Raw genomic sequence first — 72,089 nt, forward strand, 5'->3', positions numbered from 1 at the left:
ATTATTTTATACTTTTGCTATTGAAAAATAGCAGATCTACAAGCTTGCAGCGCGACACTCGTTGCCATGCTGTGAGCTTGTATATATCTATTTTTGAAATCCCCCTATGAAGACAATTCGCCGCAGTGAATCCTTGTACCCACTGGGTACAAGGATTCACTGCGGGCCCCCCATGAATTTTCTTCATAGGGGGATTTCAAAAATAGATGTATACAAGCTCACAGCATGGCACCGAGTGTCGCGCTGCAAGCTTGTAGATCTGCTATTTTTCAATAGCAAAAGTATAAAATAATGAAGCCCCTTCCACCTTGGGCCCTAGTAAATCAGACTCAGTCCCACTTTTCCCTTGTGACGCTCCTGCTGATCTGATCTTCTGATCTTCGTTGTTGTGTGGCTGCCTGGGACATAATATTTTGTTGTCGAGACTTTGGGGGTTATGATGAAGCTGTGTGTTGTTGGCCAATGAGGCAGGTCATGGCTTTCCAAGTGAACATTTTACTGGATTTTGTTTGATTTGTGCAAAATGGTCTCAGATCCAGCTGCTCCGTTGTCGCTTCTGCCAGCCCCTTCACCAGGCATGTACACACATAGACATCAAAGGGGGCTTGAGCCCCTGCCCCTGAGGGCTGCATTCAATAGAATTGTCCACCAAAAGGCCCCTTTAGAAATGTCAGCCCCTGCCTCTCTAAATATTCTCTGCACATCCCTGCCCCACATCCTTCTACATGCGTGTGCCCAGTGTGTCGCTGATTGCACTCTGCGGGCTGCGCTCTGCCACGCTAAATGCATTCACTGTGGTTTATTGGGAGTTTTATTCATTTCTATTGAGATTTATACGTTATTACACTCTTGTTTTCAAACACACTTACTTTGATGAGTGATATCTTTGGTTCCTTATATGACAGAAAGCTCAACATTTTTCACGGGCTGCAGAAGAATGTAATTAAACATTACATTATATAAAAGCAAATTCTCGGGACTATCGGGCCTGGCGGGGAGCGACATTGGAATTTTCTCGGGACTATCGGGGGAGGCGGTCAATGTGTTAACTTGAGGGACGTATCGTGTGGTTGGCAGCCGTGTTGATTTCGTCGACTAAAACTATGACGAAAAATGTTTGTCGACTGCATTTTTTCCCCTGACGAAAACTAAATAAAAACGAAATAAAAAGTAAGCTGTGATGACTAAAACTAAGACTAAATATATTGACAATTTCGTCAACAAAATAAAAACTAGACTAAAACGTTAGGGAGGGACTAGTGGAGAAGAGAGTCATTTTATGTTTGGTTGCACTCAGGTGTTGCTGTGACGCATTGTGAGCTTGTAGATCGGCTATTTTCAGCACACATCCAAGTGTAAAATCAGTCATTACGATGCCATCAAGGCCTGCCAAAATATTTTTGTGTTGACTAAATCAACTGTAGATTTAGTCACCTATTAAATCTTATGATATTTTATGATATACTAAAATTAGACTAAAACTAAAACTTTTCAGGTGACTAAATTATGACTAAAACTAAATTACATTTTATTCAAAAGTCTATGACTAAAACTAAACTACATTTTATTCAAAAGTCTATGACTAAAACTAAATTACATTTTATTCAAAAGTCTATGACTAAAACTAAATTACATTTTATTCAAAAGTCTATGACTAAAACTAAATTACATTTTATTCAAAAGTCTATGACTAAAACTAAATTACATTTTATTCAAAAGTCTATGACTAAAACTAAATCAAAATTTGCTGTCAAAAACAACATTGACTCAGTGATATCTTTTCAGTCTGACAGATGACACCTCATCATGAAAATGTGCACAAATCTGTAGATATTATATGTTCTTAAAAACGAATACATCATTGAACTTGGACGTATCGTGTGGTTGGCAGAAGTCAGCATGAGCTCAGACATTGTGTTCTGTGCCATGTCATGTCTTCTCTTCTGTACAAAGGCCTGCTGAAATTAGGGGGTCCCCAAGGGGCAGAATAATGACTCCTAACAGGAAGGGGTGGAGGCAACATTCTTTAGTTGCAACGTAATGTATTTTCTTTTTGCTTTGCCCATTTGGTATCTGTTACTGCGGCACGATGTCTCTCAGTGAGGTTGAAATGTAGAGAGACGACTATAGATATCAAGGAACGCGAATTTAGAAGTGACCGATACTGTAGAAAGGAAGAAAAGAAGAAAACCATACAAAGGATGGGAGGAGGGGACGCGTGGACTATATTTAGTGTTCGTCATACTTGAGCTGTCCCCACGGAGTGTGTAGAGAATGTAATAATTAAAGCGCCAGCTGTAAGCAGTGATCACATCATCATTCCCTGGTGATGGGACTGCAGAAACCAGGACCCCATGGACTGTAAACACAACCAGGGCTGGAAGAGAGAGGAGGAGGAGTCCCTGGACCCTGTGAACCATCCGAGTCATCTGTTGGCCTCCCCGATGCATGTGCAGCCCACTGGAGAATAACTGCCGTACGTGTGTCTATAAATGTGTGTGTTGGGCTGGACTTGGGAGGCAGTAAAAAACCTGTACAATCAGATCGAGAGGAGGACAGATTTCTCAACAGATATATTCAGCTACGACAACCCACCATGTCTCAGGCAAGTACCAGGCTCTTAAGATCTAGCACAGTGGTTCTCAAACTTTGACATTTGAAGGTATTCCCACTATTCCCTTAACTTTGACAGTGTACACTGTCAAAGTTAAGTTACAAACTTGTAAGGGTCAATTTAGACCCCCATAAAGGAACCTAGAGAGTCCCTGAAATCCACTTTGAGAACCACTGATCTAGCAGATGTTCCATGTACTGTATGAACCCACTGCGTTGTTGGAAGGAGCTACAAACGGCTGCAGTGCCAGACTGTATGTACTGTATCTCCTAGATGTGTTTATACTGTGTTTTAACTGATCACTGCTCTCTGGTGCTCCTCAGCCAGGCGAGGACGAGCAACGAGAACGCCCCGAGGTGAGAGAGGACGACCTGATGGAAGCAAGAGACAAACTGGGCTCGGGAGCACAATTGAAAAGCAAGACGATGGAAGTGATGCAGGAATGTGGTGAGTAGAGTGGGAGTACAGTACAGTACAGTACAGTACAGTACAGTACAGTACAGTACGGTACAGTCTCCCAGGTGAACGCGGGCGCTCGGTCTCTTGCAGTCCAGATCTGGTTAATGTACGAGTGAAGCTAAACAGCGCTAGTGGTGTGTGTGTGTGTGTGTGTGTGTGTGTGTGTGTGTGTGTGTGTGTGTGTGTGTGTGTGTGTGTGTGTGTGTGTGTGTGTGTGTGTGTGTGTGTGTGGGAGCATCTCTCATGATGTAAAAGTTTCCACTCCTTATACAGAAAGGCAGAGATGGCCAAGAAAGACATGCTCTCACAGACACTGCAGGATGAGGCTGGTGTACCTAAACAGTGCATACCTATAGGGTTGGCACAATCATTAGTTGGCGATTCATCGGCGTACAAACAGTTGCAACTAACGGTTTAACAGTGTTTTTGGCATGGAGCATAGGGCTGTCACCATTATGAAATTTTACATGACGATTAATTGGCACTCAAATAATTGCGATTAACGATGTAATTGTGTATTTGCTGTTGACAATTACATTTCTATTTAGCTTTTAGGCTGTGAAGTTGCACATGGCAATCATGACACACAACTTAATTATACAAAGACATTACTGACATATTTGACAATTTTATAATTAAAAAAGAAAATTGATAGTGGAAATAGCCGATCTGCAAGCTCACAACGTGTCGCAATTCTATTTCTACTTTTTGAAAGTGTTTGTAACTATATTAACATTTCTCAACATGGAAACGATTGACGATTATGCAAAATAATTGCGATTACCTCAAATAATTGCGATTAGACAATTATGTAATAATTGTGACAGCCCTAATTGAGCGTTGAAATACTATTAACACAAATACCAATTACTTTTCTGTTTGGCTTTGTAAAGAAACATTGCACAGGGCAGGCAGATACGGTACGATAAATAACTTGAATATACAAGAGATGACTGACAATGACTGGTAATCTAAATAATGTACTATGGCTAAAAGAAGCCATATTTAATACTTTTATACTTTAAAACACTTTCAAAAAGAGTGGAAAAAGCTGATCTACAACCCAATAATAATATCTGGAATTTATATAGCCCTTTTCTCGGTACCCAAAGTCGCTTGCTTGGGATCGTTGTGAGCTTGCTATTTTCCTATGGATTATCTCTCAATCAAATATTTTTGATTGTCAGATAATTGCAATCATGTGACTGTGACTGGCCTACATGCACATTGTTTTATGTAACTGCCTCATTAACTGAGTCCATGCTGTACTTAGGGGTGGGCGATATGGTGATAAATATCGCTGAGACGATACAATGTCTATCTATGTATATCATGATACAATTGAGGGAGCCTTGTAAAAAATCCTGTTTAATCGTTAATTGCAGAATTCAATTTAAACCTGCATTTTGGTCTAAATCAGTAGTTCTCAAACTTTAAAATGTCAAGGTCTCCACTTAACTCTGACAGTATACAAATGAAACCAAATGGACCCATAAGGGTCCATTTGGTATACTGTCAGAGTATACAGTATACTGTTTGTATACTGTCAAGAGTTACATACTTGTAAAGTTCAATTTAGACTTCCAAAAAGGAACCCAGAGTCTAGTTTTTGTCAAGTAACTTGAAAAATAACCATAAAAATCAATGTGAAAAAGAATCGTGATAAAATAGTGTATCGTGATACAGCTTGGGAAAATATTGTGATATTGTATTTTTCCATATCGCCTACCACTAGCTGTACTCATAGATCTCTGTTTCTCTCTTTGTTCTCAGAGAAGGTGGGGAAAGCTGCTCCCTCGGTGTTCAGCGGAGCAAGGTCAGGAGGAGAGACCGTTTTCAACAAGCCCTCAGCGCCTCGACCAATCAGGAAGTAGCGATGGGACGATTTGAAACCAGTGACCACTGTATGTGTGCTTTCTGCATGAAGCCGTTTGGCATGGAGGATCAGCTGTTTCCCAGCTGTGAAAGCTCATCTTAACAAGAGTGGAATAACCTTGAAGCCTCCCTTTTTAGGGGCTTCATGTTGGTGAAATGGTTCTACCAGCATTCTTGCACTGAGTATTCTGTTTGTGTCTATTGCATTTATGCAACTCTTAGTTTAGTGCAGTGTTTCCCAACCTTTTTTCTGCATGGGCACACTTTTCATGTCCCAAGAATCCATGGGCACACCAACATAATACAAGGGTGTAAATATCGTCACTGTCGGGAAGAAACCTTGTATCTCAAAGTTTCAAATGTGTATGTTTCTTCGCAAAGTAAAGCCCTGCTTCATCATACAAGGCTGTCGCACAACAGTAGTGAAAACAGCAGATCTACAAGCACAACGCCTCACGGTGCGAGGCGTTGTGTGCTTGTAGATCACAAGTTTTCACTAGTTTAAATAATTTTTAAAGTGATAAATACAATACTGGCTTTCAAGCAGTTTCAAGGGGCACACTTGACACTTCTCAGGGGCACACCAAAGGTCCCCAGGCACAGTGGTTGAGAAACACTGGTTTAGTGCATTCTGTTGCTGTTCCTGTAGGTTTACAATAAAGAAAATGGCAAACAATTTGCCGTCTAGGCGTGCGTCTACATAGATTTAAGATTGGAGTGTGATGGCCTGTGGCAAAATAATGTTATTTCTGTAAGCTATAAAAAACACACTTATAAATAAAATAAAAGCAAGGAAATCAGGTTGATTCAGATTGGATTCCGTCTTAAAGTTTCATGATGACTTGGTCTAAAGGTGTACTCACACAGGAGGTGTAGGTATTACTCTGGTTGGAGTGGTCGCGTCGCTCAAGTTCTCCATATTTGCGCCACCAGGTTTGACCACATTTGCACCACCAGATGCAGTGTTGCATCAATTTGAGTCTTCGTATATAATCATGTCACTCAAAAGATATCTTCATCTCCTGTGTGATTGCACCTTAAAGCTATACTGTGTAAGATTCTCAACTAGTGGTCAGTAGCCATATAGCAAACCGCGGTCGCGTTCGCGTCTTTCGCCCGTTTTTCGTACCTTCACACCCCCGCGTCTGCCTCCACAACGCCGAGAGCTATCTTTGGAGGGGTCCCTGGTTCCTGTGCGTTCAGGCATTCCGGAGAAACGGACTACTTCACCCTGCCTGGTAGGCGAGATTACCTTTTGAGTAAAGAGACACACGGGCGACTACAAATATGGCGACCCCACTTCAAGATGCGCTGTGATTGGCCGGTAGTGTACCATGTGTGCATGATCGGCGATGTGATTGGGCAACGTATACACAACGTATACAGATGATGCAGATTACGTCAATTTTGCGCGAAATCCGGTCCACGGCCAGGATCATAGAAAACATATAAAGAGAAGGCTTCAGAAGCTGAAAATAACGGAGTGGGTGTTCTAAAACTTTAGCGATTTAACAGTTAGGACAATTTTAAGATTTGTTTTATAAAAAAAGTTACATGGTACAACTTTAAGTGTTCAGGGTTCCCACGGTCATGAAATTCCTGGAAATATTTTGAAATTAAAAAAACATTTTTCCAGTACTGGAAAAAGTTTTGGAATTGATCAAGGGTCCTGGAAGGTCCTGGAAAAAAATAGCTATGCATTGTCTTTGGTTATTGATTTTTGTTAATACCTCTGAAATGACAAATTAAACATTGGCCAAATTATCAAATATTAGAGGCAGAAATTGTGAAAATAGCCGATCTACATTGCGAGGCGTTGTGAGCAATAAAACTGTGTTATACAAAATTCCTCAACTCTTAGTGCTCGTCGGGGTGCTGGGTCCCAGTTAAAACATGATTATTTTGAGGGACACGGCCTGAAAAGGTTGAGAACCACTGGCATACACTACCTGTCTTTGGGCATTGCACATATGAGTAAGCGACTCGTTATTGAGCTGAATTAGTGTTATATAGTCCTGGAAATCGGGTTAAATATTCTGGAAAAGTTTTGGAAATTAATTGGTAAAGATGTGTGGGAACCCTGAGTGTTATACATATCCTTGACTTCAATATACAAGAAACTCATTGTTCCGTTTGCATTTTTATTGAAAAAAAACTAATTCCATTAAAACATAAGATAACATTTTATTTATCTGAACATAAATCTATAGTAAAGGAGGCACAGCCAGGACAACTCTAGAAAGAGCTCAACAAGAGGCAGGTTAAGAAAATGACAAACCCAACATGGATGGAGAAAACGATAAAGCCGGACAGACAGGGGCGTCACACCAAATTCTGGGCCCTGGGTACAAGGATTCACTGCGGGCCCCCCATGAATGTTAACTATTGAAAAATGGCAGATATACAAGCTCACAGCGCGGCACCGAGTGCCGCGCTGCGAGCTTGTAGATCTGCTATTTTTGAAAAATCTTGAAAATGTGTGCCAAGAAACCTATGTTTCCATGTCAGTGATGCTCAAACTTTTTCATGTGAAGGACCCCCCCCCCAATCTCAAAATATTTAGTTCCAGGGACCCCCCAAAAGCAAACTTCTTACAAATGTTCACTTAAAAAATACATATATTCAAAGATTTGCGCACATTTTCAGGACTTTTCAAAAATAGCAGATCTACAAGCTCGCAGCGCGGCACTCGGTGCCGCGCTGTGAGCTTGTATATCTGCTATTTTTCAATAGCTAAAGTTACTAGGGCCCCTCCACCTTAGGCCCTAGTAACTCAGTCCCACTTTCCTACCCCTTGTGACGCCCCTGCGGACAGGTAACAACGGGATGAAAACGCACGAGGAACACGAGATGCTTTGCTATGTGACGATGGAGCAACAGACGAGACGTGGAGACGACAGAAGAGGAAGACGTTCTGACGCTCATTTCATGAATTTGTGGTGCTGGTCTTGGAGGATCTTGGCGGAGGACTTGGCGTCATAGAAAAGCTCGTTAATTTCTTCCACCTGCTCCCGTTCCACGCCCTCCTTGCCCTGGACGCGTCCCAGTAGACTGGCCGGGGTCAGCAACTGCACCGCATACCTGAGGAGGACATACATGGGAAGAAAAGACATCAATATCACAATGTCACGATTTCAAACATTTGCCTCCATAACAATTAATGAACAAACGTTTCTTTAGCCAACCTTCAAGATCAAAGCACGACACGTTGTGTGCTTGTAGATTGGAGGGACGGAAATAAAATAATAGATCGTGATGCGGATATGACTGATTATGAATAGAGTCACAGATGTCAAATAGATTTTTAAAATGTATAATTTCGGTACAGAACTTTAATTGGTTTGTAGTATAATAAAAGATAACAGAAGTCAATTATTCTGTTTTCATTATGGGTCATTAGAAAGCACTTTGTCTATTATTCACAAACACTGAGGGAGAAATAAATCATGTATTGTAATCGAGATTGTTTTATAAATCAAATCGTAGCCTCTGAATCGGAAGGTACCTGGAGATTTCTGCCCCTAGCCTAGTAGATTGGCTATTTAGTTGTTTTTTTTTGGAGCGGTGAAAGCACTCCCAATAGACAGGTATGTCCGTGGGTATGTATGTATGTATGTATGTGGCTGGCTGGCCGGCCGTGTCTGTAGCCTGGCAATACCTTGAGTGGCCACAAACAACACACAAGTTAAAGGAGGGGCGCTGTTCTGCAGCACACACACACACACACACACACACACACTCACACACACAGTATAGCTGCTCAGATTCACCGCTCCACTTCGAACCGAGGTTTGATTTTTTTTATTTCAGTTATTTTTGTTGAGCAAATCAGGCTTGGTTCCAAACAGTTGACATGAGAGAGGATAAAACCATTACCTGAGGGTGGTCTTGGTTCCAATCTCTCCCAGATGAGTCAGTGCGTCGTCACTGATGTTGATGCCTTCAGTCTGAGCACGGATCTTAATGATCTGCAACAAAACAACACATTTCTTAGCATGAGAATTCAACAGACAGGCTGCATCCTCACACATACCAGGCTGTGTTAATCACATACTGTAAGCCAGATCTTCAAATCGAAATTCTGAGAATGAAATGTGAAAATATTGTAGCTGATCTACTAATGCAGTGGATTTCAACCCTTTTAATATCAAGGTCCATTGTTTATTCAGCATTTGAAAAAAGAAAAATAGTGAATGCAGATGCTTAACAATAATTGAACTCTAGAGAGCGTAAAGTGAAACCAAATGGACCCATAAGGGTCCATTTGGTTTCATGTAACACTCTCTTGGTAAACAACTGTATCATTTAACTGGGGACCACCTGGAACCCCCTCAAGGATCACTGGTTGAGAACCACTGTACTGATGGCATACCCAAAATCTAGACGCCAGGGTTTTAAGTGCAGCTCACCTGCTTCATCTCCTATGGTGTGTACAGCATGGTGTGTAGTATAGCTCACCTGCTTCATCTCCTGTGGTGTGTACAGCATGGTGTGTAGTGTAGTATAGCTCACCTGTTTCATCTCCTGTGGTGTGTACAGCATGGTCCTGATGATCATCACTCTGTCCAGTAGGTCCAGGGGAATGCCATGAGGAGAGCTGGTGTCCTCCGTCCCTCTGGTGGACAAGAGAGGAAGGACACACGGTCACAAACACTGTGGGAGAGCCATGACTAGAGTACTCTAGGTGTGTGTGAGGATTCTGCTCGGTTCAAGTTCAACACTCAACTCAAGATGCTTTCTAAGGTTGCCTGACGTTGCTGTCGGGTAGAAACCCTGCATCTACATTATTCAACTTCTTTTCATAAATTAATGCCTTGCTACCAAAGTGGCACTATGTAATTTCTTTGGTCAAATCTGTTTTGTGAGTATGTTAATAATATAACTTATGCAATTGTTTTTTTGTCTCACAGCAATGAGACATTTTAAATCATGTCAAACGTCATGGCTCATCTAGACACAGGATTTGACACAAATTATTACATTTATCCCCAGAGCCGGTGTCCTGAAAAACTACAGAAAATAACCGATCTGCATTAAATGCATGCGCAGCACGTAGCGAGCACATACAGTAGATCTGATATTTCTGCTGCTTTTGAAACATTTTGAACGTTATAGTGAAAAAGTGTGTCTGTTGGGTTTTATATATATTGAACCAATGAAAAGTATTAACAAGCTTGTGACTTAACTCATTTAGAACGGGTACACATTATGTGTATCATTATTTTATGCTTTAACTATTGAAAAATAGCAGATATACAAGCTCGAGTGCCACGCTGCGAGCTTGTAGATCTGCTATTTTTGAAAAATGGTGGAAATTAGAATTTTGACCCGATTCTATAAGTGTCTTTTGAATCCTTCTAAGACTTTTTTGAAAAACCCTGTGTTTCTATGTCAGCAATATGGCCAGCCATCGTCAAAGAAAAGGTCCTTTTCACTTAACTGGAGCTCAGTTAGTCTGTTATTGAGAGACTACTATGTCAGTGGTTCTCAAACCTTTTCACGTGAAGGACCCCCAAAATGATATGTATTTGGCCACCGACCCCCATCTCAAAATATTTAGTTCCAGGGACCCCCCAGAAGCAAAATTTGAGGTCCAAACGTTCGCTTTGAAAATACATATATTCAAAGATTTGCAAACATTTTTCACAACTTTTTCAAAAATAGCAGATCTACAAGCTCGCAGCGCGGCACTCGGTGCCGCGCTGTGAGCTTGTATATCTGCTATTTTTCACTGGTTAAAGCATTCAATAATTCTAGGCCTAAATGGGTTAATAACTACATTGGATCCGTTGGAACAATTTATTTTTTCCCCCATTCCCCGAAAAGTCGACGACATTCTAAATATCCACACACCCACCTGACGAGGCAGTTGCCCCGGTTGGAGGCGAAGACGACGATGGGTGCGATGGTGCTCTCCAGGGCCCGGTGCAGGTAGGTGAAGCACTCGATGTCCAACATGTGCACCTCGTCCACAAACAGCACCCCGGGGACCAGCTCGGCCACGCCCTGGTCGATGTAGCGGTTCACCACCTTGTTGATCTCTGCACGCAGCTTGTCTGGGGAGGAGAGGAGGAGACTGAAGGGAAACATCTGAGGAGGATGGTAGACGACTTTTTATTTTACGAAAGAGCTAAGTGGCTAGTCGTCTATGACGGTGGTTCTCAACCTTTTCAGGCCTCGACCCCCAAAATAAACATGTTTTAACTGGGGACCCCCCCCCCCCCCCCACCCTGACGAGCACTAAGAGTTGAGAAATTACATTTTGTATAACATGGTTCTATTGTGAAAACAGCAGCCCTACATGCTCAGAACACCTCATGTAGAACCCAGCATGTAGATCTGCTATTTTCACAATTTCTGCCTATCATATTTGGCAATTTGTTCAATGTTCAATTTGTCATTTGAGGTATTAAAAGTCCTTAAATTGTCACTTTAGAAATGTTCATATACCCTCTATCTATACACTTAAACTTTATATTGGTTTGTTTACTGTTTACTGAGAAAACAATGTTGCACATCAAGTTGGGGTTCTGGGGACACCCCAAAATAATTTGGAGACCCGCCTGGGGTTCCCGACACACAGGTTGAGAACCACTGGTCTATGAGGGTCTTTTTGTCAGTGTGGGTGTCTGTCTGAAGCTAATCTCTCAAATCATTGGACATCTTGTGCACCATATCAGTAGGAAAAAGAAGTATCACCATGCATTTATTCTAACATATGTTTGACATATGTAACTTTCATTTTTCTAATGGTGGTCAATGTGTTCCGATCGGGCTTTACCATCTTTGTAATCATACATCATAGATACGTCATACAACCACATGAAGTCCAGGTCCACATTGGAGGCATGCCGGTCTCATGTGGAACACAAGATCCACATGGAATTTATACCTGTGATCTATGTGTGTCTATCCTGTGTGAATGTGTACCTGTGATCTCTGTCTTCTTGGGCTTCATCAGTTGTCCCATCATGGAGAGAATGTCCTGCCCTCCCTGAGATAAAATGACAAAGATTGATTGAAGTACAGGATATGAATCTAACAATAGGTCATTTATTCAATACTTTTAACTGCAACAATCATTTCAATCATGGCCGCCATGTTTTTGTTTTTTTGCAATTTCGGCCCCAACTCGTCATACTCGTCATTAGCGATAGGGACACACTAATATAACTTGTCAAACTTGTCAATAGCAGTCAAAGAGTTAATGAGTGTCATGGTGGGCATGTACCTGTGGCCTGGCATTGGCGATGTCCAGGTCGTGCAGCGTGACGTCTTGGATGATCTCTTTCTTCTTGTGGACGTCGCCTTTGGGCAGCGGCACGTACTCCTCCGCCTCCAGGTCGAACTCTGTGGCAAAGGTGTCGCAACGACCTTGTCTCTGCAAAGGACACGGCAGCAAGAAGGTCATTAAATGGATAAAAAAAGAAAACTGGCTACTTAACAAAAGAATAAAGGTTGTCTTATATCGCTCAGCGCAGTGAAACAAAAAGAGGCTACAGGCAGGGAGAGAGCAGGTGTATGATTGAAGTCCGTGCCAGCTCAGTGCAGAGGGGCGTGCACGGGGCAGAGGGGCGTGCACGGGGCAGAGGATGAAAGAGGATGGCTGTCAACGGCAACAAATGTGGCGTCGGGCGCACCGCCGCACCCCTCCTATTTGGGCCACTGAGGAGAGCCTCAGGAGCCCACCTGCACCGATTAAAGTAACCTTCAGCACAGCTTGTCAGCAGCGGGCCACAAGGCCCACTGCTGGAACAGGGGGAAGGGGAGAGATGGGAGAGATAAAAGATGAACAGAACCAGCCCTATGCAGCACTACAGGAATGAGAGAGAGAGAGAGAGAGAGAGAGAGAGAGAGAGAGAGAGAGAGAGAGAGAGACAGAGAGAGAGGGGGGGGGGGTCATTCCAGAGTACAGTAGAGAGAGATGAAACCCAGCTTTCACGGAGGGCCGGCCGACAGAGATGAAAGACCCGAGGAGGAGGAGGAGGAGAACAGGCGAGACAGAAAACGCTTCACTCAGGGCCTTATCGGTTGTTATTCCGCAAGATAAATCATTGTGGAGTTTTCTTTAAATGTCCCAAGGGCGATTTTAATTTGCGGTAAGATTATGGGCAGCCTTTTGTTACGATCCAAGTCGACAAGCTAGTGCAGGTGCGGACGTTCATGTTGTGAGGCAGTTATCCACAACTTTCCAACATCCCATCGTGCATTGCGCAAAATGTGCAGGCAGCTTCCGGCGCCGTAGCCGAGAATGATCTACAAGCTCACAACGGTTGCATCTGCGACGCGACGTGAGCTTGTATGTCTGCTGTTAACCGGAAGTGTCCCGCAAATAATGCTACAGTAAATTCTCGCGGAAACAGGTGGATAGGATGCTGTATATCAGTGGTTCCAAAACCTTTTAGCTGGAGTCGAGACCCAAAAGACAAATTTGACATTTGCCCGGGACCCAAACTAGTATGGTACTGTATATAAAGACCGTAACTGTGCAGGGGAGATAGTTTGTGAGGTAGCTATAGGATGTCTTATAGTGAGTGCATTTGGTGTATATGGTTGTGAAGCAGCTACTGTATAGGATACACACCTTGACGGATCCGCTGTTGGCTTCGATGTAGATGACGTCTCCCACCTCCACTCGCTCCTTCTGCAGACTCTCGTAAATACTGGGATCCAACTGGGGTCAAGAACATGGACATTTTTGGTCAGTGATTCGTGCCTTTGCAGAAATGTTTTAAATTAAGACTGAGACATTTCTTTAATCAATAAAATGTTTAGGGTAATAACAATAATAACTTGTAGTCCGAGCATTTCAGGCAAACATCGTGCACTTTATGAAAGAAGCATGAAATTTGGCACACAGTTAGAACATGCCATATGGAAAATTTTTGGCTATAGGGGCATCGCAGACTTTTCTTGGGAAACTTGTGGGAGCCAATCAAAGTTGCTCTCATAGACTTTACTATAGAGTCAAATAATACAAAAAATAAATATGCTTTAAGTAGCATGTGAGGGGTCAAACTAGGTGTTATTCGGGATTCTGAATCCAATGCAAGCATTTGTTTTGCACGAAAAACATTCCTTTCTGAAACTAAACCATAGTTTTATGGGGTCCGTTTTTAGCCCAAGGAATGTTTTTCCTGCAAAACAAATGTTTGCATTGGATTCAGAATCCCAAAAAACACCTAGTTTGACCCCTTACATGCTACTTAAAGAATATATATTTTTGTATTATTTTACTCTATAGTAAAGTCTATGAGAGCCCAACTTTAATTGGCTCCCACAAGTTTCCCAAGACAAAACTGCGATGCCCCTATAGCCAAAAATGTTCCATATGGCATGATCTAACTGTGTGCCAAATTTCATGCTTCTTTCATAAAGTGCACGATTACATCAAAATACTGCCCGAAACGCCTGGACTATTATACCCATACCTGTTATGTAACTTATTAAAGGCCCAGTTCACCTCTGGGACAACCAGATCTTATTTTAATGTTGTTTGGGATATGATCCACACAATCCTGAGTTATTTTTTGTGTTCAATCTGTGTTTTGAGATATTTTAGTATTTCAGCATGCTACAAAGCATCATATGATGCATGTTGCATCATATGATGCATCAGATGATGCAATATCATGCTACAAAGCATCATATGACCAGTTAGTTGTAGCATGCTGAAATACTAAAATATCTAAAAACACAGACTGAACACAAAAAATAACTCCCAAACTCCCAAACACTAAAATAAGATCTGGTTGTCCCAGAGGTGAACTGGGCCTTTAAGAGTGTACAAAATAAATGCAATCGAACTGGCACGTAGTTTAACACTGGGGATTACAAAGAATCTGAATTTACTCTCAGATGATACATCTCACAATGCCCGACGCCAGGGTCTACGTTTCTCAATGTAGACCCTGCAACCTCCAACTACTGCAGAAGTGATAGTTATTTTGTGTGCTCTAGCACACACAGATAGATTAAAAAATGTTGTATTCTGTAAACGAAAAGCTTTAAGGCCTTGTCATGTCGATCCTCAATAAGGCTATATTTTTTCCAGGATGATTACCAGACAAAACAAGAAGAAGAAACACGACGTTGAACCGACCTTGAGTTGTTTGGTGCCCTTGCCCGTCTTCAGGCCGATGATGACGTGGCTGATGGTCTTCCCATAACCTCCCATGGGGTTCTCCGTCTCACAGGGACTCAGCTCCGTCACCTCTCCCTCGTACACCTCCTTGGTCTCCTTGATACGCAGTCCTACATAGCCACACACACACGGTACAGAAAAAGGACTTGTTTAGTCTTTGACATTCACGCATCTTTAACTTTGACACATTCCAAGTCCAAACCACAGTGCATTTATTGCAGGCAAAGAACATCGATATAATGATGTATATGTTCGCTGTCGGGCAGCAACCTTGTATCTCCAAGTTTAGAATTTGTACGTTTTCTTGTAAAGCAAAGCCCTGCTTCATCATACAAGACTGTCGCACAAGGCTAGTGAATTGTGTGCTTGTAGATCGGCTATTTTCACTCGATACAAAACGAATGGTTTTCCACCCGACAACAATGATTATGTGTACCCGCGCGCGGCGCGCATAACGTCTGGGCATGGTTCTATGTAACGTGATCACGCTCTAATCGTTGGGTGCGCAGGGCTAACACACAGGTGGCTGGTTCTGTCTGCTGCGGGTCAGAGGGAGTCACGCTTAAAGGCAGGGTCTGTCTGTCAGGGTGCTCTTATCAGGAGGGTGACGACAAGCTCAGAATGTATACCTCCACCCTCTCTCTCTCCCTCCCCTCTCTTAGTTGAATGTTTGTGTTCTGGGGGCGGGGCAACTCGCTGACCACCTCTCCCTTCAAGCAGAGCTCCATTTCCTTCCCCGCGACAGGTCATGTCAACGGCCAGACGAGACCCTTCCTCCCCCTTCCTCCCCTCACCGGCCTTCCTTCCCTGTCAACGGTGCTCACACACACATCCCCTCCTCCGTGTCACCGTGCCTTTCAGCTGGGCGGGACGGGGTGTGGAGTGGCGGGACGGGGTGTGGAGTGGGGCACCTTGCTCTGTCCTGGCCAAGGACTCTTGGCCAGGTGAGGAACTGGGCTGAATATATTGCTTTGATTCGAGGCTCGGTGTGTGTTTGTGTGTGAGAGAGAGAATTATAGTTCTAAAATATTAGTTAATATTACTTTTTGTCATCTTTTTATTTTATTTTAACAAAATTAGTTTTAGTATTAGTTGAATATAATAAACCCAGTATGAGGGGAAATCTCACCGAATAAGAGGGATGTGTACTTTTAGGGCACGGTCACACCGGAAAAATATTCCACCTATGAGAGTGGATTCCGGTAATGCATTTCAACGGGAATGGCGCGGATTTATGGTCTTGCACAGCTTTCAGCGTGCTGCGCGCAGATCTTGTGTTTATGCTTTGTTTAACACATGGGCTGCTCAGGTTTATAACATTTCTAGCTGTTGCTGCTGCCGCCGTTCACTCACGCTTTATTTTGAAGAGCCTCGGAAGCTTCGTGCGTGTGCACGTGGGTGTCCACTGACGATTGAGGAAGATAATCCCTTTGTTTACAAAAGCTCGCGAAACTAAAATCCAAACGGGAGCCGACCATCGCGTTATAGTGTCGCCGTGAAAACAATCAGATCTCTGCTTCCCTGGCGTTCTTTTCACCTCATTCAGAGATAAAGCCCTTTTTATGTTTCAGAGTAGAATGGAAATCAATGTAACCAGCCTCCGCCATTTTCTCTCTCTCTCTCTCTCTGCTACGGGGTGACGTATGGACTCGGGTCATTCAGAGGGCACGCAGCTGCACGTACAGTTAACCCTTCGTTGTCTCGTTCAGGGACGAGTTTGGCGTGGTGACACCTAGTGGCCTTAACTCGTTCCTGAACGAGTTTGGCCTCCCAAGTGTTAAGCACCATTTTCCCCCTCTGTCCAATCGGGTGAGCCGTCCCAAGACTCAGGAAGTGGCTGTAGCTACATGTGTCATTGGCTATAGAGCAGTGAAGTCTGACGTCATTTACCCATCCTACCTGGTTCACGTTTTTTTTCCCCCATTCTGAATTCCCATAGACTTTTTTTTCATATCGCGTCATATAAGAACTGTGTTCCAAACATAAACAAATGATCTAACCGGTTTGATTTTCGCTAGAAACAGGCTTTATCAAATATGAGTGAATGACTATCATAAACCATACAGAGCCACTTCCCCGACAACATCGCGCAAACCGTTTCTTTATTTTTGAACCACAATGCTTATATGAGACGATTTTAAGATGACCCAATGTTATTCTCCATAGAGAAATTACTTCCATGAACCGGGGAATGAGCGAGTCACGTCATGACTTCACTGCTCTATTGGGAGAATCCGCAAAAATCAGCAAAAAAAACAGTCGGCTGATGACAAAAAGAGTTAATGAGCGGGCAACCATACTTACCGTGCCCTTATGTAAAAGAATTAAGAAAGTGCCACTCACCTATGGCCCTCCTGAAATTCTCCATCAGCACTTCTGTCTTCTTAATCTCTGTGGAGTAGACCTCACTGCCCACCATGGGGCAGAATGGCACCTTGTTGCCCAACTCCTGGGCCATGGCCAAAGCCAGGGCAGTCTGGAGACATGATGGAGGGCATAGCAGGTCAATGAAATCCAACAGAGAGGACTGTTACTGGAGAACTGCAACAATTACATGTGATATTATGAGCATCATCTTTCAACACGGACTGTACAGTACCTTTCCTGTGCCCGGGGGCCCCGCCAGTAAAACTGCCCTTCCTGCCATCTTCTTTGAGCGGATTAACTCAACGATAATACCACAGGCCTGGAGGAGAGAAAGAGGTATATATTGTTTAGTCGCTGCACAGCCAGACCATTTATCAGAACGTTTTGAAGGCATGACAAACAGTGTTTCTCATCAAATTATAATAAGAACAGGTCGGGGATATGAGTTGCTGTTTATTTGCACTGACTTTGATCACTTATTTTCTGGCCCTGCCACTATTGGTTGTGTTGGTTGAACTGAGTACTATTGCTGTGTTAGATATGGTGGTGTGAACCGTGTGATACTTGTGTTGCATTGACTAGCATTGACTGTTATGTGCACTTTTTTGTTTGGCACTGTTTGTTAAGTTGTGCTTTGAATATAGCTTTTTTGTGTGTGTGTGTGACGTGTCACTTATGAGCGTTGAATGTTTCGTGGTCACTTTATGTATATAATCTTTTTTGCTAAAGCTTTGACACTTTATGTTTATATTCTTCTTTTTTGTGCTTGCTCTTTGGACTGTACACTACATAACTCTTTTTCTTACTTCTTTGTAACTTAAACTGCTGTGCTGCCTCTGGGCAACTGAATTTCCCCTGTGGGATAATAAATGTATCTATCTATCTATCTATCTATCTATCTATCTATCTATCTATCTACTTTAAACTTTTGCCATTACTAGCGACAGTGGCTCAGAAGGTAGAGGAAGTTCCCCAGTTCGAGCCCAAGCTCCCCCTGAGTTAGTGTCGAAGTGTCCTTGAGCAAGACTCTGTCTGAACCCCTAATTGCTCCCGATGAGCAGGTTGGTACCTCGGTACCTTGCATGGTTTCCTCTGCAGTCGGTGTATGAATGTGAGTGTGAATGGGTGAATGTAATGCACATTGTAAGCGCCTTAACACCCCACAAATACTCAGTTTATGCGGCCTTCTGTTACATTTGTACACTCTCAATAGTTAAATTGTATTTGTCATATAGACCAGTGGTTTTCAAACCTTTTCATATCAAGGTCCATCATTTATTCTGCATTTGAGCCACAGACCACCATTTGATGAGATAAAAGACCTAAGATTTAAAATATTTTGTGGACAGGATTTTGTCTTCAAGTCCATGCTCTATTGATGTGGTGCCATAACAGTTAATTCAAAACAACAATTCTTGTACATTCTCTAATTGTGTAGACTGTAAGGGTCCATTTGGTTACCATCATTTAGCTGGGGACCACCTGGAACCCCCTCAAGGACCACTGTTTGAAAACCACTGTTATAGACGTCTAATGATGTCTCAATCACACATGATCATCACTTTGTAGTGTGTTCACACTTCACAGAGACTGATTGGAGAGTGTTGTGCTGTGCTTCCATTCTCAATCCATGTTAAAGGGGCCCCACCATGAATTTCACATTTTTTGGAGCTGTGTGGAACACAAGCTCCCTATACGTGGCCGTGTGTGTGTCCGTGTCTGTCTGTATGTAGCCTCAAAGTTTGGCACGCTACTCCTCCCACAGTTTTTGCACCACACACTCGCGCCATATGTCAAATCGACCGGCTTACTCGGGAATCGTCTGCTAGTAACTTGCTAAGAGAAAGGTTCTATAGTTTAATTGATATTAATTTATCAGTGAATTAATTTTCCCCATTGACTTATAATGGGAATTGCAAAAACTCACATTCAAGTATTTTTCTCTCGTAAACCATAGGAGCTACAGTTTCAAACCTCGGAGAGGAGATTCATAATGATTTTAAGAATGAATCCAAAAAAAATTACATCACTCGGCCTCATGGTGGCGCTATAACGGCCCACTTTGCGTTTTGCCCCGTAACTCTTGAACCGTAGATCGGAAAATTAAAATTCTTTTTTCCCTGGATTCCTTGGGTCAAGACGCATCTCCCCATATAGGCCACGCCCATTTGCGCCAGGATAGATTTTCCGCCATCTTGAATTTTCTCCAAAACACACTTTTTGCACCTTTTCCTACATATTTTCTTCAAATGTCACACAAATCGGTACACATGATCCTGGGTGACCAGAGAGGTGCTACACACACACACACACACACACACACACACACACACACACAGCTCCACTTCGAACAGAGGTTCGATTTTTTCTTGTTTTTTGGTCATCCCGGTGTCTCTTCCAGACTATACAGTGTGTGTGTGTGTGTGTGTGTGTGTGTGTGTGTGTGTGTGTATATATATATATATATATATATATATATATATATATATATATATATATATGTATGAGGTGGAACCATGAGGTAAAGTGGTGCTAAAATTGGAGCGACACAGATACGATTACGATCGACTCATCTGAAATGTCTTGGAATTAGAGACATGACATTTCAATATCTGAGTGGTTGTTTAGGCTAACACCTGTATGAAACCGTATTTATGGACCAATATGTATATAAAATATATATTTTTAAAAGCATGGTGGGGCCCCTTTAATGCAAAACAGCGACACAACAGTTGATCAGTGGCAGGTGCAGCAATATGAAACTGCGTATGCGCTTCCTCCACCACCCAGTCATTCATTCACTGAACTAACTGATTATTATAATGCATATCAAATCAATCACAGCTTCAACAACAGTTATTGATCACCTCTCTGGCCGTCTCCTGTCCCACCAGACCGGCCGACGTCTGCTTGGCGTTGCCGGCCTCGTCCAAGCCGAGTCCCTTCACATGGCTGTGGGTCGCGATGCGCTGCGTCTTGGTGGTGCTTTTCACCTCCTCGATCTTCATGCTTATTATGCGTTATGCGCGTTATTACTATAGTTAAATAAAGACAAAAGGCACGATAAATGCTCGCAAAACCCCTGTTCTATTGCCTTCCGATCTCCTCAAACCGCTCAACCCCGGCGCGTAAAAACTCAAAACAGAACAAGTGTGTTGGTGTTTCCATGCGGGGTTACTATGGACTCACTGGAGGAAGTGATACCCCGTAGCACCGCCCATTTCTTGGCTAAAACCGTCACCCATTGGACGCTTCGGGTCGATGTCACCCGTCCATTGGCTAAGACGGGTGTCAGTCATCCTGGCGCCGAGACAAGCCATATTTACTTCCCGTGGTGTTTCAGTCGTTTTGACGTTGTGGAAATGTGTCGAGAACACACTTTATATTATTATCCATTCAACATGCAAACAAACGAAAATATATACAAAATAATAATAATAAAATGAAAAATACGAAATTCCGTCACCAAAACGGAACTCATTTTGGTAAATATTTGATCTTGTAGAAATTATTTAGGTTGTGTTTTGTATATATCTTAGCAAACGTTCCGCTTTATGTTGTCCGCAGGACGGAATTTGATGCTACTCGAGGGAAAGAAGTGGATGTTGGATTTGCACTTTACAAAGTGGTTTTATTATTGTATTTACAGTTACTTTTCTTAGAACCAAAGGTTATTTAACAGTTAACACAGCTGAGAGGTTGTCATGGAGCAAATGTGACGGACTTTTCATTGGAGAAGAAAAGCCAAACAAACAAACAAACAAACAAACAGTCAAAGCAAGTTCAAAGGTCCATGTTGTTGCAGTGCCAGTATGGCAGAAGACAGCAGCACTAGGTTTGTAGGTTCTTTACATCAGGGGTCTTCAACAGGGGCCAGGGGGTCCTCAGAGTTACTACAGGGGGTCCTCCAAATCTTTGTGTGATAGAAACTTTTTTTCTTCTTTTTTTATACTAACCACTTGAACCCTAGTGTCCTTATTCTGAGAACTTTAGCCAAAAATAGCAGATCTACAAGCTTGTAGATCGGCTATTTTTGGCAAAAAGCTTTGGTTTAGAGGGGGAAAAGAGCAGACTAAGTACAGAGTGAAATGTCAAGTTTATACGTATTGACGGTTCAAGGGGTTACATATCTGATATACAAATTGACATGAATCCAAAATACACTGATGATTGTGCTGTCAAACGATGAAATATGGAATCTGGGGGTCCCTGCTTCATCTCCCTCTCAGCTAAGGGGTCCTTGGCCTGAAAACGTTGAAGACCCCTGCTCTACATTCTTCTTTCTTATGTCTTCTTAGTCTGTTTGTTTTTTAAATTTTCTCCTGACCATATCTACTGCATAGTTCTGTGTTCTATCCGTCTTTCTTTCAATGTTATATGAGATACTTAAATGGTTTCCTGTGGAAATAAGCCAAGTGCTTCCCTAGGATCTCCTTTTAGTTGACCTTGTACCAGTGAACTGTACCGTCATGAAACTGTACTTTTTTTCTATGCAAACTTCTAATAAAGTCTTCAATCTTCAATCAATCAATGTAAAATACTATATGTAGTAAGGATAGGCATCAATACGCATAATTAAGCTTCTGCCTATACCTTTTCTATACCTTTTTGAACAGGCTAAAAAAGAAAACAACAGACTTGTAATGTCTCATTGTTGAACAAGGAGTATGGAAATAAAACTATTCATTCATTAATTAAATTCAATTTTCAATTCAAAGGAGCTTTATTGGCATGAGAAAACATACGTTTACATTGCCAAAGCAAGTGTCACAAATAAAATAAAAACAGTTGAACATGGGGAACATAATATACATTGGTTGGGAGGGGGTACAGCATTGTGTAAACAGAGCTATGTCGCATTGTGACATTTTATATACAGGGTATAAAGCTTTTGGAACAAATAACAGCATTATTTTTTCTCAAAATGCATTTAAAGGCAGCAGCTCTGTTTCACACTGTATGTGCAGTAGGTCAAGATGTCAAGCCATGGTTTATTAGTCCTTAGGGTGGTTGTGTTTCTAGCCTTCTTTTGTCGCAACAGTTCACAAATCTTGCTGCTGTGTTCGAACATTGTTGTATTTCTCTCAGTAGGTATGGGAGTTTTTCATCATTGGTCGAGTTTTCAAACTCACTTCGGGTGTGTGTAATCTCTGGGAAGTATGTGTCTCTGATTCACTATTCTCTCTCATTGACTGGCAGGAGAACGCTGAACTTCAACGTGGGGGTCCTGGGTCATGTGGACAGCGGGAAGACCTCCCTGGCCCGGGCTCTGAGCAGCACCGCCTCCACCGCCGCCTTCGACAAGAACCCTCAGTCCAGGGAGAGAGGTCGGTCTGTCTGTCTGTCTGTCTGTCTGTCTGTCTGTCTGTCTGTCTGTCATTTAACCCCCAGTCCAGAGAGAGAGAGAGAGGTCTGTCTGTCTGTCTGTCTGTCTGTCTGTCTGTCTACCCCCTCCACTTTTTTACCACACATCTGTGGGTGTGGCTAACTTCAGCTGGGACAACGGACAACCAGACATACCTAATGAACTGGTGGTGTGGCCACATAAAAACATAATTTTAACATTTTCTGCACATGTTTTGGAAGGGAGCGCTTCGCTGTTTCTACATGTCATCTTTTCGACACCCAACTCTAACCCTTTACCCTAACCTCCGTGGGGTGAGTCGCTAACCCTCCAGTCGAAATGGGGGTCCTTTGAAAGAGCAAGATGTCCCAGTTTTTTAAAGATCTTCCAAGTATAATCATAAATACCTGATGATTATGTTGTGTGGGTGGGGGGGGGGGGGGAGGATCACAGCAAGCACAATGTCTTTAATGTTGTATGAATTGAGTACAAAGGGACTCCAATGCCAACAACAAGCCTAACAACTTTCTTGTGGTCTTCATCCTTTTAGTTGAGTGAACTATACTTGTCTTGTAACTTTTCCAATTCAAACCTCTAATAAAGTATTCAATCAATCCACCACCCAGGCATCACCTTGGACCTGGGGTTCTCCTCCTTCACCGTGGAGCTCCCCCAGCACCTGAAGGAGGAGGGCGGAGGAGCAGAGCAGTACGACAGCCTGCAGTTCACCCTGGTGGACTGTCCTGGACACGCCTCTCTCATCCGCACCATCATTGGGGGTGAGCAGTAGCTGGAGAAAAGTACTCATATGTAGGGCTGTCACCATTATGACATTTTACATCAGTGGTTCTCAACCTTTTCAGACCGTGACCCCCAAAATAACCATATTTTAACTGGGGACCCCCCCCCCCACCACCCTATGAGCACTAAGAGCTGAGGCATTACATTTTGTATAATACGATTCTATTGTGAAAATAGCAGACCTACGGTACATGCTCACAACGCCTCGCAACATGAGCATGTAGATGTGCTATTTTCACAATTTTTGCCTCTTGGCCATTGTTTAACTTGTAATTTTAGAGGTATTAAAAAGTCCTTAAATTGTCACTGTAGAAATGTGCTTAAACCCTAGTCTATACACTTAAACGTTATGTTGGTTTGTTTACTTTTGAGTGAGAAAACAGTGTTTCACATTAAAGGTTAAATGACATTCTGTTTTTACCAATCATAAAAGTCTTTGCCCTGGTCCTAAAAACATGTTTTAAAATGTTTAAACTTGAAAATCCACTCCATGGAGCCATGGTCTCTTTCTCTGTTGAGGTGTCATGAAAAACGGTCTGTCACCTGAAATACTCTATAATCACCACTAGGGGAGCCTCTCTCTCCCACTCAGTCTAACAAATATTATTATAGCTTGAGTACAATTTTGAATATTTGTACTTTACTTGAGTTTTTCCAATTTTCAATTATTATACTTCTACTCCACTACATCTCAGAGGCAAATGCACTTTATCTCTCCACTACAATCATTTTGATTATTAATACAAATCACTCACTTCAGCCCTTTAGGCCAGCAGTTCTCAAACTATGGTACCCAAACGTTCCCTTGCACTGGCCACACACACGCACACGCAGTCACGCACGCACGCTCTCACACGCACGCTCTCTCTCTCACTCACACACACACACACACACACACACACACACACACAGAGGACCGCCCCGGCTCCGTCCAACACTGACCGAGACGCGATGCATTTGTTTCGCTGCTTTGCTTTGGTACAAGACACACTGTGACAGACACACACACACACACACACACACACACACACACACTGACACACACTGGCTGAGCTGAGCCCTGAAGAGGCACACACGAACAGCATCGAGAGTCGCGAATGTTTTTTCTTACCCCGGGACCGAGGTTACCGGATCTTTGGCTAAATGCCTCCGTTTAGAGAACCACCTATTGCTTGTGTTATCATAGCGTTTTACTGTCTGCTCGCCGGGTCGCCGTGCCCGTGTGTGTGGGGGGGAGGACAGGGCAGCGTGGAGTTATAGTATGCTCTCCACGGAGCTCTGCTGCCCCAGGAGCAGAGCGCTGTCCTCTGCCTCGGTAATGAGGAGGGAGGCGCTGTCCACGGACCTAGCCAGGGCGGAAAATACATAGCGATACATAGCGATTTTCACTATTTCACAAAAGCATAAACTGACTACTTGATATGAAGGATATTGATGTAAATAAGATATTTGAATGGACACATGTATTTTATATGCCCATATTTACGATTAAAGGACAATATAATGTAGAGATTACTTCCTCAAAACGTGGGCTGTGGAGAAATATAAACAGGGAGAGAGTAGAGCCCAGGAGGAGGAGGAGGGGGGGGGGGGGGTGCACTAACTGCTAGTGACGACACTGTCCGAGAGCCAATGATCAGAGCATCAGAGCCTCATTATGCAGAAATCGTCAAAAAACCACAGATAACAGGGGAACGACTGCAAGTTAAAAGTTGGTGTTTTTTTGGTGTAATTGAGGCCAGGAAACATTAAAAAAAGCATAAAAAACTCAAAATTTATTTTTGGATGTCACCACCCCTTTAAGCTAATCATCTGGGGACCCCCAAAAATTATTCGGGGACCCCCTTGGGGGTCACGACCCACATGTTGAGAACCACTGTTTTACATGACGATTAATTGTCACTCAAATAATTGCGATTAACGATTCAACTGTGTTTTTGTCGTTGACAATTACATTTCTGTTTGGCTTTTAGGCTTTGAAGTTGCACATGGCAGATATGACACATAACCTAAATGTACAAAGAAATGATTGATACATTTGACAACTTTATACTTAAAAAAGGACATTGATAGTGGAAATAGACAATCTACAAGCTCACAATGCGACGCAATGTGACTTAATGTGAGCTTGTAGATCGGCGGTTTCCACTATTTTTGAAAATGTTTGAAAATATATAAACATTTTTCAACATGGAGACGATTATGACAAAATAATTGCAATTATGTCAAATAACTGAGATAAGACAATTATGTAATAATTGTGACAGGCCTACTCATATGCTTCACTTAAAGGAGTAGTTCACCCCCAAAATGCCTTTTCTTTTTTTAAATACTCACTCCATGGGGACTTGAGTTCAATATCATTATTTTGTTTTTGTCGCCTAAGCCAATTATTTGAGGAGACTCTTTGTAGTCCCATTGATTCCGGATGGAGACCCAAATGCATTTGGGTCTCCATCTGGAATCAATGGGGGGTACATTTATTTATTATTGACTTAGGAATGTGACAAAAGCAAAAGAAAATATTGAACTCAAGTCTCCATGGAGTGAGTAATTGATAGAACAAAAAGTCATTTTGGGGGTGAATTACTCCTCTAAGTAAAAGTAGTTTATCAATACTGCAATGCAATGCAGAAATGCACTGTTACAAGTAAAGTAAAAGTCCGATATAATATTCAAAATGTAATGGGGAAAAACGCACAATAGTATTGGCACCAAAAGTATTGGCACTCATTATGCAGAATTTCTTTTTTCGCAAGTGTTCAAAATGTCTCGCATAGCGAGTTGGCGACACGTTGTGAGCTTGTAGATTGGCTATTTTCAAATGGCTGAAGTACATTAGGGGAAATTGGTTTATGCATGCTTTCTTATGAAAATCACACCTGTGTGAAGTGGAGCTGTGTGTGTGTGTGTGTGTGTGTGTGTGTGTGTGTGTGTGTGTGTGTGTGTGTGTGTGTGTGTGTGTGTGTGTGTGTGTGTGTGTGTGTGTGTGTGTGTGTGTGTGTGGATCATGTGTACCGATTTTTGTGACATTTGAAGAAAATATGTAGGAAAAGGAGGAAAAAGGGTGTTTTGGAGAAAATTCAAGATGGCGGAAAATCTATCATGGCGCAAATGGGCGTGGCCTATATGGGGAGATGCGTTATGACCCAAGGAATCCAGGGAAAACATATTTTTAATTTTCCGACCTACGGTTCAAGAGTTACAGGCCAAAACGTAAAGTGGGGTGTTATGGCGCCACCATGCGGCCAAATGACACAATTATTTTTTATTTAATCCTTGAAATCATTATGAACCTCCTCTCCAAGTCTTGAAACTATAGCCCCTATGGTTTGCGAGAGACAAATAATTGAATGTGAGTTTTTGCGATTCCCATTATAAGTCAATGGGGAAAATTAATTCACTAATAAATTAATATCAATTAAACTATTGAACCTTTCTCTTAGCAAGTTACTAGCCCACGATTCCCGAGTACGCCGGTCGATTTGACATATGGCGCGAGTGTGTGGTGGCAAAACTGTGGGACTAGTAGCGTGCCGAAGTTTAGGAAGTTCAGGCTACATACAGACACACACACAGACAGACCCACAAAGCCACGTATAGGGAGCCTGTGTTTCACACAGCTCCAAAAATAAGTATTAAAGTTTCCAATAATTGTAGTGGTAAAAATTACAATAGTTGGCTCTGAGAATGCAGTGGAGTAAAAGTACATAGAAATTGGAAAAAATTGTCAGATTTGTTCTTGGGTACATTACTTGCCTTCACACCACTGGGAGTGAGCTCTTGTAAAAGTGTTCAATTTATAGTGGCTACACTGAACATCTAAACTAGATAAAGCACTGAGGTATATTTACTGTGTATTTGTTGGTGAACTGCCTGTGAGGCAGTACAGTTCATTGTGTATTACTGTAAATATCAATAACACATCACATGTCATTATTATTAGTGCTTTTTTTCAAGGTACCCAAAGTCTCACTTCACACACATACAGTACCATGCCAGGTGGAGTGTACTCTGTCAATATCCAGCAGAGGGGGCTAACAGTCTGCAAGTAGCTTTAGTTTAACATTTCACACAGAGATGATGGTTAGGGAGTAGAGGGAGTGTGAGAAAATGCCAAAGTTACAGTAGACGGTGAACTTACTGTAAAGAAAACTATACATTTAAGCTATAAGAAAACAGGATCGCTTGCTTGCTTACTATTACTATTGCTGATTCGCTGTCTCTCTTTCTCATTTGCTTGTTTACACACGCACACACACTCTTGCACACACAACTAGGGCTGTCACGATTATGACATTTTACAAGACGATTAATTTTCTCTCAAATAATTGCGATTAACGATTTAATTGTGTTTTTGTCATTGACAATTACATTTCTGTTTGGCTTTTCTGGCTTTGAAGTTGCACATAGTAGATATGACACGTAACCTAAATACACAAAGAACTGACTGACAATGACATGTTTGACAACTTTATACTTAAAAAAGGACATTGACAGTACAAATAGCCGATCTACAAGCTCACAACGCATCGCAATGCGACGCGTTGTGAGCTTGTAGGTCTGCTATTTCTACTATTTTTTTACTTTAAAAAAATATATGAACATTTTTCAACATGGAAACGATTATCACGGTTATGAAAAATAATTAGACGATTATGTAATAATTGTGACAGCCCTACACGCAACACACAGACACACACACACACACACACACACACACACACACACACACACACACACACACGCACGTATGTGACTGGCTGGCTGGCTGGCTGGCTGGCTGGCTGGCTGGCTGGCTGGCTGTGTCTTGAATGAAGCCAGTGGATGGATGGCACATGCTGTAGATTAAGGAGGAAGGAAAGTGTGGGGATTGGGGGTATGTATTAAACCCCCCCTCCTGTCCCTGGTGGATGAGAGCACAGGAAAGAAACCAAGCCAACGTCGGGGAAAGAAAAGAGGGAGAGGAAAGACAACCAAGAGAGACAGAGCTCTGATTTCAGCCCTCTAGCCCTCTCTCTCTCTCTGTTTCTCTCTCTCTCTCTGTCTGTGTGTCTGCCTCTCCTCTCTCTCTCTCTCTCTCTCTCTCTCTCTCTCTGTCTCTCCTCTCTCTCTCTCCCTCTCTGTCTGTCTGTCTGTCTGTCTGTCTGTCTGTCTGTCTCTCCTCTCTCTCTCTGCACCCCTCCCTTAAAACCCATTCAGAACGGGTACACATTATTGTGTGTCATTATTTTATGCTTTAACTTTTGAAAAATAGCAGATATACAAGCTCACAGCGCGGCACCAAGTGCCGCGCTGCGAGCTTGTAGATCTGCTATTTTCTTTTTTCTTTTTAAAAAAATTTTTTTTTGGGCTTTTTTTTCCTTTATTGGATAGGACAGTAGACTGACAGGAAACGGGGGAGAGACAGGGAGTGACACGCGGCAAAGGTCGCCCGGATTGGGAATCGAACCGGCGATGCCATTGATGCCGAAATGGCAATGCCTATATGGTATGCGCCACTAGGCCACCAGGCGCCCCAGATCTGCTATTTTTTGAAAAAACGTGAAAATTTGAATTTTGACCCGATTCTATAAGTGTCTTTTGAATTCTTCTAAGGTTTTTTTTGAAAAAACTATGTTTATGTGTCAGCAATCTGGCTAGCCATCGTCAAAGAAAAGGTCCCTTTCACTTAGCTGGAGCTCAGTTAGTCTGTTCTTGAGCGACTACTATGTCAGTGGTTCTCAAACCTTTTCATGTGAAGGACCCCCAAAATGATATGTATTTGCCCACGGACCCCCATCTCAAAATATTTAGTTCCAGGGTCCCCCAGAAGCAAAATTTGAGTTACAAACGTTCGCTTTGAAAATACATATATTCAAAGATTTGCACACATTTTCACGACTTTTTCAAAAATAGCAGATCTACAAGCTTGCAGCGCGGCACTCGGTGCTGTGCTGTGAGCTTGTATATCTGCTATTTTTCACTGGTTAAAGCATTCAATAATTCTAGGCCTAAATGGGTTAATTTCCCCCTTGTTCTGATGTTTTTCTTGGGTAGCCGTGTCTTATTGCTGTTTTCATTACTATTGTCAACTTCACCGTATGCATTTATGAAGCCTCAAGAGGGACTGTTGATTGGATGTCCAAGATCATAACTGTCCATTTCAAATCTGCCACAAATGTCAGCACTGCTACAGTATACTGTAATACTGTATACACCATTAACTGATATACTGTAGAAACTGGACGCAGATCAACTCGCTCTGGCAGAGAGTTTCATAACCACATTTAACTTGGCTGGCATCCCTTTGGACATGATGGGATTATAGGTGAAACATTAGCTATTTTCAAAGTATGAAATAGGGCGTAAGTGCTTAAACACAGGAACCTATTCAGTGGGAAAACAATCTGTGAAAATGGCAGATATATAACCTCAAAACGCAAAGCCACACGTTCTGAGTTTAAGTTTGTAGATCTGCTGTTATCGTTGAAGAGATTTGTTGTTGTCGAGGGAGAAAACCTTGGGATCTAGTATACAGTAGAGCCCTGGAGGACCCCGGTCAACTGTAGGGTAGCCCTGAAGGACCCCCTGTCTTCAACAGGGGGTCCGGGACCCCTAGGGGGTCCTTATAGTCACTACAGGGGGTCCTCCAAATCTTTGTGTGATAGAAACCTTTTTTTTTTACTAAGTAAAGAGTAAAAGGTTCAAGTGGTTAAATATCTGAAAACACAAATTGACATGAATCCAAAATACACTGACGATCGTGCTGTCAAACGATGAAACTATATGGAAAATACAAAAAGGTTGTGGGGGTCCCTGCTTCATCTCTCTCTCAACTAAGGGGTCCTTGGCCTGAAAACGTTGAAGACCCCTGCTGTACAGATTTGTGCAGACGATCAGAACAAAGCTCCAGCATTGCTTTCACGTTTGTTTGCAGAGATTGTAAACAAAGTACAGACGGTTGTACTAAAATCTAATTCCTACATAGTGAAAAACACGGCACAAAGCCATTTAATTTATCTTTTAATATACAGATTAATCTAAAAAGAATAGCATACTGTGTAAAGTTCATCTTCTTCTGTAATATAATTAAACATTTTTAACTTTCATATATATATTCTATATACATTGCGCATGCACATGCAGTGAAATATTCAAAACCGTTTTTGTTTTAATTTTGAATTTGTGTGGCATACAGCTCATGAATATCAAACATCCATATCTCAAAATGAGGGTATGCGCGTGACATCATCATCATACCCGGAAGTTATGCAGGAACGCCTTCTGCGTCGCAAAATCCAACTTTCTGGCCTCGACAGCCCATCCAAACAGAAAAGTCCTATCTGATTGCATTAAAAAGATGTTAAACAACATTAATACTGCATACCTTCTATAACAACATTAGACGAAACCACTCTAAGCAAGGATTTATAATAGAGAAATGTCAACCTTCTGAAGTAAGAGTTGCTTGAAGTCCAGTGGGAAGTGTCCGAAGTCACTTATTATGTGGGGTGCTATGGCATCTTCAGTGCTTTTTTACACATTGTTCTGAGATTGATCTGTGTGTTGTCCGGTGCTGCAGGGGCTCAGATCATTGATCTGATGATGCTGGTGGTGGATGTGGTGAAAGGCGTGCAGACCCAGACTGCAGAGTGTCTGCTCATAGGAGAGCTGACCTGCCCTCGCATGGTGGTCATCCTCAACAAGACTGACCTCCTCCCTCCCAACAAGAGGCAGAGCGCCATCCAGAAGATGACCAAGAGGCTGCACAAAACCCTGGAGAACACAAGGTATGCATTGCACTGTATATTCTTCATTGATATATACTGTAGACCAGTGTTTCTCAACCACTGTGCCTGGGTACCTTTGGTGTGCCCCTGAGAAGGGTCAAGTGTGCCCCTTGAAACTGCTTGAAAGCCAGTATTGTATTTATCATTTTAAAAATGATTTAAACTCATGCTTGTCATCTACAAGCACACAACGCCTCGCACCGCGAGGCGTTGTGTGCTTGTAGATCGGCTGTTTTCACTACTGTTGTGCGACAGCCTTGTATGATGAAGCAGGGCTTTACTATGCGAAGAAACGTACACATTTGAAACTTGGAGATGCAAGGTTTCTTCCCGACAGTGAGGATATTTACACCCCCTTATTATGTTGGTGTGCCCATGGATTCCTGGGACATGAAAAGTGTGCCCATGCAGAAAGTGTGCCCATGCAGAAAAGTGTGCCCATGCAACACCATCGCATGATAGACAATAAAATGAAGCAATAGACACCTGAATGTACTTATTGTATGAAGAAAATGGATAATGTCTCATCCATCCATCTTCAACCGCTTATTCGGAATCGCGTCGCGTGGATAAAAGTTCCAACTGAGACCTCCAGAATTCCTTATCCTGAGCAACTTCATCCACTCCCTCAGGGAGTATACCGAGGCGTTCCCAGGCCAGTTCGGAGATATAATCCTTCCATCTGGTCTTTGGTCTGCCACGGGGTCTCCTCCCAGTGGGACGTGCATCGAAGGAAGGTGCTCATGCCCGAACCACCTAAGCTGACTCCTTTCCAAGTGAAGGAGCAGCGGTTCTACTCCAAGTCTCTCTCGGGTGACTGAACTTCTCACCCTATCTCTAAGAGAAATACCAGCCAGCCGTCTGAGAAAACTAATTTCGTCCACTAGTACCCGCAACCTTATACTTTCAGTCATGACCCACACTTCATGACCATATATAGGTGAGAGTACGAACGATGTCTCATCATGACATCAAGGACGGTGATACACGAAAGAAGAAGAAGATGACATTTATATTGTCTCTCTGTCGGGTGGATACCTTGTATGCCCAAAGACCAAAACTGTTACTTTTCAGGATTCGAAATATCGTTTTTAAAAAATCGAAGTATATCGAAATGAAAACAGCTAAAATGGAATCGTATCGTTTTATTTTGTATCGTATGGAATCGGCAGTGCAAAGATTCGATTGTATCCATACTACCTACTTGTGCATTGTATTTAGCATTTTTAAGAAGAAAAAATGAAAAGGAGGGGTTTAATTAGTTTTCCTTTCCATATAGCTACACTGGTCTATCGATAAATGTGTGTAATCTCTGGGTTCATGTCAAGGTGCAGGTTTGTCAATATACAATGTCCATGTATTTGGCAGATAATCACTGTGTTTACTTATTTATATCCATTAATAATACATGTTTCCCTTAAAACCTGCACTATCCACACCTTTCACACAGATTTAATTTCTTTGCTAAATAGTTACTATATCGATTTTAAATCATTGAATCGAATCGCATCGTATCGCCATGAATGAACCAATATCGTCCATGTATCGTATCGTCAACCAAGTATCGTGATATGTATCGAATCGCTATTAAAATGTATCATTACACCCCTACTTGTAATTATTGTGTTAAAAAATTGCAACATGCTGTATTTCCAACACGCCTGTTCCTACTGTTCCTACTAGATTCAAAGATTGTCCTGTAATTGCCGTGGCAGCCAAACCCGGGGGTCCCGAAGCCCCTGACACAGAGGAGCCTCAGGGGGTCCCCGACCTGATGGAGGTAATGACAGGAAACACTCTGCTCTGCTGCCCCACTGTGTATGGTCACAAGGGGGGGGGGGGGGAGGGAGAGTGGGACTGAGTAACTAGGGCCCAAGGTGGGAGGGGCCTTAATTATTTTATACTTTAGCTATTGAAAAATAGCAGATCTACAAGCTCACCGCGCGGCACTGAGTGCCGCGCTGCGAGCTTGTAGATCTGAAAAACAGCATGCACACACGTGGTACATGATCTAGGCATGGGCGTGCATGATCCGTGCACTATGAATTACATGGAAGTCTATGGAGACCATGGCATCTTGGACCTTCAAAGAGATTTAATTGATTCCAACAAATGTGTTAAACAAACAAACAAACACATCTAAGAAATGCCATAAATTAAAAATAATTAAGAACTAGTGAAAATAGCCATCATGCAACGTGTTGTGTGTTTCTGGAGCCACTGAACACCCAGGCAGACTCCATGCTGTCTAGATGTTATGGTTATAATTACCACCAGGTTGCATGTTGTTTGCGTTCGCCTCAACCGTCTTTTCCTGCCTGCGGCGACAAATGACCTCGCATTGTGAGGACAGTTAACCAATTTAGACCTGCATCCGTGTAACGTTAGCCATTATTTTATGCTTTAACTATTGGAAAATAGCAGATATACAAGCTCATAGTGTGGCACAGAGTGCCGCGCTGCGAGCTTGTAGATCTGCTATTTTTCAAAAATCATGAAAATGTATGCAAATCTTTATATATATCTTTTTTAAAGTGAACATTTGTAACTCAAATATTGGCTTCTGGGGGGTCCCTGACACCTAATATTTTGAGATGGGGGGTCCTTGACATGAAAAGGTTTTGAGAACCATAAGAAGGATTTAGAAGACATTTATAGAATCGGGTCAGACTATTCAACGATTTTTCAAAAATAGCAGATCTACAAGCTCGCATCGCGGCACTCGGTGCCGCGCTGCGAGCTTGTATATCTGCTATTTTTCAGTGGTTAAAGTGGTTCAAATCTAATGCGACAAAGACGCGTAACCGACCTTAATGGCTTAACTGTGTGTGTGGGCGTGCCATCATGTCTACTTTCCCGTCCGATCCTCAGCTGTTGAAGCGACAGACGTACCTCCCTCGCAGGGACCCCCAGGGCGCCCTGCTGATGGCCGTGGACCACTGCTTCTCCATCCGCGGCCAGGGGACGGTCATGACGGGGACCATCCTGCAGGGGTCGCTGGCCGTCAACGACACCGTGGAGATCCCTGCCCTCAAGGTACGACGCTATGATGAACAGCCCTGATATATATACTGTATATATACTGTATATATACTGTATATATACTGTATATATGGAGAATCATGCACACTACTGACAAAGATTTTTCCATTAGCAAATGCACTTTCTCAATTGGGTTCCCGGAGGGTTCCCAGTTCGATCCCGGCCTCCCCCAGAGTTAAGGGCTTTGCACACAGATGCGTTCTTTCGCACGGACAAAACGGACTATTGCATTTTTTAAAAAGAAAACAATGATTCTCTACGACCTCATGCACACCGGCTCAGAATTAGCTGTGCGACGAGTGGCTGCGGCCGTGCGTTCTTTTCTCGATCGAAACCAGTTCGATTTGTGCGTCTTGTCGCATGCGGTAAATTTACTCATTTTATGACTCCTCTTCGGATCCACAGTGTGGATTCCGCACAGACTTGCACACCAAATCCAATGCGTTTTAATCATACAGCAAACGGAAAAAAAACGCTGCGGTCCTGTGTGCAAAGGGCTTTAGTGTCGAAGAGTCCTTGAGCAAGACTCTGAACTTCTAGTTGCTCCCGGTGAGCAGGTTGGTGCCTTGCATGGTTTCCTCCGCCATCAGTGAGTGAGTGAATGGGTGAATGTAATGCACAAGCCTTGGATAAAGGCTCTATGTAAATGCACCATTTACCATTTTACTGGTGCTGGATCCCCTAGAGAGTGTGACGCTGGGACAGAGAAAGGTTGATAACAAAGATTTTCTCTTCATCAGTCTCTTTGAAAAAAGCATTTTACTATGAACATTTTGGGAAGATTGTGTGGCTCGTGGCGATCGGGTCCAATATATAGTTCAATGACCATGGACCACTAAAGCAGGGGTCTTCAACAAGGGGTCCTTCAAATCTTTGTTTTTTAACTAAAAATAGCAGATCTACAAGCTCACAACGCCTCGCGTGTGAGCTTGTAGATCGGCTATTTTCGACAAAGATGTTTGGTGTAGAGGGGGAAAAAGAGCAGACTAAGTACAGAGTGAAAGTTTGAGTTATAATTAAGTATTGACGGTTCAAGTCGTTACATATCTGTTAACACAAATTGACATGAATCTAAAATGCACTGATGATTGTGCTGTCAAACGGTGAAACTATATGGAATCTGGGGGTCCCTGCTTCATCTCTCTCTCAGCTAAGGGGTCCTTGGCCTGAACATGTTGAAGACCCCTGAATTAAAGAATGGTTCAGAACAGAAGCTCGTTTATGCTCACTCTTTCATTGGAAACAATAGACTCCAACCTGCTTCCCGTCTCCTAAAAAGGTGGCCACCGACTTCATGCCGTTACAGGAAGTAAACCGGAGATGGCGAGTCTTAGCTATTTACGTACGCCTTGGCTACTGACTAGCGAGAGCAGCAACCCCAGGGCTGGGAAAGCCTTTCAGAAGAAACCATAGCGTGTGGGAAGTTCATAAGTTGACTGGAGGAGGGAGAAAGGACTGAGAGGTGGTGAAGAGGATGTGTTGGTATATGAATGCAGGGAGGGAGGGCAGGATGAAGGGATTGGGGGGGTTTTGATTGGCAGGGCAGGAGTCGGGTAATTTAGACCAGATGCAGTCTACCCTGTCCTGGTGTGGTCTGTGACCATCACCTTGACCACTGGGTGGCAGCAAAGAGCTAAATAACTGTGTGAGACTTATTATAGCAGGTTTGTTATAGCCTGCAATCCAGACTGATGGCTGAAGTAGATTTATGTTTTGGTAAAGCATGATTATTGATATGCTATTATTCATTTTCAGGTTGTCATTATTGAGATTTAATTTCCTTACTTATCTTTGCTGTAAGTGATATTCTTTTTTAAAAGAAGAATTGTATTGTTCAAAAGTTAAAGCTATATAATATATATTATGATTTACAGCAGTAATTCCATTATGTCCCATCTCGCGTCATTGAACAGAAAACTCATTTTCAGGTGTGGTACAAACGAGAACCCCACAAAGATCATTGTTCATGTTTCTGTGGGCTCACTATCATTATCATCACTGTGACATCACTATCATTATCATCACTGTCACATCACTATCATTATCATCACTGTCACATCACTATCATTATCATCACTGTCACATCACTATCATTATCATCACTGTCACATCACTATCATTATCATCACTGTCACATCACTATCATTATCATCACTGTCACATCACTATCATTATCATCACTGTCACATCACTATCATTATCATCACTGTCACATCACTATCATTATCATCACTGTCACATCACTATCATTATCATCTTCTGTCCCAGTTCCAATTTTGTCTTCTTACTTTCGTCACTTCCAGTTTCACTGTTATACCCACCATAGCAGGTGCGTCACATCTACAGTACATGCTCACAACGCCTCGCAACGTGAGGCGTTGTGAGCATGTAGATCAGTGTTTCTCAACCACTGTGGCTGGGGACCTTTGGTGTGCCCCTGAGTAGGGTCAAGTGTGCACCTTGAAACCGCTTGAAAGCCAGTATTGTATTTATCATTTTAAAAATGATTTAAACTAGTGAAAACAGCCGATCTACAAGCATGTAGATCTTGTAGATCTGCTGTTTTCACTACTGTTGTGCGACAGCCTTGTATGATGAAGCAGGGCTTTACGTTGCGAAGAAACATACAAATTTGAAACTTGGAGATACAAGGTTTCTTCCCGACCGTGACGATATTTACACCCCCGTAGTATGTTGGTGTGCCCATGGATTCTTGGGACATGAAAAGTGTGCCCATGCAGAAAAAAGGTTGAGAAACACTGGTGTAGGTGTACTATTTTCACAATAGAACCGTGTTATAAAAAAGAATGCCTCAACTCTTAGTGCTCCCCAGTTCAAATATGATTATTTTGGGGGTCGCTGCCTGAAAAGGTTGATTCCTGAGAACCACTGCTTTAGTCCCTGTCCTCCTGTCCCCTCTCTGCTGCCAGGTGACCAAGAAGGTGAAGTCGGTGCAGATGTTCCGCCGGCCCGTGCAGGGCGCCATGCAGGGCGACCGCGTGGGCGTGTGCGTGACGCAGTTCGACCCCAAGCTGCTGGAGCGGGGCGTGGTGTGCACGCCCGGCTCGCTGCGCACGCTGCACGCCGCGCTCGTCTCCGCCAGGAAGATCGGCTACTTCCGGGGCGCGCTCTCCACGCGCGCCAAGTTCCACATCACCGTGGGCCACGAGACGGTCATGGCCAGGGTGAGCTTCTTCGGCCTGCCACCGTCCACCACGGTAAGAATGGGACCATATGTCAAAATGTCATGTCACGATTATTGTGTATCATCGCGATAATCTAAACATCCCCAACATCCATTATCCTGGGGCGGAACATTTGCCAAAAAATAGCAGATCTACACAATCACAACTTGAGCTTGTAGATCGGCAAGGGATGCACCGAAAAGAAAATTCTTGGCCGAAACCGAATACCGAATATAGGAAACACTTGGCCGAAAAAAACGAATACAGAATAGCCGAATTCTTAATTATATATATTTGTTTGCCCCATTGCTGGCATGATTATGGCAAAAAGTATAAGCGTCCATATTGAGTTATTTAAAACATTCTGACAAATATTTTCGGTCGAAGCATATTCAGTGCATCCCTAAGATCGGCTATTTTTTGGCAAAGACATTTATTAGAGAGTGAAAAAAAAACTATCAAGTATGTTATTTACAACTCTGTTTGACCAATTATAGAGGGTTTAATTTAACGATGAATTGAAATCTCTACAAATTATCGTGAATTTTCTTTTTATCGCAATAAACGATAATAACGATTATCATCCCATCCCATCCCATCCCTAGTCCGCGGACGGCCCAGCAGAGTCCTCCTCGGACGCCAAAACGCCCGTCTCCTCCAACCCCCAGCCCCGCCCCTTGGACACGCCCTTCTCCTTCGAGCGGGAGTACCTCCACCAGGAGGACTACGTGGTGGCGGGTCCGGGGGCGGGTGCGGGTCCCGACCCCGAGCAGTGGGCGCTGCTGGAGTTCGAGCGCCCGGTCACGTGCCCCGCGCTCTGCCTGGTGATCGGCTCCAAGCTGGACACGGACATCCACGCCAACGCCTGTCGGCTGGCCTTCCAGGGACGCCTCCTGGAGGGCTTCGAGGACAAGGCCTACGCAGAGACGGCGCTGCCCCGCCTGCGCATCTACAAGACCAAGACCAAGGAGGGCCAGGTGGAGCGGGTGAGTTCATGATAACACTGCCATTATAAACATGTCCGCACAACGGACAAATGTGTTTGTGGCAAAATTCTTGGCCTTGTCCATACACAACATTAGTTGGATAGATTTTCTTTTTTGTATTTCTGTGTCATGCACCAAAGGTGCCCAGCCCACAACATATACATCCCTGCATCATAGGTGTAGAACAAAATAAAATGAAAGTAAAAACTCCTAACTCCATGTTCTTATTTTGATCACAATTCCCAATTGCCAAATGTCTTGTATCTAGGTTTTCTTCAGAATATGTCATTTACTATGGCATTAGGAGTCAACTAGTACTCTCAAATGTTTTATTTGAAAGGACACCCTTAACTCTGAGAGTTTGGGTCCATTTGGTTTCATTTGAACACTCAGAATTACAGAGCTGTTATGGGCTAGCTCTTTATGTGTTTCTGGTAATATCATTGTCCACTCATGTTGTATGTCTGTGGCAAAAAAATAATAACAAAAATGTCAAGCCAGCATAGCACTGACCCCTGCTACCATGTTGTCTGTTCAGACCTACTGTCCTCTTTCTATCTGTAAGTCTTCCTGTGGGTAGAGGGCCTGGATCGGCATTGGGCACTAGAGCTGGGATACCCGACCGAAAACCTGCGGGGCCCGACGGGCTCCGGGCCGGGCCGGACGCATTTTCATAATTAATTGTCGGACGTCGATTCGGGTCGGACATATTTTTGATATAGCCTCTGCCTACCTATGACATGCATCATGCACTCTCTCTGATGATGCACGCAGCGTGCAACTCCTTGCTGTGTGTGTGTGTGTGTGTGTGTGTGTGTGTGTGTGTGTGTGCGCGCTGCTCGTGCTAATGCTGCAGCCACGGAGACAACTCTGACCACGGAGAAAAGTCCCACGCTGAGGTAAACGCGCTGTAGTGGTTTGGAAGTGGCGTGCCGCTGAATGGAGCTCCTAGCTTGTGTTCCACTACTGTCCCTGGCATTGGATGTTTATTTTCCGGCGCTGTTGTGTGGAGTCGCAGTGCACTGTGCCAGCCTTGTCCGTCTGTCCGTTCAACACACATCACATCACCCAAGTAAATCCTGGCTTATACTTCTTCATCACGGCGTGTTCCGTGACAAAATGTGGCTGATCTGCAAGCTCACAACGCCTCGCATCCGCGACACGTTGTGAGCTTGTAGATCTGCTATTTTCCAGGCGCAGAAACTTGCAGTCAGACGTCCAGCGCACGTTATTATTTGTATTATTTAACAATCGACATAGCCTACTATTTAACCCATTTAGGCCTAACCTATAGTTAGGGCTAAATCAGAAATTAGCCTACAAAAACAAATATTTGCTACATACTGTACATGTACAGTAAGCCCCTCCCAAACAGCAAAATGTGTTCCCGGCCTGAATGGGTTTTTAAACACTTTCACAAGCCACAGTGTGGCTTAATATTCACATTAAGGGTAACAAGCAGGCACGCATGCACTGGCCATTAGAACAAGTTTGCTAGTGAGTGTAAATCAGTGGCTTCCTCAAAGAAAAAGAAAGGAGGGGAAAAAGCGTTGGAAACATAAGGTTCGGGCCTCGGCGCGGGTCGGACGCATTTTAATGATTAATGCTCGGACGTCGATTCGGGTCAGACAAGAAAACAGACGGACACGGGTTCGGAACGGACAGAAAAAATGGGCCCGATCCCAGCTCTATTGGGCACACACAGGCCTGTGCTGCCTGATTGACAGCTTTCCATACCCTATGACAGGGGTGGGCAACTTTGATGATGGCGAGGGCCACTATATTTCCACCTTCACTCCAGAGGGCCACATTGCATATTGCTACGTCCTACTTTGTCATTCTAGTATCTCATGCAAAAGAAGCAAAAATAGCAGATCTACAAGCTCAAAACGCATCGCGCTGCGATGCGTTTTGAGCTTGTAGATCGGCTATTTTTGCTTCTTTTGAATTGGAATCCTGAATTATCTTTTTGTTATTTTTTGATTGGAATCCTGAAATGTAACATTTTGATTTCATTTCAAACGCATTTAGTTAAATACTCATGTTAACTTTATGAATCTAAATACAAATACATTGGACATTAAAAAAAATGTGTTATAAATGTTTATAAATGCTTTATAACCGGTCATTATTGTAAAGTGCTACCATACATTTTAATACTACTATACTAGTCATTAAGCTACTAATATAGACTGACGGAAGGTCATGTTTGGAATTGTAACAGCTGAAATCAATAATACATCAGTATTCTGGTATTAACCTGTGGGCCGCATTAAGTGAAGGTGGGGGCCGCATGTGGTCCCCGGGCCGCCAGTTGCCCATGTATGCCCTATGAGATGATTGAAAACTTCCTCTCACCCCCAGTAGCATCACATTGTGTTCCAGCCACTCTAGGCAATGCTTTTGTGTATTCCATCAGACGTGTGTGTGCATTAAAAATTCACTCCTGCCTGGTCTATTTTGTTCCACATGGCGCTTGTGGAAAAAGTTACCAAATTAGGCAGTAAAGAATTGCAAGTTCTCAGTCCTGGGGACTTTCAGTCTTGATGATTCCATTGGAGCTGTTTCTGAGATCAGTGCAGATCCGCAAAATTAATAAATAAGGGGGAGGTTTAGAGATGGCCGCGGCGTAAAGGACAAAGTCGTCAAAACGCTAGTCAAGTGATCTCCAAACTAAAAAGCAGTTATAATTTCAAGATCAGAGTATTTGAATTGGCCAGACTAGCAATAGAATGCAACAGAACTTCAGAAGATACTTCTATAAAATGAAGCATCGATTGGCACACACACATTCAGCACGCAGCTCAGAACTTCAAATTAAAATATGTTGTGTGCTGAGCGCACCATGTTTCAAAAATCACATATTGGGACATGGTCTGAATCTCTGAAAATACATTTCAGTCTTGGGATTTATTTTTTTTGCTTTAACGCCTGGAATTGTCATATTGACGTCACAATATGTAAGCTTAAAAGAAAATCAGTAATTAGACACATCCTGTACCAGTGACCTTTGTCCCCGTCTCTCACCCTCTCCTTGCACTCTCTCTCTCTCTCTCTCTCTCTCTCTCTCTCTCTCTCTCTCTTCATCATCTTTGTTAGGATGTTTGTCATCGCTGGTTGCAGCGGTGCGTGTCACGCTCAGACTGAGCTGCTATTGTACACCCAACACACGCACAGTCGCACACACACACACACACACAGGTACATGGCACCGTGCCTCATGAACAATGCAGCAGGCATGGGACGGGGCAGGTATGCGTGCTGCAGCATGTACTGTGACACGGTGCACGGGACGGGGCAGGTATGCGTGCCGTAGCATGTACTGTGACACGGTGCATGGGACAGGGCAGGTATGCGTGCCGTAGCATGTACTGTGACACGGTGCACGGGACGGGGCAGGCAGGTATGCGTGCTGCAGCATGTACTGTGACACGGTGCATGCGTGCCTGGGTGGCCAGACTGACGCCACACGCTCCTGTCTGGGCTGATGTGTGTGTGTGTGTGTGTGTGTGTGTGTGTGTGTGTGTGTGTGTGTGTGTGTGTGTGTGTGTGTGTGTGTGTGTGTGTGTGTGTGTGTGTGTGTGTGTGTGTGTGTGTGTGTGTGTGTGTGTGTGTGTGTGTGTGTGTGTGTGTGTGTGACTCCCTGGCGCTGTTTGGACACACCTGAGTGGCCAGGGAATATCATCAACACGACTCCGTACACTAAGCTGTTTAGACCGGAAACGCATTTGTGTCTCGTAACTAGGGATGGGAGTTGGGACAATACGCGATATTATCGTTTATCGTGATAAAAAAACACTCAGGATAATCGTATTGCGGAGATTTAATTTATTGTGATATCGTCCTCCGTCATGCACTGGGATCAATTCACCTTTTATTTGCAGAGCTGTATATCCGGTACCACTTAAACTCTCTAGAATTGGTAAAAGCCTAAAAGGTACTTATGCACTTGATAGTTTTTTTTTCACTCTCTATTAAATGTCTTTGCCCAAAAATAGCTGATCTACAAGCTCACATCGCGTCGCGTTGCGACGCGATGTGAGCTTGTAGATCTGCTATTTTTTGGCAAATGTTCCGCACCCAGGATAATGGATTTTGATTATCGCGATAATATCGTAAATTGCGATTTCTTTTGTCACAATAATTCAGGTCTTAGTTGGTTAACCCCACTCCTCCTCCAGCACCCTCTCTCTCTCTCTCTCTCTCTCTCTCTCTCTCTCTCTCTCTCTCTCTCTCTCTCTCTCTCTCTGTCCTTTCTTTATTGTTCAGTCTTTCTTGTAATGATATGCCTTTACGTCTCTGCTCATCCTCGGTTTTGGTTTATATCAATCGTATTCCCTCTCCCCCTGTTTCGGCTCACTGACGGTGTGTTGTCTACCCCCGCCAACCATCACCTTAACCCATTGATTCAGTCAGCAGGGTTTATATCAGAGGGGTCTTCAACCTTTTCAGGCCAAGGACCCCTTAGCTGAGATTGAGATGAAGCAGGGACCCCCACAACTTTTCCATAGATTCCATATTATAGTTTCATTGTTTGACAGCACAATCGTCAGTGTATTTTGGATTCATGTCAATTTGTGTTTTCAGATATTTAACCACTTGAACCGTCAATACATAACTTGACATTTCACTCTGTACTTGGTCTGCTCTTTTTCCCCTCTACACCAAACATCTTTGCCGAAAATAGCTGATCTACAAGCTCTCACAACGCCATGCAGCGCGAGGCGTTGTGAGCTTGTAGATCTGCTATTTTTGGCTAAAGTTCTCAAAATATGGATCCACAGGGTTCAAGTGGTTAAAAAAGGACAAAACAACGTTTCTGTCACACAAAGATTTGGCAGACCCCCTGTAGTAACTCTGAGGACCCCCTAGGGGTCCCGGACCCCCTGTTGAAGACAGTTGGTTTATATATATTTATATTTTCTCTGGCTCAGAAGGACTGGAGGACTACTCATGATCCGTCCGTGTTGGAACCATGTGCAGTAGAAAAGACTGTGTTTTACCTTATTTGACAGAAGTCTAGATATGTTCCTGTTATTTTTCTGACCGTTTGTGTGAAGGTAGTATCAATGTTATGCTTGAGTAAATGAGACCCCCTCTTTGCAAGATGGTTAAAATAACAGTTTTATTAGAACGTTGGAAGTGGTGGAAGTGAGTGAGTTTGACGGAGAGTTCTTGTAATTCCAGTGCTTGTGGGGGGTGGTGGGGGGGGGGGGGGGGGGCTAAGAACCCTCTGGCCCCGCTAGGCTAGTATTTTATTTCTGCATCTTTGTGTGCAGGCCAGGGGGTTGCTTTAACCTATTAAAGGAGTAGTTCACCCTAATCGGGGGCGTTAGGGAGATAACATGGTCATTTCGTGCTAATCAGTCTAAAAGCGCCAAATTTTGCACAGATGTAGCCCAGGGCATGCTCTAATGATTTAGCTAGGGCGCCCGAGTTTGGCGACCTTCGGGGTCGCCACAGCGGCCAAATCAAGTTGGGCTCCCATTGACTTTCTATACAGGAGGAAAATACCCAGAAAACAATCTGCTTTAAGTAGGATGTGAGGGGTCTAACTAGGGGTTTGTCATGATGCTGAAATGGCTGAATCCATTGCAAGCATTTGTTTTGCACAAAAAATATTCCTTGGGCTATAAATGGCCAACTTGATTTGGCCGCTGTGGCGACCCCGAAGGTCGGCGGCTCGGGCGCCCTAGCTAAATCATTAGAGCATGCCCTGGGATACATCTGTGCAAAATTTGACACTTTTAGACTGATTAGCACGAACTATCCCTAACGCCCCTGACTACCCCCAAAATGTTATTTTTTTCCCTATTGATTACTCACTTGAGTTCAATAATTTTGCATTTGTCACTTTCCTAGAACAATAATTTCATTACTATCATTATGTTTCCGGATGGGGACCCAAATGCAAATGACCCCCTGGGGGTCCCGGCCCACAGGTTGAGAACCACTGCTCTGGTGCACAGCACAGCCATGTCGTCGTGTGGGGCATGGCTGAGAGACGCAGCTCGAGACGAGAGGTCAAGTGTGTGAGAACAAGTCCTCCCCCGCTGTGTTAGCACCTCGGGGCTGTTGACAGCTCCACTCAGTGGATGCTGGAGTTGAACCGCCGCGTGCCAAAGGGGTCAGCCGCGGGTTAAGGGATGTCGTAACACCGCTCTCGTTCTCCGCCCGCCTTATAGCTAGACAGGAAGTCACACTTTGAACTCCCTTCGTCTGGAGGGCAACATAAGTGACATAGTTGAGATATGGGTCTGTGCTATGACGTGTCGTCCAGTCATCGCCATACCTCGAGGAGTCTCGTCAGACGCGCACACACCGCTCTATCAGTCCATCCGTCACGGTGCCAGGGCCGCATGTACACATGACTGAATGGGGGGATGAGTTTGGGTTAGCAGGGTTCCCACGGTCATGAAATTCCTGGGAATATTTTGAAATTAGAAAAATATTTTTCCAGTACTGGAAAAGTTTTGGAATTGATCAAGGGTCCTGGAAGGTCCTGGAAAAAATATCTATGCATGGTCTTTGGTTATTGATTTTTTTTAATACCTCTGAAATGACAAATTGAACATGGGCCAAATTGTCAAATATTAGAGGCAGAAATTGTGAAAATAGCCGACCTACATGCTCACAACGCTTCGTGTTGCGAGGCGTTGTGAGCATGTAGATCTGCTAAAATTCCTCAACTCTTAGTGCTCGTCAGGGTTCAGGGTCCCCAGTTAAATTATGATTATTTCGGGGGTCACAGCCTGAAAAGGTTGAAAACCACTGGCAATACACTACCTGTCTTTGGGCATTGCGCATAGGAGTAAGCGACCTGTTATTGAGCTTGAATCCTGGAAATTGGGTTAAATATTCTGGAAAAGTTTTGGAAATTAATTGGTAAAAATGTGTGGGAACCCTGTAGACAGGAAGTCGCACTTTGAACTCCCTTCGTCTGGAGGGCAACATAAGTGACATAGTTGAGATACAGGTCTGCTGTGACGTGTCGTCCAGTCATCGCCATACCTCGCGGAGTCTTGTCAGACGCGCACACAACCGCTCTATCAGTCCATCCGTCATGGTGCCAGGGCCGCATGTACACATGACTGAATGGGGGGATGAGTTTGGGTTAGGCAAGAAATTAAGCAAAGAAAGAATGAAAGAATGAGAGAAAGGGCGAGCTGCTGCAGACAGAGCGGTGCCCTCTCTTTATCAGATCAGCGGCGGCGGGTGAGAGCGACGCGGCGATGGAGGAGATAAGAGGACAAAACACAAACGAGCAACGCAAAGATGTTGAGGGAGGATGGTCGTCGAGGAGAGACAGACAGACGGACAAAATGATGAGTGTAGAAGACTGGCTTCTGGGGGGAGTGGAAGTGGTTAATAGTCTAGGAGTCTGGAGGAAAAAGCATTTGGTACTTAAGTAAAAGTATCAATACTGCGATATAGAAATGCTCTGTAAGGGTGCCCTCACACCAAAATACCTATGAGAGTGGAATCCGCGTTCCGCCAATGCTTTTCAAATGATAAGGGAGCGTTTTTTGCAGAAATCCTCTGCTGGCATGAAACCGCTTCACTCTCATTGAAATGCATTGGTGGAACGTGGATTCCACTCTCATAGGTATTTTGGTGTGAGGGCACCCTTACAAGTAAAAGCCTGGAATTCGAAATGTACTTGAGTAAAAGTATGAAAGTGTTCACATCAAAATGTACTTAAAGTACCAAAAGTAAAGTTAAAACATAGCATGAAAATAGCAGATCTACAAGCTCAGATCACTATGGGACACGTTGTGAGCTCGTAGATTGTCTATTTTCAAATAGCCAAGGTATAAAATGGGGCTATGTGTGTTTTATAATGTTATAATTTATATCTGCAAAGTAACTAGTAACTGAAGTTTTCAAATAAATGTAGTGGAGTAAAAATACAATATTTGTATCTGAGATGTGGAGTAGAAGTAAAAGTGTACTTTACACCACTGGTAGTCTGTCAGGTCAAGTTGTCACCCTCCTCAGCAGATATGGAGGAAGCATGGAGACCCACAGGGTAGAGATTAGACCTCACATAGACGCACACTGAGCCCTCTATGCTCAAGGAACCTTGCACTATTGTACGGTAATCAGATAAACCCCTCACATATATTGTTTTACTGTATAAGTGTATTACTTGCATTAATGGGGTTTTCCGTGTTTACTTGGTGCCAGTTTCGTGGGATTAAATTTAACCATCGGTGCTGTGGCTAGACAATTTGCCCTCCTGGCCCCCAAGTTGTGGAATAAACTCCCTGTCGCACTTAGAACAACGGACTCACTCGCTAGCTTCCGCCGTGGTCTGAAGACTCACCTCTTCAGACTCCACCTAAACCCATAGCACTACTGTAACACTCCCCCTTCCCTCAATGACCACATGAAGCTAGATAGCCTTTCTAGATTTTAGAAAAGTTTTTTTAGTGATTAGGTGCGTGGTCTACCTATGTTATTTTTTCTAGATTAATATTCCTATGCATTTGTTGTATTGTTGTTGATGTACTGAGATATTATCTTGCTTATTGTATAGATGTTTTACCTGCTTTTTGTAAGTCGCTTTGGATTAAAAGCGTCTGCTAAATGCCTAAACTGTAAACTGTAACTGTAAACTGTGGCTAAAAAAATAATCTTCTTCCATTTCCCGGTCAGGTGACTGACGACTACACCGTCATCGGCCGGAACCTGTTCAAGAAGGAGACCAACCTGCAGCTCTTCATGGGGTTAAAGGTCACGCTGTCCACGGGCGAGGCTGGCGTCATCGAGGGCGGCTTCGGCCAGAGCGGGAAGTTCAAGATTCGAATATCGGGTAAGGGTTTACAGTAAGTGTGTGACTGCATAACTCAGTGAATATCGGGTAAGGGTTTACAGTAAGTGTGTGACTGCATAACTCAGTGAATATCAGGTAAGGGTTTACAGTAAGTGTGTGACTGTATAACTCAGTGAATATCAGGTAAGGGTTTACAGTAAGTGTGTGACTGTATAACTCAGTGAATATCGGGTAAGGGTTTACAGTAAGAGTGTGACTGCATAACTCAGTGAATATCGGGTAAGGGTTTACAGTAAGTGTGTGACTGTATAACTCAGTGAATATCGGGTAAGGGTTTACAGTAAGTGTGTGACTGTATAACTCAGTGAATATCGGGTAAGGGTTTACAGTAAGTGTGTGACTGTATAACTCAGTGAATATCGGGTAAGGGTTTACAGTAAGTGTGTGACTGCATAACTCAGTGAATATCGGGTAAGGGTTTACAGTAAGTGTGTGACTGTATAACTCAGTGAATATCGGGTAAGGGTTTACAGTAAGTGTGTGACTGTATAACTCAGTGAATATCGGGTAAGGGTTTACAGTAAGTGTGTGACCGTATAACTCAGTGAATATCGGGTAAGGGTTTACAGTAAGTGTGTGACTGTATAACTCAGTGAATATCAGGTAAGGGTTTACAGTAAGTGTGTGACTGTATAACTCAGTGAATATCGGGTAAGGGTTTACAGTAAGTGTGTGACTGCATAACTCAGTGAATATCAGGTAAGGGTTTACAGTAAGTGTGTGACTGTATAACTCAGTGAATATCGGGTAAGGGTTTACAGTAAGTGTGTGACTGTATAACTCAGTGAATATCGGGTAAGGGTTTACAGTAAGTGTGTGACCGTATAACTCAGTGAATATCGGGTAAGGGTTTACAGTAAGTGTGTGACTGTATAACTCAGTGAATATCAGGTAAGGGTTTACAGTAAGTGTGTGACTGTATAACTCAGTGAATATCGGGTAAGGGTTTACAGTAAGTGTGTGACTGTATAACTCAGTGAATATCGGGTAAGGGTTTACAGTAAGTGTGTGACTGTATAACTCAGTGAATATCGGGTAAGGGTTTACAGTAAGTGTGTGACTGTATAACTCAGTGAATATCGGGTAAGGGTTTACAGTAAGTGTGTGACCGTATAACTCAGTGAATATCGGGTAAGGGTTTACAGTAAGTGTGTGACTGTATAACTCAGTGAATATCAGGTAAGGGTTTACAGTAAGTGTGTGACTGTATAACTCAGTGAATATCAGGTAAGGGTTTACAGTAAGTGTGTGACTGTATAACTCAGTGAATATCAGGTAAGGGTTTACAGTAAGTGTGTGACTGTATAACTCAGTGAATATCGGGTAAGGGTTTACAGTAAGAGTGTGACTGTATAACTCAGTGATTCCCTAACGTTTTGGCCCCATGACCCAAAAGAGAAATTAGACGTTCACCCAGGACCCAAACTAATGAAAACAGCAGATCTACAAGCTCACAAGAGCTGAGTTGAGAGCTTGCAGAACGGCTATTTTCACTACTTCTTAAACATTTGTTTTCTAATTCATGGAATTTCTTAGATTTTCTTTGATTTCTTCATGAAACTGGGGAAAGAAATTCATGAAAACGTTACATTTTTGGGAGTGTTTTTTGAAAATATTTTTGAATAATGATAATAAAAAAACTAAACGTAGGAATAAAAACCAAAAACAAAGGGACCTATAAATATCTATCCGCGACCCACAAATGTGTCCCGACCCAGTGTTTGGGAACCAGTGGTATAAATCAGGGGTCTTCAACAGGGGGTCTGGGACCCCTAGGGGGTCCTCAGAGTTACTACAGGGGGTCCTTCAAATCTTTGTGTGATAGAAACTTTTTTTCTCCTTAACCACTTGAACCCTAATGTCCATATTCTGAGAACTTTAGACAAAAATAGCAGATCTACAAGCTAGTGCAAGGCGTTGTGAGCTCGTAGATCGGCTATTTTCAGCAAAGAGGTTTTGTGTAGCGGGGAAAAAAGAGCAGACTGAGTACAGAGTGAAAGGTCAAGTTTATTAAGTATTGACGGTTCACGTGGTTAAATATCTGAAAACACAAATTGACATGGATCCAAAATACACTGACGATTGTGCTGTCAAACGATGAAACTATATGGAATCTGGGGGTCCCTGCTTCATCCCTCATCTCTCAGCTAAGGGGTCCTTGGCCTGAAAACGTTGAAGACCCCTGGCATAACCGTTCCGTGACAGACTCCTGGTAATGCATTCGTACCTTGACAAAGGAAGGCATGGATCTTTGTGTCAACCTTCCCTCATACCTTGCCTTTTTCGCTCCCCCTCCACCCCAAACGCTCTTTCTCTCTCCTCCGTGGATGTGTGGGTTCAGGATGTGGTGAGTAGTCAGTCAGCAGGCCCAGCATTCCCAGGGTTCTGGTGGGGATTGCCGGGGTTCCGGGGGAAGTCTGCCTCTCTGTTTATTTTACCTTCTGTCGCTCCCCAACCCAACGTGGCTCCTCCGCTCCGCACCGGGAGAGAGGAGAGAAAACAAAAACATTTAGAAACAGAACCTCACCTACATCCTCTTAACACATTCAGAACGGGTACGCATTATACTGTATCATTGTGTTATGCTTTAACTATTGAAAAATAGCAGATATACAAGCTCACAGCGCGGCACCTAGTGCCGCGCTGCGAGCTTGTAGATCTGCTATTTTTGAAAAATCGTGAAAATTTGAATTTTGACCCGATTCCATAAGTTTCTTTTGAATCCTTCTAAGGTTTTTTGAAAAACCTATGTTTCTATGTCAGCAATCTGGCTCGCCATCGTCAAAGAAAAGGTCCTTTTCACTTAACTGGAGCTCAGTTAGTCTGTTCTCGAGAGACTACTATATCAGTGGTTCTCAAACCTTTTCATGTGAAGGACCCCCAAAATGATATGTATTTGTCCACGGACCCCCATCTCAAAATATTTAGTTCCAGGGACCACCCAGAAGCAACATTTGAGTTACAAACGTTCGCTTAAAAAATACATTATATTCAAAGATTTGCGCCCATTTTCACGACTTTTTCAAAAATAGCAGATCTACAAGCTCGAGCGCGGCACTCGGTGCCGCGCTGTGAGCTTGTATATCTGCTATTTTTCAATAGTTAAAGCAGTCAATAATTCTAGGCCTAAATGGGTTAACACATGCACGCATACTCTCCCTTTCTGAATCACACACACACACACACACACACGCACACACACACACACACACACACACACACACACACACACACATGCACACACACATGTGTGTGCACACATCCTCCGTCGTGGACATAATACAGACATTCAGCTAAGCTGGGCGGAGCTCCACTGGGCAGAAGATGATACTGTTCTCTACCGGCGTGCGTTCGTCTGCCCTCTGCCCTTTGTGATGTTACCTCTCTGAAAGTGTTTTAGGTTCCCCCCACTCCGACATCCCTCCGAAGGCCACCACATGTACAAAGATTGAAAACTTAGAAGAGCAGGAATGAAGACCCGGGGAGAAAGAAGGACTCGAGATTTTAGCGTTTTTCAATTCCATCCCACGTCCATGCCCCGGTGGGGTGTCGCACCAAATTCTGGGCCCTGGGTACAAGGATTCACTGCGGGCCCACCTTGAATGTTCTTCATAGGGGAGGGGGTTTAACCCATTTAGACTGGGAAGTGGGAACGCATTATTACGCATTATTTTGTGCTCTAACTATTGAAACATAGCAGATATACAAGCTCACGGCACTCGGTGTCGTGCTGCAAGCTTGTAGATCTGCTATTTTTGAAAAATCGTGAAAAGTCTTTGAATATATCAAATCCTCAAATGTCTTCTATGTCAGTGATGCTCAAACCTTTTCACCCCCAAAATGATACGTATTTGGCCACGGACCCCCATCTCAAAATATTTAGTTCCAGGGATCCCCCAGAAGCAGACTTTGAGTTACAAATGAACAAATGCTAGTGTAAAATAACTAAGGCCCCTCCACCTTGGGCCCTAGTAACTCAGTCCCACTTTTCCCCCCTTGTGACGCCCCTGCCCCCTCTGCCCCTCCCACTGACCTCAAACTCGTCCCTACGAACCCCCTAAGGGCCCCCAGCAACCCGACCACAGGCACCCATGGGAGTCTTAGGTGTGAATGTATTTCTGTCATTGGCTCTGCACTTTTCCCCGCTACACCAACTCTCAGAAATGTTTCGGCTAATGTTCCCCATCACAAATATTTGACGGACCCCCTGTGGTCACTCTGAGGACCCCCTGGTGAAGACCCCCGAATTATAGGGTAGTGGAGCGGTTACAATTTAGAGTTTGGCTCCCATGAAGACAAATGTTTGATAATTGATATAGAAACCAAATGTTAACCCATTCAGGCCGGGAACGCATTTTAGTGTATGGGAGGGGCTTACAGTACTCGTACAGTATGTAGCAACATATTTGTTTTTGTAGTCTAATTTCTGATTTAGGCCTAACTATAGGTTAACAATGACTTGATATGGAATCTATGAACAGGTTGTAGGGGTCCCTGCCTGCTTCATCTCTCTCCTATCTCAACTAAGGGGTCCTTGGCCTGAAAACGTTGAAGACCCCTGATTTAGAGTTTGGCTCCCATGAAGACAAATAGTCGATAATCAATACAGGAAGGAACCAAACTAAAGTTGCTAAGCAGGTCTATTTATAAACGTCCTCCTCTATAAGTTGTGTGTAAAACAGATGGTGTGTGTGTGTGGTACTGTAGGTGTTGAGTCAGGGAGGGGGGGGGGGGGGGGGGGGATGTTACTCCCCCAGTCAGCAGATCATAGATGTCGGCTAAAGATTTCCCCCTCTTGCCCTGCAACCATAACAATCCTCACCTCCTCTGCGTAACCATAACAACCTGAATGCTGGCGCCGTTGGAACAGCTAGGTCAGACATTACAATGACCGTCCCACACAGGAGCATTTCTCACCTCCACGTGTGCAAATCAAACAAACAAACAAGCACGTTGTCTCTCTGAACGCACTCCAAGTAAGCGTCTCGCCCCAGCAGAGTCTGGAGCTTGACGAAGTAGATGAACCCTGACTGTATACGGGTGCTAACAGGGCGATGAGTGTTGATGAGTATAGATAGACAGTCTAGGGGCTGGAATGCTAGTGGTGTACATTAACTAAGTACATTTACTCAAGTGCTGTACTCGAGTACGATTTTGAGTTTTTTTTTTTTTTGTTTTTTTTTTTTACTTTACTGGAGTATTTCCAATATTCAGTACTTTTACTTCTACTCTACTAGATCTCAGAGGCAAATATTGCACTTTTACTCCACTACAATTATTTAAAACCTTTGTTACCAGTTAGACAGACATTCGCTAAATTAAAGTTAGATTTTGATGCCAATACTTTTAATCAAGTACATTTTCAATTCCAGACGTTTTATTTGCATCTTGTCACATGTACAGTACATACTTTCACAGGGTCAACATATTTACCAAGTTTTTATCCTCATACTGTCGTCCATATTACACATTCGTGGTGTCAGTATTCTGAGTTACATATTCAGTCCATTTCTCCCGTTTCTCAAGGAACACTTCTTGTATCCTGAGTTTGTGTGTAAATCTCTCCATCACATAATATTTCCTCCACAATGCACAGCCACTGCTCACAAGTTGGAGGGTCACTTTTATACCACAATCTTGTTATTGCTTTTTATGCTGGCTGCCAGCAGCACCTTGACCAGGTACATGTCATCTCCATGTGTGTTTTCCTGCTCAATTCCCGACTTTTACTAAGTATTTCTACATTACAGTACTGATACTTTTACACAAGTAAAAAACGTGAGTACTTTTATCCTCCACTGGTAGATAGACCAGTCTAGGGGCTGGAATGCAAATGTCAGGCCAGAGCGCAGGGGCGTCAATTGGGTATGGCAGGGGTATGCAGCTGCCATACCCTGGGGGTCCAGGGGGGGAAATAAAAGTTACTTTAAAATATAAATCCATGAATGTCTCTTTGTCTATCTGTGCTGGTTATTATGTTGTTAAATTACAGTAAAATAACTACAGATACAAAATTAGGTATTATAATTATATTCTCCACACTTTTATTCTCCCCATCTTGACAGAATGGTATATTCCAAGGTTCCGTAGGTCAGCTGCACAGGTGCAATGCATTATTGTTAATTGTGGCACGTTTACTAACATTGCCAAGTTTAGCTGCACTTGAACAACCGTTCCAGGCTGCCATATACAGCCCAAGAAACCGTAGAAACAGGGTAAAAAATAAAATGTACTTCTTAAAATAAATATATCATGCCTGTTGCTAAGGTATGGTAACATGACTGGTGTCTTGCATGCGCGCATGCAAGACACCAGTCATGTTACCATACCTTAGCTTTTTCTGAACTGACACCACTGCCAGAGCGCTATCACAAGCGTCTAAAGGCAGAACCCTGAAGATGGGAGGACCGTGACGGAGGTTTCTCCTCACTATCACCCACAGCATCAGCAGGCCGAGGCCACAGAGGTTCATCACAGGGTCGGCACGCCTGGCTGGAGCCAGCATTGATAGCCTACCTACTGCACGCACACACACGCACGCACACACACACACACACACACACACACACACACACACAAAACACACAGCAGTACAGCACAGAGATCACTATCGTTTTATACACATTCCCCTAAACTAAACATCGTATAGAGCATAGGAGTGTGTGTGTATACCGTGACCCCCGGTTTGCGCGTTGCAAACATTTTGATTTACAACAGAGACACAGTGTGTTTGTTGTAATCGCTCATGATTCTTCTAGCTATAAATAGGAATAACTTTTTTTGCTTTCTTGTGATTCTCGTCCAAAAGACAAAGCCTACCCATAGCCCCTCCCTGACCTATTTACTGTAAATAATTTGTATTTTTATTTCACATTTTTGACTATCATATATATTTTATTCATTTATTTTTTTGCATAGTTCTGTGTATATGTGTCTGGGGTTGAAGGTCTTTGCCCACTGCTGTGTTTTTTTCGGCCGAATATCGGAGCGAATTTCGGAGCACGTAAATAAATTAATAAATCGACCTCATGTCATGTCAATCACGTTTGCACACTGCTGCCTGTTTTGTATTTATTTCTGGACCAGGTCGTTTTTTGATTTTCGCAACGCTTTTTTTTTTTTCTCTCTTTGCTAATTTTGGATTTTCTAGATCGCAACGAAGAAACGCAGCAGTGTGCAACCTTAAATGTCTCTATGAATTGAGTACAAAGGACCCCAGTTTAAACAAGCCATTGTACTTTCTTGGTTTAAATCCTATTAAGTAGACCGTGTATCTGAACTGTACTGTGCTGTACTGTGCTTTTCCTATGCCGACTTCTAATAAAGTATTTAAACAATCAATCAATCCCCATTTTGTCCTTGTGTTTTCTTCCAGAGGGTCTTCGTCCAGAAACCAAGCAGTTGCTGTCCTCCTCCTCCAAGAAGAAAGGAAAAGGCTCGGCGGGCAAAGCGGAGCCGGCCAAAGAAGACGAGGCCCGGGTGGATTCTCAGCCCGTGGCCATCCACCTGCACTTCAAGAGATATGTCTTTGACCCCCATAAGAAGATGGTTCAGTCCTGAGTCCTGATCCTTTGCTATGCCGGATGTTTCCGGATGACGATGCTGCGCAGCACCACCGTACGAGTCGAGGTGCGAAGAGCAGAGCGCCCCCTGTCTGTTTCTGGGGTAAATCTCAAGTGCGATTGCCTCGAATTCCCGCTGACAGAACGTTGCACACTTTGTTACCAAGCTGCCGTCGCTGTAACGTTGAGCTCTTCATTAAAAACACAATCCACCATCCATGGTGGAGAAGGGTACTCGTTTTCTTATTTCATTTGTAGACATGTTCAGTGCTGATATTAGCATATCGTTGTCGGGTGGAAACCTTTTATGTCCAAAACTGTTCTTTTTGCGTTTATCTTTTTAAAAATGATTTAAAACTAGTGATAACAGCCGATCTACGAGGCGTTGTGTGATTGTAGATCTGCTGTTTTCACTGGTTTTGTGCGACAGTCTTGTATGATGAAGAAGCAGGGCTTTACTTAAAGGTGATACACCATGAAAATTCACTTTTCCTATTTTAAAACCTTTTTTTGAGGTCCCACTAGCACCTTCTATCCTCACAAAGTCCCATTTCAGAGTTCAGACCGTTGTGTCTTTCTCTGGTTTTGGGAAGGTGGAGGTTAAAAGCATCCCACGGGTTCTCAAAACAGGCTGTCCAGATTTGCTGCCGTTTGTGACGTCATAAACGGCCGTTTTTGAAGAAGAAAAAAATCTAAGAAATTTATTTTTCAAAAAGATTTTTTTTTTTTTTTTTTTTTCGAACAATATGACAAATACTTTTTAATTGCATGGTGTATCACCTTTAACGAAATAACGTACACATTTGAAAATTGGAGATACGAGGTTTCTGCCCGACAGTGACAATATTCTTCTTTGGTGTTGTAGCCTGAATCCCAGCTCTTTTCAGTTATTCAGTTATTACCCCGAGCCTGTCTTTAATCCATACAGTAAACTTTCTCTCTATTGATTTGTAGTCATTCTAGTCAACAACAGTACCTTAGCTGGCAGGACGACATGAACTAATTGACAAAATGGTGGCGGGTTCCAAAAATCACAGCCGAGCTTACTTTGTCACGTTATCGTACGTCCAAGGCACTAGGCTCCAAGTTTAGCAGTTTTGTTCCTGAATTGGTCAGCACATATATTTCTTTGGTACAATAAGTGTATAGACCTGCATTTGACACACAGGTTGGATTTGACATGGCTCACAATTTGACTATTGATCTTCTGTTGACAAAGGTTAATAAAACAAACTCATGCTGAGCATCTGTGACTCTTATCTACAGTAGTGTAGCTGGACTGTGAATATTGGTATGCTACAGTATGTTATTTTAATCTAGAAATATAATTAAAAGGATGTATTGCTACTTATTCCCATATTTGAATTGGCAAATATGGGTGTCTGTCCCCATTTCAATGCCCAGGGGAGGCCATTTGGAGATGGATGGGTAGAGTGCAACACCTACACTACACTACCATCAGCTCCTAGTACTTACCTTACTATTCCCTCTACTCATACACTGAGTTGGGAGGGCCTGGGCTCCAACCCAGACCCTTGTGGTCCAAAGGAAAGTGCTCTTCCAACTGAGCTACTGTACCCAGAGACACTGTACAGGAATAACAGCGGATAGGGTAAAATACAGTTATGGAATCGTTTGTATTATGATTACACTTGGAGGAAGATTATGTGGCCACGCCCACCTGCTCATTAACTCTCCTACTGCCAGATCATTTATTTATTTATTGGGTCTGGCTCCATCAAAAAGCGGCTTACCTTTGCGACGTTATAGTAGATAGACAGACAGACATTTATTTATTTATTTTTATTTTTTTTGGTTGTGCAATAGTGCACTTTGGTCTGCCAGGCAGCAGAGGGCGGCGTCATGCGAGAATGAATGTGAATTTGCCTGTTATGTGTTGAAGAAGAAGAAGACCAGTCACTGGCCCCAGAGCCTTACAGCCAGAGGAAATCAACAAGGAAGTGAATTGTTCTCCGTTGATCTAACGCATAATGGATTTTTTACACCATCACCGCGGAAAATGTGTTTACAGTAGACGGCCGCGCGACCCCTCATCAGCTTACAGTCATCAGACGAACGAACCGAACGAGCGCCGTATTGGCGGAGAGGTCTTGCGAAATCGGGCGAACGTGAACGTTCAAAGCGTGGGGAGAGTTAACACACTGGGTGCCCACGATGAAACCTAGACCAAAATGTTATTGATTTTACCTTATTTCGGAGGCTCAGAGTAAAAGTAATCTGAGTATGTCCTGTTTTATTTTTATTTTTTTTGCGATAGCATTTTCTTTCACTCGGAACAGAAAAATAACAACCGTGGCCATCGGTGCTTTTGTAACGGCCGGTAGAGAAGGGCTCGTTTTTAAACATGAACTTGATTTAAAAGTTACATTAGGAGATGAATGCACTTTTTGTGATTCTCATAACACTGGCCTCTGTGAGGGAACCGCACTTCCCGGTCACGTGATCTCCTGTTGCATTTTGGGAATTGGAGTGTTTCTATTCAGCCGCGGGTGCCTCGTACAGTTAAGCTACAGTTCAACATAGCTTACTGGATGATAGTATGATGTCATTATATTAGTGTATTTCAATTGGGCCTTTTGTCTCGGGCTTTGAGCTTTCAGGAAGTAACCAAAAATACACAGGGAAGACATATTTGCATTATAACCACACTATTAGGTCTATTAGAGTAATATTAACTCCATAGACGCATACAAAACAGAAAAAGTACAAAACTATGGCACCACCTCTTTAATGTTATTCATTAATTAGTTGTATGCTCTTATTATTGTATACTATTGTATACTATTATGTGAAAACGATCATATTCCGCACACTGTGAGCAATACTGTGCAGAAAGAGCACGGTCAGCACACACACAGTAAAAATAAAACGCTTTAATTCAGCGTCTTGTCTGCTTCCCATCCTCTCTCAGCGGGTCTTGGAAGTGTAGCGGAGGCACCAGGACATTCTGCATGTACCAGCCAGGTGATGTCAGCAAACTGTCCCTGTGGACCGCCACTTATCTGACCAGGAATCTGTGGAAATTGGAGAGAGAGAGAGAGAGAGAGAGAGGGGGAGAGAGAGAGGGAGAGCAGAGGGGGCAGGAGGAGGAAGATGAGAAGGAGGGGACCAGGGGCGTCACAAGGGGGGGGAGAAGTGGGACTGAGCTACTAGGGCCCAAGTTGGTGGGGCCTTAATTATTTTATACTTTAGCTATTGAAAAATCACACTCGTGTGAACTGAGCGGTGGAGGCTGCGTGTGTGTGTGTGTGTGTGTGTGTGTGTGTGTGTGTGTGTGTGTGTGTGTGTGTGTGTATGCGTGCGTGTGTATGTGTGTGTGTGAATGTGAGTGTGAGTGTGCCTGGCCTGAGGCTGAACAACAGCGCCCCTCCCTTAACATGTGTGGTCAGAAAAGGTATTGCAGGCTACATACAGACAGACAGACAGACAGACACGCACGCATACACACACGGCCACGTATAGGAGACGGTGTGACCACCGCTCAAAAATAGCAGATATACAAGCTCATGTAATGTATTGACTTTGCCTGAAAGAGATTTGTGTGTTTGTAAAATTGTCATTATAATGTAGGAGAACTGACGGTATTCTTGAATCAATTTCGGCTAAATCGGTTACGTTCTGTAGACGAGACAATTTTTGTGAGAAATTATATATTTTTTAGAAATGTTTTGGATAATGTGTAAACAAGGGGTTGGACATTTGCTGTGAGCAAGAACTAAAAATGTGTACACAATTTGAAAACATCTTTTTAGTTTTCACTGGTTGAACGGAACTTGAAACCGAAAGATTAAATATATTTTAAAAACATGTTGCAAAACGGGCTGTCTAATGTGTAGCCTAATGCATGAAGATGCGTGCATAAAAGGTATACTCTGACAGGCTTGATATTCCTTTATTGTGTAGCTTGTAGATCTGCTATTTTTAAAAAAAATGTTGCGAAAATGTGTGCAAATCTTTGAATATATGTATGTTTTAAGCAAACATTTGTAACTCAAATTGAGATGGGGATGGGGGTCTGTGGCCAAATACATATCGTTTTGGGGCTCCTTGACATGAATAAGTTTGAGAGCACCACTGACAAAACCTCAAAGACTTTTTCACGATTTAAAAAAATAGCAGATCTGTTTATCTGCTATTTTTCAATAGTTAAAGCATAAAATAATACCTAATAGTCTAAATGGGTTTAAACCCCCTCCCCCCTATATGAAGAACATTCATGGGGGGCCCGCAATGAATCCTTGTACCCAGGGCCCAGAATGTGGTGTGACACCCCTGGGCTGGAGGAAGAGGAGGAGGATGAGGAGGGGACACTGCTGGGATTGTTCCTGTGACTGACAGTCCTTTTAGTCTTATCTCCTCTGGTTCCTCTCATAGAAGAAACCAGACGTTTTCTCTTTTTAGTCTTGTCTTTCTTTCTCCAGTTTCTCTCTCTCTGCTCCTCCATCCCCCTTTCTTTCCATTTCCATTCTTTCTTTTATTTGATCCCTTTTCTGTGCCCTCCGTGTTCTCACGTCTTATCGTGTTTTCAGCCCCCCCCCCTCCCCCCCCCCCTTCCCCGTCACCCCCCACCCAACCTACAGTCCGATTCTACTCTCTGATTTACATGAGGAGACCATGACTGTTGGCATCCACGGTACCAACAACAATCCCTGCTCTAATTCCTTTCAGCCATGGCGGAGGAGCTGTGTCTGTGTATGCTTTAGTCAAGACAGTTGTTGTAGATGAAAGTGGATGCTTTATTCAAGATTTACTAAGCTCTCTCGAATATTCTGTATTGTTTCATCTGTTATTCAGTTATTCTTTGAATATGGGAATTTCTCTCTCTCACGCACATTGCATCTAAATGATCAGAGAAAAATTTTGTATTTTTCATTGAATCAAATCTGTACTTTTGGTAAATATTCAGTTACAATGTGTCAGCTCATCACTTTATGAAGACAAACATGCAGAAATATAGGGTGAAGATACTTTTTTCTTTTTTTTCTTTTATTTTAAGAAACAACGTGCATGTTAATCCTGTTGGCCTGTGTGTGTCTAGAGTCCTATCTCGGGTGAGGTTGGGATGGACTGAATAATCCTCCTTTTAGAGTAGTGGTTCTCAGCCTATACAGGCCATGACCCCCCAAAATAATCGTATTTTTTCAAGTGTCCAAATAAATTCCAAATACTATCAAATGATCTTGCGGCCCCAGGGTGCCCCGTCACCCCAGGGTGCCCCGTCACCCACTTTGAAAACCCCTGTTCTGGGTTAGGACGTGTCAAACTAAGCGGGGCCTTCCATAACCACGCAGTGACTCCAGTGATTAATGGAAGGCTCCTCCTGTTGTGTTCCCTCACAGAGATAAGGAAAAGCCATCGACGTGCGACATTCAGTGACCCTGATTTCACCCATAACCCCCCAGGTCAGTGTATAGGGGTCAAGGGGTCAACTTCGGAACGAAATGTTGCAGAGATAACGAGCAACCGCTTTATTTTTAAAGAAAAGGGGGGGGGAGGGGGTTCTGTACTTGGTGGACGGATAACTGAGAAGCCAAGGTGGTTTAAAAAAATGTGCGAAACATGGAGGAGATTAAAAAAGAGTAATTAGCGTTGGTTTTACTGATAAACCGGCACATCATTAATTAACAGTTTAACCAGTGGGGATGCGTTTAGGCTACTTACTTGCGTCTTTCTTCGGGAATATTCATTGCGTGTGCTGCTATCCCCCATCGCCTCCATTGTCTGATACTGTATTTTAGCTGCAGCTGCAGAAAGGGTTTATTTCACTGTGGTGTTTGGGATGTGGAGCTCTGCAGAAATGTTAGTGACTCTTACTTGGCCATGAACACGACCTGTGCTGCAGTGGTGTAAAGCAGGGGTTTTCAAAGTGGGTGACGGGGCACCCTGGGGTGCCGTGACGGCATTCCAGGGGTGCCGTGAGATCATTTGATAATATTTAGAATTTATTTGGACACTGTTTTCACTAGTTTTATTTAGTACATTCTATAGATGATAAATACAAAACGAACGGTTTTGGACATACAAGGTTTCCACCCGACAACGATGATATGCTATAAATATAAGATGCTGGGAGGGAAAATGATAATGTAGGGGTGCCTCGGATTAAAAGAATATTTATGGGGTGCCCTGAGACAAAAAAGTTTGGGAACCCCTAGTGTAAAGTAACTAAGTGCATTTACTTAAGTATCGTACTTATGTACAATTTTGAGGTATTTGTTGCGACCGTTAGGTCGCAGTTTAGTATCAAAACCTCCACCGTCCGTCCGTCGGTCACACGTCACACCTTTGTTTGTGTACGGTGTGATGTCATACTGATGTCAGCAGTGTGATGTCATACTGATGTCAGCAGCTATGTCTCTATATATGGAGTTATGTGTTGTTCGTGTCCAAATATGGGGCTTGTGAGGTCAGACTTAGTGAGATTCGTCGGTTATCTCCATATATGGAGGGAGAACCAGCTTATGAGCCGATGAGTTGTGTCAGAGTCGAGATCCTGCTTGCATCTAATCTGTCGGTAGATAATGCCGGTCTTATATAAGGGTCATTTGTGTACGGTGTGATGTCATACTGATGTCAGCAGCTATGTCTCTATATATGGAGTTATATGTTGTTCGTGTTTTAGTTTTACTCCACTACATTACATCTCGGATCCAAATATTGTACTTTTATTCCACTACTATTATTAGAAGTTTTTTTGTTACTAGTTACTTTGCAGATTTAAATTATAATATTATAAAACATACATAAACCACTTTAGCCCTATTTTTTATACCTACGCTGTTTGAAAATAGCCGATCTAAAAGCTCACAATGCATTGCGACGCGTTGTGAGCTTGTAGTTCTGCTATTTTCATATATCCCCTCCTAGAGAGAGACCATTCTTTTTAATTTCGACCGCCAGGTCGCAGTTACTATCAAAACCTCCACCGGCTGTCCCTCTGTCAGTCTGTCTGTCTGTCCGTCCATCCGTCCGTCAGTCTGTCCGTCACGTCACACTTTTCCCCTGCTCATATCTCCGCCACCGTTGCCCCGATCCATGCCAAACTTTGCACACACGCACTCCTTGGCTGCCAAACCACAGCCTCATTTCTCACATGGCCCCTTTCTAGCGCCACCATGAGGCCGATTCTTGCAAGACACATTTTTTGACGAATTTTTTGCTCCTACAGATTTTGCCCTAAAGTCACGCAAAGCGTTACACAGTATCTCTAAAGTCATGTCATCAACATGGATCTGTCCCATTTCCCATATTCCCTCCTGATTGGCTACCATTGCCTTCTAAAGTTTGTGTATGCGACCTGCCGGTCGCTTATCTCCCGATTTAGGGAGTCTTACTGGTGCGTTCACATTATGACCACAAAAACCTGGGTTCCTATTAAACAACTCCATTGGGCTGATGAGCTTGTGCACAGATAGAACCCCCCCCCCCCCCCCCCCCCCCCACCCCACCACCACCATCCCTTTCCCATCACCCTGTGCCTGCAAATGTAATTAACTATGATTAAAATGGCCATTGTTTAAATTACTATCGCCGGTGCCTTTTCAGCCCTAGTTCTCCATTTCCGGTAGTCCTTATCTCCCCATCCTCCCATCAGCCTGGGTATTCTCTCCGTGGCTTTGTTCCTGACTTTCTCATGCCTGCGTGAAATTAACGTGATGCGCAAATACGAGCCGATTAAGCTGTATTATGGCTGTAATTTCCCCCTTTTTTTCTCCCCTTCAAAAATGTTATGGCCTTATTTATTTTCCCGTTGTTATGAAATGCAAATGAGAAATCATATCGACTAAAAAGCTTTGTGATATAATCAATCGATGGATCTGCACATTTATGGGTCTGACAGGTCAGTTTTGAAAAGGTGGAATGTTTATGACCACCATAAGATATTATATGTTGTTATAAGTTGTCATACATGATCATAAACATTTATAAAGAGTGTTATAATGCCCTATAAACGCAACATAATGCATTACAAAGACGATTATGATGCATTATAGACACAACCTTTAAGACAACTTGTTTTTTTTACAAGGGTTCATAGTTTAGATAGTCATTAGAGAAAAGAAAAGATGAGTGTTAAAATGTTTTCATTTGCTTCTTTCTATCGTTTTAGTGATTTTAGTGATTGGGGGCATGCATGCAAGTGGCTAAATATGTATTTTTAGACACAATAAGCCCATTCCCAAGATGCACCGCAATCCTTCATGGCCAGATGTGACTTATGGGGGATACTGTAAATAGTAATAAAGAAATCGCCGGCTTATTGTGTCTAAAAAGTCATTTTTAATCGCTGAAACTATAGAAAGAAGTAAATGAAAACATTTTAACACTCTAATTTCTCTAATTACAATCTAAAATATGAGCCCTTGTTGTAAAAAAAAACAGTTGTCCTTTAAGTGTCTTTCATGCTGGATAAGTGTCCCTTTTCCTTAAAACCACATACAAAGCATTGAATAGTCATTGGCATCGATTCCTTTCTGGGTTCTGAATTGTTTGTTTCCCCGTGTAAATAGCTTGTAGATCTGCCCTTCACCTATTACGACCCAAAACAGGGATATGCCGGCTTGTAAGTGCTGGTTTTAGACAAGATCGCCTCCCCAAATTTGAGCTACCAAGTCGATTTCTTTGTTTACAGGTTACATTACATAAAGTAGGGGTCTTCAACAGGGAATCCGGGACCCCTAGGGGGTCCTTAGAGCTACTACAGGGGGGCCGCCAAATCCTTGTGTGATAGGATAATTATTTTACATTAACAACTTGACCCCTCGCATCCCTGTTCTGAGGATAACTTTAGCCAAAAATAGCAGATCTGCAAGCTCTCAACGCCTCGCGCTGCGAGACGTTGAGAGCTTGTAGATCAGCTATGTTTGGCAAATAGGTTTGGTGTAGAGGTATAAAAAAAAAGGAGCAGACCAAGTACCTACATATTGAAAGGTCAAGTTTACAAAATATTGACGATTTAAGTGGTTAAATGTCTGAAAATACACATTAACATGAACCCTACATAGACTGATGACAGTGCTGTCAAACAAGTCACACATTTGTAGTGGGGGTCCCTGCTTCATCTCTCTCTCAGCTCAGCTAAGGGGTCCTTGGCCTGAAAACGTTGAAGACCTCTCTAACATAAAGCATTAGCTGATCGCTGCATGAAAACGTTGAAGACCTCTCTAACATAAAGCATTAGCTGATCGCTGCATGAAAACGTTGAAGACCTCTCTAACATAAAGCATTAGCTGATGGCTGCATGAAAACGTTGCAAGGCCACAGCACGGCACGGCACCCTCTCATGAAAGAAAAGCAATTGACCCTTCCATTGTTCTCCCATCAGCAGCTTGTTGTTTTGCATATCTATTCCTGTCTCGTTACTCAGACACAAGAAAAACTTCATGCAAATTAGTGCTGGCACCTCAATAAAGAAATGTATTGATGTACAGTTTCCATATCGTCACTCATACACACACGTACGCACGCACGCACGCACGCACGCACGCACACACACACACACACACACACACACACACACACACACACACACACACACACACACAGGCACGCTCACACACACACACACACGCGTGCCGACCAACCTACAGTATCCCACCCGAAGGTTCAGTACAGTGTTGCCAAATCTTGTGAGAGAAATAAGCAACCAAGCGACTTGGCCACAAGAGCACTTTAAACCTAGCCTCGCAACAGCCAGACTCTCCCAGGGGAGAGTCTGGGAGTCCTCCGTAGACAATGCATTACGCAATGACGTAGTTACTCACTTTGACTGACAGGTCCAGTCAGTAGTCATCAGCGCATCAAAACATCGTCGGGAGAACATCAAATACGTCTTTTCCAGACAGAAATTCCAAAGGTGCAAACTGTTCGTTTTTAAGTTATGAGATGCCGTTGATTTCAGATAAAACTTCGCTTAATGCAGCTTTTATTTGCGTTTTGTGAACTCGCATCGGACATGGGGTCCGCCATGTTTGTTGTCAAAATGCGAGAGCTGTAGCAGCCGCTCGACCAATCAGGAGCGGTGTGAGGCGGGTTCGCTTGAAATGCAGCCTTTTGATTGGAAATTCGAAACACAATTCTAAATAATGAGTCTCTATGGGAGGGACACCAGACCGAGAAAGGAAGCACATTGGTGATGACGTAACTCGGGATGGCTTGCGAGGCTACTTTAAACCTACTGTATATTATACTGTAGTACAGTATACATCGGCTATTTGAAAATAGCAATTCTAAAAGCTCACAATGATTCACAACGGGTTGTAAGCTTGTAGATCTGCTATTTAAAACATTATATTGAAATAAAATGTGGAAAATATTCTAGAAGTAGTACTCTACTCAGATGGGGGGTAATGTTGTTACTGCCAAAAACACCTTTTAACTCTTTGAGTGCCACCCCTTTCACCACTAGAGGGCGCCCAGTGGCCATAGAAAATCCCATAGAGATATGCTGGTATATGCAGAAGCCCTGCAGCCATGACTTGCCTGAACACTTTCCTTTGTGCATGTACAGGAAGAGGATGAAGTTAGCTTGAAGTTAGCTATTGGCTACCAAGCATTTTAGAAGCCTTATTTTCGTCAACTTAGCCATGATTAAACCTTGCACACCTCATGCATGGGAAAAAAACAGAGAAGAATGAGCTCTAAAAAATCAAATGCAATCCTGGATTGCATTGGAGTGGATTTGTGCAGTTTGTTCACAGCTTTCAAACAAAACAATCCGATTGGAAATCCGTTCAGGCATTCTTGAGATAATCGCCATTATGTTTTACATGTTATGTAAACAAACATGGCTGCCCTGTATGTTAGATGGGGTTGTATGGGGGTGGAACATGCAAAATCGCATGCAAAATCGCATGTTCACCAGATTTGATGGGGTCCAAAAAAAAATAAAAAAAATTCAAAAAAAAGTTTTTCAATTTTTTTTTTTTTTTTTTTTTTTTTTTTTTTTTTTTAATATCCCGAACATGTTCGGGATAGGCACTCTGGTATGCGATAATATATCCCGAACTAATTCGGGATAGGCACTCAATGAGTTAAGCCTTGCCAAAAATCGGATCGCCGTTCTGGGGTTACTAAGTAACCTAGAGATAATGCTTCCTTTGTGGGCCGGTAACCCGGAACCGGAAACACATTTCGTGGCCGGAGCAAGCTGTTTCTCTCTACTCTGTTTCTTACTGTTTGCTTACTTTGTAAACACTGCTGGGGCTAAGTCGAGAACCGCAGCTCGGATTCACATGCGTTTTTTGTGTTTGCGAACGTCGAACAACCAATTATGCAAGTACGCTTTAGAAACAAACTTTACATAAACACAAGCCCTAAGTCGCTTATAATAAGCAGACGTGGCAACCCTGGTTCAGTATTGTATGATATGTCTTTGTGCTTTACCGGCCCTGTCAACCTCTCATCTCATCAGCTCCACCCCCTCCATCAACTCCACCCGTCCAGGACACCCACATAAAGAAAGGCAGGAGCAGCTGATGGCCAAAGAATAACCACTAGAATCATTACAGGCAAGCTCAGCACAGCCCCCGCCAAAGGAAAGGGCAGAGATCATGAGCGTCATCACCTTGAGAAATGCTATAGGCAGCCATTCTGTAGGCTACTGCCATGCCTGTGTCACGCTGTCCCATCACTTTTATTCACACAGCCCACTCTCAGGAAGTATAAATCCCCAATTTATGATTCAAAAATCCTTGTATAAAAGAAGGTGAGACTATGCATCATAAATGGTAAATCGTGCATTTATGTAGCACCTTTATCCATGGCGTTTTACAGAGAGTGCATTATATCACCCATTCACACACACATTCATACACCGATGGCGGAGGAAACCATGCAAGGTACCAACCAGCTCACTGGGAGCAACCAGGGGTTCAGAGTCTTGCTCAAGGACTCTTCCACACTAACTCTGGGGGAGCCCGGGATTGAACTGGGAACCCTCCCTGTTCTAAGACAGCCTTTTGCCCTACTCTTATCTCCGCAACCGTTGTCCCTATCGATGGCAAACTTTGCACACACACTCCTTGGATGGCAAATCACAACCTCCGCCCATGATTTCTCACATGGCCCTCCTTTAGCGCCACCATCAGGCTGATTTTTGCAAAACACATTTTTGGACACTGCTCCTACAGATTTTGCCCTAAAATCACACAAAGCGGTACACAGTATCTCTAAAGTCATGTCATCAACATGGATCTGTCCCATTTCCCAAATGATGGAGAGTTGGTAACCAAATGGACGCATGTACTGTAGATTTTTAACTCTTGAGAGCATAAAATGAAACCATTTTACGCTCAAATGCCGAATAAATAACGGGCCTTGATATGAAAAAAGGTTGAAAAGCAGTGATGTAAGCGAACGGTATACGTCTGACACGTGCGTGTTAGAAAGAGGGGTCTTGTAAACTTGACCCCGTATCTGCGAGGCAGAGATTCGGCTTTTGTGATAATAGGCTCCCTCGGACCGCACAGCTTGAACGCATCGATGACCCGGACAGGTTAATCTATGAGGACAGAGAACGGGGTAAGTGGAAGTTACTTTGTCAGGCTCTTTTCCCTAGCGATAACATCCGTTTCATTCTTTATCCTCCTCCTCGTGCACCTCGTGGCTGCACAGCCATCCGTCTCCTTCCCCCTAACTCTGCTGACGGACCATATATATTTTTCATCCCCGCCGCTCGGTAGAACAAATAGCTGCTGATAGTGTAATACCGCTGAGGAAGAGCTGCGGTGTTAAGGTCTGCTGTATGCACCATGGAAAAATACTGTTACCCAGGCTGTACGTGTGTCTTCAGATGCTGTCAACCAGGGGTCTTCAACGTTTTCAGGCCAAGGACCCCTAAGTTGAGAGAGAGAGAGAGAGATGAAGCAGGGTTGTGGGGGACAACCTGCATAGATTCAATAGTTTCATTCAGTGTATTTTGGATTCATGTCAACTTGTGTTTTCAGATATTTAACCACTTGAACCGTCAATACTTAAAGGAGTAGTTCACCCCAAAAAGTTTTAGTTTTTTTTTAAGACAAAAATGTGTTAACAATAAATTTACCCCCATTCGTTCCGGATGGGGACCCGTTTCGAAACCGGAATCCGGAATCAATGGGGGTAAATGTGACAAAAACCTAAAAATATTATTGAACTCTACTCTCCATGGCATGAGTAATCAATAGAAAAAAAGTCATTTTGGGGGTGAACTACTCCTTTAATAAACTTGACCTTTCACTCTGTTCTTTTTCCCCTTACCAAACCTCTTTGCGGAAAATAGCAGATCTACAGGCTCACAGCGCGAGGCGTTGTGAGCCTGTAGATCTGCTATTGTTTTGGCTAAAGTTCTCAGAATATGGAAATTAGGGTTCAAGTGGTTAATATAAAAAAGGAGAAAAAGGTTTCCATCACAAAGATTTGGAGGACCCCTGTAGAAACTCTGAGGACCCCCTAGGGGTCCCGGACCCCCTGTTGAAGACCCCTGCTGTAAACCCTTTTCAACCTGACATCCCGATTTCTTGTGTGCTTATTTGTTACTTCCGATTTTTACGTTATGTTTTAAAATTGATTTACAACCACACTATCTGCTATTAGTGCTCATTGTACATCTAGTAAGTACAGTATTTCAGTACAGTAGTTCGCGCTATAACCACTTGAACCTTCTAGAGCGCTGCTGGTTCCCAAACAGTGGGTTGGGGCCCAATTGTGGGTCACGGACCCATTTTTATGGTCCATGACTCGAGTAAAAATCCCATTTTCTTTTCCTAAAAATAAAATAGATAGATAGATAGATACCTTTATTATCCCAAGGGAGAAAATGTGTTGCCCAGAGGCAGCACAGCAGTATAAGGTTATTTACAAAGTTACAGAGAAGTTAGAAAAAAGATAAAAAGAAAAAACAAGAACAGAGTACAGTAAGTACAGTAAGAGCAAGGTACAACAGGAAAGGGAACAAATAATATATATACATAAAGTGTCTTAAAGCACGACTATCAAAATAACACAGTGCCCAAATCAAAGTGATCATAACAGTCAATGCTAGTTAGTGCAACAGTATCTCTACATCATGTCAAACACAAGCAGAAATACTAAAAAAAAACTACTAACACAACCTAATAGTGCAGTGTCCAAAGGTCAGAGCGATAAAAACAACTAGCAAAATAGAATAAAAAATAAAAATAAACAAGAAAGGGTGATGCGGCAAGACGCACAAAAAAACACCCTCCCTGGAAGGTCCTTAGAGGCCAAAGTCAGTGCAGATATAGTTCCAGTAAAGAAAAAAAGGCTACCGTCGTCCTACGTTAGGAAGGTAGTCCTTGTCAATCGACCGTTGTGTGTCTCGTCGTACAGCTTGAGAGAAGCCGGTACAAAAGACTTTCCTAGTCTCTCATTTTTTTTGTAATGTATTACAAAAAAATGTCCCTCCCCCAAAAATATATTTATTTTTAGAAATAAAAATCGAACAAAGAAAGAAGGAAAATAGACAATCTACAACAAGCTCTTAACGTTGTGTGAAGCGACATGTTGCCAGCTTGTCCGGTGTTGGCTTGTCCTTGGTCATCAAATGATTGGCTCAGGAATGTGACAAAATCAATTAAATGATAGAAAATAAGTCATCTTTTGGGTGAACTACTCCTTTAAGTGGACCTCCATCGTACGAGAACACAGGGTCAAACTCGAGTCATATCAGTGGTGATGACCAGGTCTCCAGCATCATCAGCATTAGCTTACTGTACTTGCGTGCTTTGTAGAAACTAGTCTATTTTTAAACGGTAAGCTCCCATGTAAAAAACAGAAACATTTCTCACATCTCCAACATGGAAGGAAAGGCCCTGAAGGCACGCGCTGTGGAGCGTTCTGAGAGGGAGGAGGCCTTGGGGTTGCTTACGGGGTCATGTGCAGGGACGTGCTGGCCATTGGGAAAAGCGGGACAACTCCCGAACGGCCGGTTCATTCCCGGCCGGTCCAGGCCGGCCATTAGGGGGAAAAAAAAAATGTCGGCCTTCATTCCATTTTGGGGGCTGGGCGGCCAACAAAGTAAATCGTGTCAGGCAGAAACTTCATATCTCCAAGTTTCAAATTTGGTCATTTCTTCGCGAAGCAAAGCTCTGCTTCATCATACAAGGCCGTCGCACAAAACTAGTGGAGAGAGATCTGTCTCTCTATAGCGCAATGAGGGCCTCTCCAACTATTTTTCCCGGGCTGAATCAGGGGCCCAGCATGTCCCTGGTCATGTGATAGGCAGGGTCATGTGAAAAGTCATCCGCAGAAGTAAATCTGATGTTGTGGTAGACGCCAAATATGATCATAACTTAAGCAGTTGGATTAAACACCGTAGAAAAGAACTTTGCATGCATGCTATACTCAAGTGGTTCTCAAACCTTTTCATGTCAAGGAGTCAAGGACCCCCAAATTGACACCCGCGGACCCCCATTTGAAAAGATAAGCCAGTGACCCCCAAGAGAGAAGATTACAGCTCTAGCAGTGATTTTCAACCATTTTAATTTCAAGGACCCCCCCCCCCCCCCACAGAAATCGCAAATTTAATGCAATTAGTCTAGTAGCCAGAATGTGAACCCGGACATTTTGAGTCCCCTAAAGTTTTATGTTAGAAATGTTGAGTATGGGTCCCCAGCATGTAAAAACCACCGGATGCTAACTTGTATATGTTGAGCAATTTTCATAATCAGCCGCTAGAGTTGGTGTCCCATTAACTTTACATTACAGGAAAAATAAGCAAAAAATTAATCTGCTTTAAGTAGCATATGAGGGGTCTAACTAGGGGTATTTCATGATTCTGAATCAATTGCAAGCATCCGTTTTGCATGAAAAACATTCCTTGGGCTAAAACGGACCCCAGAAACATGTGAAAAGTGATGACTCTGCACTTTTCATCACTAAACCAAGGCCGATTTTTCACCAAGGAATGTTTTTCGTGCAAAACGGATGCTTGCAATGGATTCAGAATCATAAAATACCCCTAGTTAGACCCCTCATATGCTACTTAAAGCAGATTAATTTTTTGCTTATTTTTCCTGTAATGTAAAGTTAATGGGACACCAACTCTAGCGGCTGATTATGAAAATTGCTCAACATATACAAGTTAGCATCCGGTGGTTTTTACATGCTGGGGACCCATACTCAACATTTCTAACATAAAACTTTAGGGGACTCAAAATGTCCGGGTCTACAATGGGGCTCTATGGGCTGGCTACTAGACTAAATTACCGAATAGTTAAGTATAAAATACGGCTAGCATGATCAAGAACACAAAATAGTAAAAGGCACAAAGCATTATAATTTACTTTACCGTTCAAAATAATGATTTGTTGGCTTTAAGTCCAGCTATTTCTGTTATAGTTTCCCCTTCTAAACTGACATCAGCACCAGGAAGTTGCTGAGAAATTTGCTGAGTGGGCGGGCCGTGAATAGGGCTAATGGCAAATTCACTATACATGCCAAAATAAGGTGATTCATAATGTCGCAATAATTCATTTTGTAGTTTGTAAAAATCTAAGATAATGTTCATTACTGGTCTCTCCTCTGTGCAATGTACGAGTCACTGCTACAGAATCATAAATTGTTCTACATGCGACCATTACATTACCATGAATATTTTCAAATACCACAAACCACAGAATCCGTTAGTGGGCGGTGCGCGTTAGAAAAAACACAAATATTTTCTTATACAAGTTTTTATAAACTTCTATAGTTTACTTCAGGAGCTGCTTAACATAGTAATAGCTCTATGAAGTGCCTTTCAGGCCATGAAAGAAAAAGAAAAACACAAAAAAAAAAACATGAATAACTTTTCTAAAATGTTAGAGTAAACGTATAAGGTTATCAGATTAAAGGATATTTATTACGCCTGGAGGCCTCTGCTATATGTGTACAGTAATAGGTCTGTGTGTATACAGAGTTAATCCTGGACTGACAGGCAGGGACACTGGGGGTTCCTAAGGGCTTTGGGGGCTCTTGTGCAGGGACATGCTGGGCCCCTGATTCAGCCCGGGAAAAAGAGTTGGAGAGGCCCTCATTGCGCTATAGAGAGAGATCTCTCTCTATAGCGCTGCTGCTACTTAAAGATTTGCCATTTCAGA

General features: G+C 43.1%; 3 protein-coding genes across 3 annotated transcripts; 2 read left to right on the plus strand and 1 right to left on the minus strand.

Annotated features, from left to right (window-relative positions):
- Window positions 1–2,354: 2,354 nt before the first annotated feature.
- Window positions 2,355–4,947, plus strand: mustn1a (musculoskeletal, embryonic nuclear protein 1a; the record flags this gene model as incomplete). Its single annotated transcript, XM_080728379.1, has 3 exons — window positions 2,355–2,411; window positions 2,938–3,061; window positions 4,847–4,947. 3 exons carry the CDS (start codon window positions 2,355–2,357, stop codon window positions 4,945–4,947), a joined length of 282 nt encoding a protein of 93 aa, XP_080584505.1.
- A 2,692-nt stretch (window positions 4,948–7,639) lies between these two features.
- On the minus strand, window positions 7,640–20,624 carry ruvbl1 (RuvB-like AAA ATPase 1). The gene is made up of 11 exons (XM_080727404.1): window positions 20,327–20,624; window positions 17,692–17,778; window positions 17,436–17,568; window positions 15,051–15,202; window positions 13,533–13,622; window positions 12,180–12,329; window positions 11,879–11,942; window positions 10,806–11,004; window positions 9,461–9,563; window positions 8,825–8,916; window positions 7,640–8,029 (listed from the first exon to the last, which is right to left on the minus strand). The coding sequence occupies exons 1-11, from the start codon at window positions 20,465–20,467 to the stop codon at window positions 7,870–7,872; spliced, it is 1,371 nt and encodes a 456-aa protein (XP_080583530.1). The 5' UTR covers window positions 20,468–20,624; the 3' UTR covers window positions 7,640–7,869.
- A 432-nt stretch (window positions 20,625–21,056) lies between these two features.
- Window positions 21,057–56,100, plus strand: eefsec (eukaryotic elongation factor, selenocysteine-tRNA-specific). Its single transcript, XM_080728609.1, has 10 exons — window positions 21,057–21,294; window positions 22,659–22,786; window positions 23,430–23,582; window positions 31,169–31,376; window positions 33,060–33,156; window positions 34,248–34,412; window positions 37,349–37,636; window positions 38,209–38,589; window positions 47,248–47,404; window positions 54,801–56,100. Exons 1-10 carry the CDS (start codon window positions 21,272–21,274, stop codon window positions 54,983–54,985), a joined length of 1,785 nt encoding a protein of 594 aa, XP_080584735.1. The 5' UTR covers window positions 21,057–21,271; the 3' UTR covers window positions 54,986–56,100.
- Window positions 56,101–72,089: the final 15,989 nt, after the last annotated feature.

This window comes from Nannobrachium achirus (assembly GCF_963921795.1).
Source record: "Nannobrachium achirus genome assembly, chromosome: 6".
In the NCBI taxonomy this organism is placed as follows: Eukaryota; Metazoa; Chordata; class Actinopteri; order Myctophiformes; family Myctophidae; genus Nannobrachium; species Nannobrachium achirus.

What these genes read in the sequence shown, in the direction of transcription:
- ruvbl1 (XM_080727404.1), bottom strand. Translation starts at nt 20,467, where the DNA reads ATGAAGATCGAGGAGGTGAAAAGCACCACCAAGACGCAGCGCATCGCG. An exon ending in CCAACAGCGGATCCGTCAAG is followed by an intron (nt 12,330 to 13,532) that starts GTGTGTATCCTA and finishes TGTCCTTTGCAG; the next exon opens with AGACAAGGTCGTTGCGACAC. An exon ending in CAAGAAGACAGAGATCACAG is followed by an intron (nt 11,005 to 11,878) that starts GTACACATTCAC and finishes TCTCCTCCCCAG; the next exon opens with ACAAGCTGCGTGCAGAGATC.
- eefsec (XM_080728609.1), top strand. Translation starts at nt 21,272, where the DNA reads ATGGCAGAAGACAGCAGCACTAG. An exon ending in CATCCGCACCATCATTGGGG is followed by an intron (nt 23,583 to 31,168) that starts GTGAGCAGTAGC and finishes CCGGTGCTGCAG; the next exon opens with GGGCTCAGATCATTGATCTG. An exon ending in AAAACCCTGGAGAACACAAG is followed by an intron (nt 31,377 to 33,059) that starts GTATGCATTGCA and finishes TGTTCCTACTAG; the next exon opens with ATTCAAAGATTGTCCTGTAA.